Source organism: Hyperolius riggenbachi, chromosome 12 (assembly GCF_040937935.1).
Source record: "Hyperolius riggenbachi isolate aHypRig1 chromosome 12, aHypRig1.pri, whole genome shotgun sequence".
In the NCBI taxonomy this organism is placed as follows: Eukaryota; Metazoa; Chordata; class Amphibia; order Anura; family Hyperoliidae; genus Hyperolius; species Hyperolius riggenbachi.
In genome coordinates, this window is record NC_090657.1 from 48583679 (window position 1) to 48655767 (window position 72089).

At 45.6% G+C, this 72089-nt stretch overlaps 1 protein-coding gene across 1 annotated transcript; it reads right to left on the bottom strand.

The window, feature by feature from the left end:
- Positions 1-322: 322 nt before the first annotated feature.
- On the bottom strand, positions 323-43084 carry LOC137540934 (NXPE family member 4-like). The gene is made up of 4 exons (XM_068262111.1): positions 42448-43084; positions 32663-32724; positions 15650-15868; positions 323-864 (listed from the first exon to the last, which is right to left on the bottom strand). Exons 1-4 carry the CDS (start codon positions 43029-43031, stop codon positions 323-325), a joined length of 1407 nt encoding a protein of 468 aa, XP_068118212.1. The 5' UTR covers positions 43032-43084.
- Positions 43085-72089: the final 29005 nt, after the last annotated feature.

Sequence of the window (72089 nt, forward strand, 5' to 3'; positions counted from 1 at the left end):
GCAAAAAAATACTCAACATTTTCATAGTGCTTTTTCAACAACTTTTGGGTGTTATTTTAATTGTAAAATCCTATTTTAAAGAGAATATGAAAATTGCCTCCTAAGAGATGATGCAGGAGAAAAAGTTAATTGCGAATGGGCCCCAGAGAATTCCCTCCACTTAGGTGAGTATTGTGTTGTAATTTCAGCTTCAATAATTTCCTTCAAACAGATTTCTTTCTCTTTTATATAATATCGCTATCCAGATACATTTCATGTAATGATGGAATATTGTCCAGGGCACGTTCCTTTTGGTACTTTTTTACACTCTAGTAAAAGGTTATTATGAACTACAAATATATGTTAAAAACATATATATTTGGTCCTGCACAACATTTTCAGGTGGGTGGACATTGTCTGTATTGTAAGCAATGGTCATGTCCCAAGCATCAACCACACCTACAGGAAGATCTCTGAAGACGTCTTTCACAATCAGATACTGAATGTAACCATGGAAGTCACCGAACCTCTCAGCATCTATATTAATCTCTCTGGTGTTTTCTGCTTTGATAATAACCTTTGTATCCGGGCTCCGTAAGAAGAGACGTTGCAAAGCTTTGTGCACATTAATAACTCTTTTGATGAAGAGATGGATGGGGAAAGGTCGGAAGTGTTGGCCCAGACAGATGACAATGACGTAGTTTGCGCCTCCAGACAGATGGTCTATCTGCTCACTTACATAGTGATCATCTTTAACTGAGTAAAATTTGCTTGCGACAATTGGATGGCTGTGCTTTTTCCACTGCAGCTGGATGTTCCTCTTTAAATCCACTGATAGAAGCATAGACTCCAGTCCTGGTCGATGTAGGTCAAACTGTTTAAGATCTGGTTGGAAAAGTAAAAAAATTGCATCACTTAAAATTATTTTGAATGTGGATGATGCCATCCTGGTTTTGTCTGGGTACCTAAGGCCAGATACATATTTCCATCGCTATATTTACCTTTTCCCGGATGCCCAACATTTTTCTCAGGAATTATCACTTGTTAGAGTTGATTCAACAGATACCTTTGGCACCAGTAAAAATCTATTAACCCTACGCACTCTCGCATGCAAATGTTCAAATAAATGCATTCACAGATTCACTCATCCAGGCACCAGTTATCCCTACAGCTGAGCTAAGTTAAAAGCCGGGGTCTTAGTTCACAGAAGAATGCATTCTTATGCTTAGTCACCTACACTGCGTAGAAGTACCCAGGTAAACATAGGTGTCCTAACTGGCCCTGTAACATGCATAGTGCAGACATGCAAACATTCATTGCATCAAACCTATCTAAGGATTAGGAGCACACATCCTGACATCCTCTCCTGGGACAGATAGTGCATCTTACCAATCGCACAAGGGAGCTAACGTAATGTATCCATGCGCACCATACACATACACCAGCATAAGCTGTGTGCATGCTGACAAACACATACAGGGGAAGGAGGGAGTGCACTGAATTAAAACCCTAGCCACAATGGTCAGTAACAAGAAAAAAATACATATATCCAAGCACATCGCCTCTAGTTAGAACATTAAATAAGTTATTAAGGAAAGGGAGGTGCTGAAGGGGGTGTGGCCAGAAAACAGCAAAAATCTATTAACCCTTCGCACTCTCGCAGGGTTACCAAGGTAAACATAGGTGTCCTAACTCTGGCCCTGTAACATGCATAGTGCAGTCATGTTACAGGGCCAGAGTTAGGACACCTATGTTTACCTGGATACTTCTGCGCAGTATAGGTGACTAAGCATAAGAATGCATTCTTCTGTGAACTGGCGGCTGGCAGATCGTTCAAGTCCAGTCTTATCAGCTGAACGACCGACTGTACACACGCCCGATTTGACGTCCGGACGACTGAACGACCGGACGTCCAAACGACGGGTCGTTTAAAAAAACCGCCGTGTGTACAAGCCTTAACAAATACTAACTTGTCAGAAATGTTGCATTCTTCTTCCTTTTTTTCATGATATCACAGTAACTTCATTGAAATACTGTTTAATAGTTTTATGTAATGGTGTGAGAATAGCCAGCCTGTGAAAAAATGTTCTGCATTTCCCAGACAGTGTGGGAATCGTGGCTTTCTGACAGTGTGTGTGAATTCCTTTATGGCTCATATTTAAGATAAAAGTCTTGGAAAATAGTAAAATGAAAGTAGCCAATTTGTTACTAGAAACAGAAAGTATTCTGGTGATTTATTAAATGCATACGTATGTATAAAGATAGAGGCTTAGATTCAGTGGGGGCTGCTGAATTCAGAAAATGAGAGGAAGGAACAGAGGTGTAATTTTGACAACCAATACCTTTTTTGTGTTTCCAGATTTACATTTTTTTTGAATGCTGATTATAACCCTGTTCTATGTAATTCTTGTAAAAAAAAATTATATATTACTACAGGAATGTATTTTTACATAAGAAGATTCTGGTCTATGCGATCTAATTATTTCTATGAGGGGCAACTGTTAAACATCTCTGTTGTGGCAAATAGTAGTCTAGAAACCCATATAACCGACTCTGGAAGAAGTAACACTTTTGAGTTAAGCTCCCTAAAAAAGTTGGTTTTCATATATTATATAGGAGCTATCAAACTTTATTATTACCCTTAAAGAGGAGCTGTCAGCCATACTATCTCAGAAAAAAAACACATATTTAAGTAGATAAATACTTGCGCTACTTACATAACGTATATATTGCATTGTCCCTGTTTTGATTTTAGTGATTTTTCTACAGTAAAAAAAGAGAAAATCCTCCTTGGCATTTCACGTTTTAACTGTGGCTATTTTAAAGCCAATCCTGATGTAATTTCCTCCCTTACTCTCCTCTGACTGATTGTGTATGCATTGCCCGCCCTCCACTATAGAAAGTGCATTGTCTCAGCATGATAAATATTGGCCAATCAGAGAGGTACAGAGGTGTGGGAGGGCAAAACGGGAGGGAAAGAGACTTCAGCCAATTAGGCTGCATTAGTAAAATCTGAGGGGAAAGTAGAGAAGCAAAAAAGGACAAACCAGCATGCCCTGCAACTTCCTTTGTGCATACCAAATTTTGTGTGTACTAAAAAAAGAGTCAGGTAAACTGGGGAGTGGGGAATGATAATTTATCAACAAGAAAAATAATAGTGATTTTAACTATTGGATTCCCTGCTTAGCTTATTACTTGTTTCCTAGATAAAAATAAAGAATACATTTTTGATTTTATGCCCGACAGTTACACTTTAAAGCAAACCTGAGTGAAGAAATGATGCTCCAGATTGGAATCTTTTTATTGAGCAATATCATGGATAAATGTCTGTTGATGAAGCCAAAAAGATGTGCGAGACCGCACACAAGCGATGTCGGGGATAAGCGTGCAGCGGATCCCCCCCCTGTACCCACAGGGTATAGCGTATAGTCTCTCCAAGGTGATTCAGCACAGCTCTTTTTATCAGAAAATTACTTTCTTGGATCATAACAAGTACATACATATAGCTGCATAGTGGCTACGGTCCACCGTTTCGGACCATCACAGTCCTTGTTCATGCCACACAGCCGAATGAACAACTGCAAGCATGCTCCTCCTTATATAGTCAAAGCTATGACATGGCAACCAATCAGAGGAACCTATGCAAATGACTGGACCTGATGGGGAACTACAGGGCTTGTCCACAAAGGGTACCGCCCTCCCACCCCATTGGTCAAACATTTTGAAATGCATGATGTCATTGCAACAACATAAACATGTGAATGAAAAATATTTCTAACTCTGATCTATTGCACCTATTAGAAATCTAAAAAGATCCAGGGTGAAATCCAGGGCATCATGATGCAGAGGGCGTGGGCACAGACATATCATCAACAATATAAAAGTGCAAATAAGAGTACACCGAGCACTGCCCGCCGTCGCCGCGGCAACCGACGTCACATGACCGCCAATGCGGAAAGACGTACACAATGACGCCTATACAGGCGTCCAATTACCGTCGTGATGCGGAAAAACAGATGCGTTGTACACGTATAAAAATACGGAACTAACACAAAAGTACGCATGCCCAATGCTATCAATAGATGACCTGGTTTCAACCCATAAAGTAACACCCCTAGTTCTATAATGCATTACCAAAGTGCAAAAGAACATAAGATACAACAGGAAAAAAAGAACAGAAAAGAACCCTGAAAGGCACCCCCCCCAAAACAACAGGCACAGAACTATAGGACATCTACCATACAAAATGTAAATCATATTCCCTATTTAATCCCCCATGACCAATGGTCCCCAATTCCCTTATCCAACGTGCCTCTCTTTTTAACAGTTCTATACCCCTATCACCCCTAAACCCACGGGGCACCCCATCAATTACTTGAACTCTAAGCTGGCTGACATCATGTCTAAATTGGACAAAATGTTCTGAAACTGCATGGTCCAAGCTTTTACCCCTTATATTGGATTTGTATTTAGACAAGTCCCTTAAGTTTCTGTTGTACTCGATATGTAGGATCACAGGGCAGTTCTTCATACACATCACTATTGGCCAACTGCGCATAGTCATAGCATTATTAGAGGTGATGTTTTTCCTCACCCTTCTTCTGGGAAATGATATGCGATTAGAGGTTATTTTTCTTGTTGTTCACGCTTTGTTGTATATATGCTTAAATGTCCATGAGGCAGCTGTTACGTGGGAAAAACCACACAGGAGCTTAAAGATCGAGTTTCTAAACACAAATCCAATATAAGGGGTAAAAGCTTGGACCATGCAGTTTCAGAACATTTTGTCCAATTTAGACATGATGTCAGTCAGCTTAGAGTTCAAGTAATTGATGGGGTGCCCCATGGGTTTAGGGGTGATAGGGGTATAGAACTGTTAAAAAGAGAGGCGCATTGGATAAGGGAATTGGGGACCATTGGTCGTGGGGGATTAAATAGGGAATATGATTTAAATTTTGTATGGTAGATGTCCTATGGTTCTGTGCCTGTTGTTTTGGGGTGGGGGGTGCCTTTCAGGGTTCTTTTCTTTTCTTTTTGTCCTGTTGTATCTTATGTTCTTTTGCATTTTTGTAATGCATTATAGAACTAGGGGTGTTACTTTGTGGGTTGAAACCAGGTCATCTATTGATAGCATTGGGCATGCGTACTTTTGTTTGTGTTAGTTCCGTATTTTTTACGTGTACAACGCGTCTGTTTTTCCGCATCGCGACGGTAATTGGACGCCTGTATAGGCGTCATTGTGTACGCCTTTCCGCATTGGCGGTCATGTGACGTCGGTTGCCGCGGCGACGGCGGGCAGTGCTCGGTGTACTCTTATTTGCACTTTTATATTGTTGATGACATGTCTGTGCCCACGCCCTCTGCATCATGATGCCCTGGATTTCACCCTGGATCTTTTTAGATTTCTAATAGGTGCAATAGATCAGAGTTAGAAATGTTTTTCATTCACATGTTTATGTTGTTGCAATGACATCATGCATTTCAAAATGTTTGACCAATGGAGTGGGAGGGCGGTACCCTTTGTGGACAAGCCCTGTAGTTCCCCATCAGGTCCAGTCATTTGCATAGGTTCCTCTGATTGGGTGCCATGTCATAGCTTTGACTATATAAGGAGCATGCTTGCAGTTGTTCATTCGGCTGTGTGGCGTGAACAAGGACTGTGATGGTCTGAATCGGTGGACCGTAGCCACTATGCAGCTATATGTATGTACTTGTTATGATCCAATAAAGTAATTTTCTGATAAAAAGAGCTGTGCTGGATCACCTTGGAGAGACTATACGCTATACCCTGTTGATGAAGCCGACCTCACAGTACCCACAAAAGGTCTAGACACCCCTTGGGGAGTTAAGAGTTTCAGCAACAGGTAGTCCCATTAACCTCCTTAGTGGTATGCCAGACACTGTGTCAGGCATACTGCTTCCTGGCCCCAGGTGTCTCCCATGCATAATAAATGAGATCCCATGCCTGAAAAACCTTTAGCTTGCCCTAGGCTAGCTAGTACAAGTTCCCGGCACCCCCCAATCCCACGCCGATCCCCCCGTTAATACATTACCCAGCCTGGATCCAGCAAACGCGGAGCCTCCCTGCACAGCTTCAGTTTCTCTTTGGGGAGGATCGGATTTGCGCATGACGTCATGACGTCATCGACGTTGTGTGACCCTCTCAATAGTGAAGACTGGAGCTGTGCAGGGAGGCTGCGCCGATCACTGGATCCAGGCTGGGTAGTGTATAAACGGGGGAGCGGCGGGGAGCAGGTGGTGCCGGGCACTTGTACAAGCTAGCCTAGTTTTAGCTAAAGGTTTTTCAGTCATGCGATCTCATTTATTATACTGGGGGGCACAAACTGGCAAAACCTCCTGAGCGGCAGAACGCTCAGAAGGTTAACATAGTAACTAACAGCAGAAATGCCTGTTTTAGCTCCTATTTTAAAGTAAAGCGAAAGTTGGCAAATATAGGACATTAGTAACCTAATAGGTTTCTACAGTACTGTAGACTAATAAGGGATACCAGCTAAATTATCTAATTAGAATATGGGTGCGTGTGTATGCAATGGATATTCTAATATTGTTTTATGGTTGATTTTTATTGTTGAATATTACTGTACAGTACTTGTTTTTGATACCAATTAAAGTGTCATTTTTTTAAATCAATACTCTGCGCTGCCTAAACTTTGTATACAAATATAGAACATTATAATACCATGAACTGCCACCAATTCTTTCATTGTATAATGTATATTATTCCTGGACTATTTTACTTTATTTTCTAGAATAATTAGATAATTATGTAATTTATTATGAAGTAATTTAGAATGATGTTTTATCATATTAGGATTGGAATGCGATAGCATTAATAGCATGGTCTCTGAGCATATGGAGCACACATGTATCTTTTTTTATTATAGGCACTTTTGTATTGACCTGAGGATGCGGGCCAGCACCCGTGAAACGTGTTGTCTTATGTGCAGAAATAAAACTTATACATACTTTTGTGGTCTGTCGTTTAAGAAGGTAAGATCCATTTGCTCCTAACATATATTCATTGGTATTAAATATAATATAGGGGGCCTCCAACAGTTTTTTTTAAAGTGGCCATAACCCAAGGCATCCCATATAGCAAACCCTAGTGTTTCCAGTATATCCAAGGAGTTCAACCAGCCAGAACCTGCTTCAAGTGAACCAGAGATGAAGCATCCTCATATATTTTACCATATATGTCAGTGGGAAAATTAGAGAAAACACCTGCCCTGCTCTCTGTTTCATTCTTCACTGCTCAGCCTGCTTCTAATCAGCCCTGATAAAATTGCAGACTGAGCATTCAGTCTGGCTTTGTTCATGAATCATTATAGCGGAGTCATTATAGCAGAGCCAGAAGGGGACAGGCTTGAGCTTGAAAAGACATCAGAGAAGACAGAATCAGCTGATCAATTTGCTGCAGTAGTATCTGGATCTCACACCTGAAACAAGCATGCAGCTAATCCAGTCTGACTTCAGTCAGAGCACCTGATCTGCATGCATGTTCAGGGGCTGTGGCTGAAAGTATTAGCGACACAGGATCAGCAGGAGAGTCAGGCAACTGGTATTATTTTAAAAGGAAAAATACATGTCCTTCTCAGGTTAGGTTCCCTTTAACACTTTCAGTCACAGCCTTCGCATGAGCATGAACATCAGGTGCTGTGATTGAAGTCTGTCCATATTAGCAGCCACATGCTTGTTTCAGGTGTGTGATTCAGACACTACTGCAGCCAAAGAGATCAGCAGGATTGAAAGGCAATTTTCATTTTTTAAAGTGAAAAATACGGCAGCCTCCATATTCTCCACACGTTGGTGCTAAGGCATGTGTTGTCTTCATCTTGTATTCAAATTCAAAAGGATTTAACTGACATGAGTAGTGTTGGTGTTCAATGTTCCGAATTTACCCGAATACCATACTTCCGCAGCAGCACTGAACCAGCGGACAGGGTCAGGGGAGTTCCCTCACTTGCGCTTCATGGCGCATTTAGGTGACTCCGATACTTCCTTCTTTTGACTTTGTCTTTGAAAGCTATCCTCCTTTCAAAGGATTTATGTTAAAGGCGTTGTGAAGCGCAAGTAAGTGAACTGTCTGCAGGCTCAGTACTGAATGGTGCTGAAGTGTGTTCCTTTAGGTGAATTCAAAATGATAATTTGAACACCAAATTCCAATTGGAGGTACTTTGTCATTTCCATTTGCCATTCTCATACAGTCGGTATAGAGTGTTTCCCCCACATCCTAGCTAATGATTGCCTTGCTATAATTGTGCCCAAATCAATCAGAGTATGTGTTGGGCAGTGGTGCTCAGCAGAGCTCGAATATTCGAGTAGCTCGAATATTCGAGCTCTTTTTCAGCTATTCGAGCTCCGAATAGCTGCAGCTATTCGAATGGGCTATTCGAGTAAACGCGAATAGCCCATTCACTATTCGAGCTATTCGAGCAAACGGCGCTATTCGAGCTCGAATACCGAGCTCGAATAGCGTCATAGCCCAGATTGATGTCCTTAGAGCCAATCAGAGGGCTCCCAGGCCCTCTGACGGCAGCCAATCACAGAGGGGGACCCTGGCCAGCCCCTACCCTATAAATAGCGGCCGCCATGTTCCGTTTCTCCGTCCTTGCCTGAGACTTGCATAGAGAGAGAGTTGCTCCTTTGTGCTTTGGCTTAGCAAGAGCTCTATTGTGGTCATTTACCTAGCGTTTTTGCTCACATACACCTCCTATACACACCTATATTGTTGTTAGTTAGATAGACATTGTATTTTAGTTAGTAGCTTTTGTGTTACATAGAGAGAGACTCAGACAGCTGCTGCAGGCTTACAGCTTTAGGCCTCAGGGCCTTGCCTGTGTGGGCAGCTGTCCTCCTGTCCTCTGTTAGTTTATTTCTCATTAGTATTTAGACAGTATTAGATAGTATTAGACAGTATTTCTGCTGTCCTCTACTACTTAGTGATTGTATTTTGTATTGTAGTTATATACTGTAACTGTACTAGGACACTCACTGACTGTCACTGTTCATAGGCTAGCTCCTGCGTGTGCTTGCACTTACTGTCTGCCTGCGTGTGCTTGCACTCACTGTCTGTGTAGTACACACACTCTATTTCCTTCTGAATAGTTATATACTGTAACTGTACTAGGACACTCACTGACTGTCACTGTTCATAGGCTAGCTCCTGCGTGTGCTTGCACTCACTGTCTGTGTACACACACTCTATTTCCTTCTGAATAGTTATATACTGTAACTGTACTAGGACACTCACTGACTGTCACTGTTCATAGGCTAGCTCCTGCGTGTGCTTGCACTCACTGTCTGTGTAGTACACACACTCTATTTCCTTCTGAATAGTTATATACTGTAACTGTACTAGGACACTCACTGACTGTCACTGTTCATAGGCTAGCTCCTGCGTGTGCTTGCACTCACTGTCTGTGTACACACACTCTATTTCCTTCTGAATAGTTATATACTGTAACTGTACTAGGACACTCACTGACTGTCACTGTTCATAGGCTAGCTCCTGCGTGTGCTTGCACTCACTGTCTGTGTACACACACTCTATTTCCTTCTGAATAGTTATATACTGTAACTGTACTAGGACACTCACTGACTGTCACTGTTCATAGGCTAGCTCCTGCGTGTGCTTGCACTCACTGTCTGTGTACACACACTTTATTTCCTTCTGAATAGTTATATACTGTAACTGTACTAGGACACTCACTGACTGTCACTGTTCATAGGCTAGCTCCTGCGTGTGCTTGCACTCACTGTCTGTGTACACACACTCTATTTCCTTCTGAATAGTTATATACTGTAACTGTACTAGGACACTCACTGACTGTCACTGTTCATAGGCTAGCTCCTGCGTGTGCTTGCACTCACTGTCTGTGTACACACTCTCTATTTCCTTCTGAATAGTTATATACTGTAACTGTACTAGGACACTCACTGACTGTCACTGTTCATAGGCTAGCTCCTGCGTGTGCTTGCACTCACTGTCTGTGTACACACACTCTATTTCCTTCTGAATAGTTATATACTGTAACTGTACTAGGACACTCACTGACTGTCACTGTTCATAGGCTAGCTCCTGCGTGTGCTTGCACTCACTGTCTGTGTAGTACACACACTCTATTTCCTTCTGAATAGTTATATACTGTAACTGTACTAGGACACTCACTGACCGTCACTGTTCATAGGCTAGCTCCTGCGTGTGCTTGCATTCACTGTCTGTGTAGTATACACTCTATTTCCTTCTGAATAGTTATATACTGTAACTGTACTAGGACACTCACTGTCACTGTTCATAGGCTACTAGCTCCTGCGTGTGTGTGTGCACTCACTGTCTGTGTACTGTACACACACTCTATTTCCTTCTGATTACTGATTGATTATTGTAAATTCTACTTCCTGACAGTTACTACTTACTTACTGTAGTAGGGACACTCACTCAGTCACTGTTCATAGGCTAGCTCCTGCACGTGTGTGCGCGTGCGTGCACTCACTGTCTGTAGTGTACACACACTCTATTTCCTTGTGATTACTACTGATTATTGTAACTTCTAGTTGTACTTCCTGACTGTTACTACTTACTTACTGTACTAGGGACACTCACTCACTCTCTGTTCATAGGCCAGCTCCTGCGCGTGTTTGCGCGTGCGTGCACTCACTGTCTGTAGTGTACACACACTCTATTTCCTTGTGATTACTACTGATTATTGTAACTGCTAGTTGTACTTCCTGACTGTTACTACTTACTTACTGTACTAGGGAGTCGGGACACTCACTCAGTCACCTCACCCACCAACCCACTCCATTAAAGTACCCCACTTTTCACCCGCCCTTTTAAAAAACTTTTGTGTTTACGCCCAAAACATCGAAGATGTCTGGAAGTGGCAGCCAGCGCGGTTTGGGCAAGGGGAAGGGCAGCAAGGGAATCAGGAGGAGAGGGAGCAGCATTGTGGCAAGCCGCGGGCGCGGGCGCGCCACCATGCACAGTTCCGCAGCAGCAGCGTCAGTGGCTAACATTCCTCCCATAGCCACTGGCCATGGACGCCTTGGGCGCCGCCCAGCAGGAGCATCTGCAACTCACGCTGCAGAGACACAGCAGCAGCAGCAGCGTGTAGCACCTGCTCCGATTTTCCTCCAGCCGGGTCGGAAACGTCCCATTGAGGAAAAGGATGCAGACACTGTGGTGCAACTGATGACGGAGGATGAGCAGCCCGCCATCAGCTCTGCATCCGAGGCCTCCACCCTCACCACCACCACCACCCCTGTTCGCAGCAGCCGCCCAGCAGGGCCTGGGGAGGAGGCCAGTTCACCGTCACTCGCCGACCTGTCATTCAGCAGTCTTTTGACCCCAGGTATCATGAGTAAATTGTCTGCTGTTGTTGGCGATCTTGAGGAGGAGATGCTGATGGGCACTTTGGGGGATGAGGGATTGGACAGCAAGACTGTGGCGACAGTCAAGCAGCCCATCCATGCATCAGGAGAGGAGTTTGGGGGGTCATCATCCCAGCAGGACATGTTTCAGGAGGGGGAGGATGATGATGACACGGTGACAGACAGAGACTGGGTGCCACCACCTCCAGGGGATGTCGTCCTCAGCAGCTCTGAGGAGGAGGAGGAGGATGCGCTTGTGGGCCTTGCAAGGAGGCGCATCATTGCAAGCATTGGCAGCAGTAGGCAGGTCCCACAGCCTGCTGGTGTCTCAGGCTCAGCAGCAGCAGCAGCAGCATCTGCCAGTACCACCACCAGCCGCACCCAAGCCCCCCCCCCCCAACCACCACAGGGAGACAGGCAGCAGCGGTTCCATGCCGTAGGGGGTCGTTTTTGTCACCAATCTGGCGTTTTTTCACCATGCCCACAGTGTACAGCAAGTACGCCACTTGCAACCACTGTCAGCGGAAGTTGAGCAGAGGTGCAGACCCCTTAAAGTTCAGCACCAGCTCGCTCATCAACCACCTTGCTGCGAAACATTTCCACCAGCATGAGGAGTTCCAGAGGCTGAAGGCATCTGGTGCTGGCAGTGGCACCACACCCATCACTGCACAGCCTTCAGCAGCAGCAGCAGCAGCAACAGCAGCCACCCGCCCTCCTGCTCCTCCAGCAGTACCAGCAGGAGTGCAGAAACGCACTGCTCCTCCCCCCTCTGCAACTCCTGCCGCCGACACTGAGGCCTGTTCTGGCAGCCAGTCCTCAGTGGCCTCCTCTGCTGTGTCTGCTGATTCCCGTGCCAGCAAAAGGCCACGCCAGAGCCTTTTGAGCGAGTCCTTCCAGGGGGTGGTTAGGGCTCTGCCTCCCAGCAGCCGTCGCGTGCGGCAGCTGAACGGCTTGCTGGCACGGGCCATGTGCTCCCAACTCCTGCCGTACACGCTTGTGCAGGAGGGGAGCGACATGCGTGCGCTGCTTGCTTGCGCAGCCCCAGACTGGCAGCTCCCCAGCAGACACTTCTTCGCCCGCAAGGCCATTCCTGCACTGCACCGCTTTGTGATGGCCAATGTGGAGCGAGGGCTGGAGCACGCGGTTGGTGAAAGGGTCCACGTCACCATGGACTCCTGGAGCAGCCACTTCGGGACAGGCCGCTACCTGTCCTTCACTGTCCACTGCGTCAGCTTGGTGGAAGGGGGTGAGGATGGGAGAGCAGCAGCGGGCACAGCAGCAGCAACACAGTGGGTGGTGCCCCCCCGCAGGGTCAGGGGAACTGCAGCAGGTTCCTCCGATCCTCTGCCATCCTCCGGCACACCTGGCCAAACCCCCCGCCTCAGCAGCAGCGTGAAGGCCCGCCACTGCCAAGCGCTGCTGCACTTGGTCAGCCTTGGGAAGACCAAGCTGACGGCAACCCATGTGTTGGCCAAACTCCAGGAGCAGGAGAGGATTTGGCTGACCCCCAGAGGCCTCAGAGTCGGAGAGGTGGTGGCCGACAATGGGGCCAATCTGGTTGCCGCAATAGACAGGGGAAACCTGACCCACATCCCCTGTCTTGCCCACGTGCTGAACCTGGTGGTGCAAAAGTTCTTGCGCACCTACCAGGGGATGGGCGAACTGCTGGAAACGGCAAGGAACGTTGTGCGTCACTTCCGGCGCTCGGCTGCAGCCTGTGCGAGCCTGGAAGACGTGCAAAAGGAGCTGGAGCTGCCACGCCATCGGCTGATCCTTGACGTTCCGACTCGCTGGAACTCCACCCTGGCGATGTTGGAGCGTCTGGTTGAACAGAAGCACGCTGTCAACCAGTACCTTGCCCTGGCCACTGTTTCCGCCGCTCGGAGAAGGGACAAGACCAGCAACATCCCGTCCATCGTCCCCGATGATGACTGGAGGCACATGCAGCAGGTGTGCTTAGTGCTGGCTCCCTTTCTGCAGGCCACTAACATGGTGAGCAGGGACCATGCTATGGTCTGCGAGTGGGTGCCCCTGGTTTGTCTGCTGAACAGGGCCCTCGATGCTTTGCTGGAACAGGGAGCGGCAGCCTTGGACCAGCAGGAGCGGCAAGCAGCTGCACAGTCCACCTCTGAGGGGGAGGAGGAGGAGGACTTGGTGGAGGTCCCTGACCTTGCTGCTGATGAGGGGGATCAGCACAGCGCAGCTGAGTTGGTGCGGGGGTGGAGAGAGGATGAGGCGGCAGAGGAGGAGGATGAGGAGGACAGCACTGCCGTCGATGTGCCAGCACATGTGGCCCGCCTCTTCCCAATGGCAGCGCACATGCTGGCGTGCCTGCGCAAGGACCCCAGGGTGATCCAGATGAAGCAGAGGAGGACATCTGGATCAGCATGATGTTGGACCCATGCCTCAAGGGGAAGTTGAGCCAGTTCCTGCCGCCTGCAGGAGGAGACCCAGCGCAACAAATAAGGAGCTTGCAGCAGGCCCTTGTTGAGCGCTTGGAGGAAGCCTTCCCCCAGCCTTCCACCCCCACTGTCCAGCAGCCAGCACAGAGGCAGCAGCAGGTGCCTGCATCCAGCAGCAAGCGCCCCACAGACCTGCTGTCTCTCAGCCACGAGCTCTACAGGACTGTAGAGGCTCCGGCAGCAGTGACTAGAGAGGAGGTGCATGATGCAGCAGCATCCTCCTCCGGTCACAGCCAGCGCATGCATGGTGGCTGACTACATGGGGTCCTACAGCGGGCTCGACAGCGATGCCCCTGTTGATCCCATGGAGTATTGGGTCAAGCGCCTGGAGATCTGGAGCGAGCTGGCGCAGTACGCCCTGGAAGTGCTGTCCTGCCCCCCTTCCAGCGTGCTGTCCGAGCGCTGCTTCAGTGCAGCTGGTGGCGTGGTCACCGAGAAACGCTCACGTCTGTCTCACAAGTCTGTAGACAGACTGACGTTTCTCAAGATGAACCAGGCGTGGGTGGAAGGCGAGTTCCTGGCCCCTGTTGTCGGTGAGAGGGGGATATGAACTGGCTAAGAACCATCGTTAATGTGCCTTACCACCCTTTACCACCTCCTGGCTCCTGCTCACTAAGCCAGCCTGGTTCAGTTTGACTATTACGTCGCCTGCAGCCACACATTTTACACCTACAGTGGGCTGCTGTGTACTGCCCTTCTGCTGTCTGTCTGTGTTTCCCACTGCCAGGGTACACAGAATTACATTCTGCTGCCACTCTGCCACCAGCTATTACGTCAAACAATAGCTATATATCTGTGTAATTGGTTGTACAAACAAAACCAAAAAACCATAAAAAAAAAAAAAAAAAAGGTTTAATTTTTCTGAGGTGCCCGGGTTGAAAACTGTGTTGTCCCAGTTGTGTATTGGACACGATGTGGGCTGCACGACCGCTGTCTGGGACCTCCTGTTGTGTTTATTTACAGCCCTGGTATCACCGCTAGGTACCAGGGCTATTATGTCACGCTGCCTGCCTCATTGACTGCCTGCTGCCACACACTCATCCTCCTCCTCCTGCTGCTGAATTTACCTCCTGCTGTCTGTGTGTTTCCACTGCCAGGGAGCACATACAATGCCGCTTCCAACATGCGTGCGCCACCAGCTATTTGTTACGCTCAAAAATAGCTGCATTTCTGTAAAAAAAAAAATTGAAAAGAGAAGAAGAAGAAGAAGAAGAAGAAGAAGGAGGAGGAGGAGGAGGAGGAGGAGGAGGAGGAGGAGGAGGAGGAGGAGGAGATTCTGGACACAACTTCTCTTTCCACCTTTTTTTTTTTTAAAGGAACATCCCCACATAATCACTTGCTGTTGTTACTTGGAAAAAAAGATGTTTCTTGCATCATTCACCCTCAAAACAAGTGTTGGAAGCTATTTAAGGCCAATTCGAATAGTCAGCTCGAATAATGAGCTCAAATACCGACTCGAATAGTGAGCTCGAAGTCCGAGGTCGAATCGAATAGTAAAAATTATTCAACTCGAATATTCGACTGACCTCGAATAATTTACTATTCGAATTCGACCAAACTCGAATTTTAAAAAGGGGTATTTGAGCACCACTAGTGTTGGGTACCCTTTATCCAAAAAGAGCCAAATTCTTATCTATAAGGTACTGAGTATCTGGATTCCTATTAAGATAGTTTCCAATATCCTGCTAAAATTTACTGATTACTGGGCAGCTCCACCACATGTGCATATATGGTGCGTTCTTGGTATGAAATTTCCAACATTGTTTTGATTTATTCTGTAACCTTTGTCTTTAAGTGCCTGTAATTAATGCTATTACCTTGAAAGGTTTTCATTAGATACAGATACCACTGTCTTAAGGTTGAGTCTCCCATAAGATAGATCATTTTGTCATTGAAACATTTGTACATTTGTTCTTTGAGTGTGAAGTTGGCCACGTTACAGAAGATGGGTCTCCACTTGTCCTGGAAAACAAAGCCGCTGGGAAATGGAGATTCCATTCCAATTTTGCATTGTTGTAGAGATGGTGGAGATGGCACTGAAAAAATAGGACAAAAATGAGATCAGAATAAAATAGAACATAGTTACATAGTTATTTTGGTTGAAAAAAGACATACGTCCATTGAGTTCAACCAGTAAATGGGATCAGAATAAAATATTGTCTCAAACAAACACAAACAGATAGGGAGCTACATCTGATCTCAAGAAGTTTTGATTCCTCTAGAATAGGGCAAAACTACAAACCTTTTCAAACAAGATCTATCTTTTTTAAGATGTATGTGTAATAATAATCACAAATGTCATAATATGTAATAAAGTCAATACTGGATACCATATCCCATCAGAAAAAAAATACTAAAACAAAAAACATACAGCCTGGGGGTAATCTGAACTGAACTTAAAGAGGAACTGTAACGACAAAACGGCCCCTGGGGGGTACTCACCTCGGGTGGGGGAAGCCTCCGGATCCTAATGAGGCTTCCCACGCCGTCCTCCATCCGTCGGGGGTCTCGCTGCAGCCCTCCGTGCAGCGGTGACGTAATATTTACCTTCCTGGCTCCCGCGCAGGCGCTCTGATGGCTGTCGGCGCCGAAGTAGGCGGAAATACCCGATCGCCGTCGGGTCTGCTCTACTGCGCAGGCGCAAGTTTCCGGCGCCTGCGCAGTAGAGCGGACCCGACGGAGATCGGGTATTTCCGTCTATTTCCGTGCCGAAAGTCGCCACAGCGCCCCCGCTGGAGCCAGCAAAGGTAAATATTGAACTGACAGTCGGCACAGTCGCCGGCTGTTCGGAGGGCTGCAGCGAGACCCCCGTGGGACAGAGGACGGCGTGGGAAGCCTCATTAGGATCCGGAGGCTTCCCCCACCCGAGGTGAGTACCCCCCAGGGGATCTTTTTAATGTTACAGAGTCTCTTTAAAGGGATCCTTAAGCCTGAAAAAAAAAATCCTGTCCCACGAAGCCAGCTAGTTTTGCTTTCGTCCAACAGGCTCACTGTGCCTGCGCAGGCCTGGCCACGTGTCATCTTCTTCGCATTCCCGTCTATTGTGGACGGGAACACAAAGAAGACTATGCTTTGCCAGACCTGTTGGGCCTGTTGGTGAACCAAAACTAGCTGGCGGCGGGGGATCCGTGAGTGACTGCGAGGGCGCGGGACTGCTGCAGGGGGCTGGTAGAAGCCCCAGGTGAGTAAAGCAAATTTTTTTATTAGGCTTAACCACTTGAGGACTAGAGATGTCTCGAACCTCTGATTTGATTAGATTGCATGCTAAATTGGAGGCCTAAAGTGCTTTAAAACATCTTGCATGTGTATACATCAATCAGGGAGTGTAATTAGAGTACTGCTTCACACTGACACACCAAACTCACTGTGTGTAACGCACAGCAAACAGCTGTTTGTGTAGTGACGGCCGTGCTGGACTGGTGCACACCATGGCGAGAGTGCAGGCCGTGGCGGTTTTCAAGCCCATATGGTCGCCGGGCTGTGGTAGCTCAATGATACAACAACAGTGACTGTCCAGCTGATCGAATTTAATCTGTCCACAATGAAGCAATGACCTTATTATCTTGGGTGTGCCCCTCCCCCCTGAGACATTCATATAGCCATTGGTCTTTGCTTTATTGTGATACGCAAGCCCCTTCACCGCGGCAAGGTAACGATCACGAACAGGGCCGGTTCTAGTAACAATGGGGCCCCTGGGCAAAATTAGCCCTGGGGCCCCCCAATAGACACCCCCCAATCAAAAATTGGCAGTAGGGACCCTTTGTTGCAGCCAAATTTCCACCCAAGGCCCCTAAGGCAGGGACTGACACCAACTGATCACCTGAAGACTCTGCAGGGACACCGTAAAACAACAGTTAAGTTGGAGGGGAGACACCCTGGGGGCGCCTACAGGCTCTGGGACCCTAGGGCAATTGCCCTTTTTGCCTCTATGCTAGCTCCGGTCCTGATCACGAAGGGGAATTGGCACATGTACATGCCTTTTGTTTTGTTGTTGTAGCTGCAGTGCAGCCAGAAAAATTAGGCAGGCATGTACACGCACCAGAAAAACTATTATAGTGGCCACTGCTAGCAGCGGCCTTAAAAATTCAGGAATCCACCTGGAGTCCTGGACCATGTTGGTGGTGGCGGAGAAGGCAGTCAAGTGGCCTGCAGGCAGAGATGATGTGTGACTTAGTCTTCGTCGGGCAGTAGCCCTCTTGGATCCATGCCTCATTCATTTTGATAAAGGTGAGGTACTGAACTCTTTTGTGACTTAGACTTCTCTTCTCAGTGACAATGCCTCCAGCTGCACTGAAAGTTCTTTCTGACAGGACGCTTGAGGCAGGGCAAGACAGAAGTTGGATGGCAAATTGGGACAGCTCTGGCCACAGGTCAAGCCTGTGCACCCAGTAGTCCAAGGGTTCATCGCTGTTCAGTGTCTACATCCACACTTAAGGCCAGGTAGTCGGCTACCTGCTAGTCCAGGCATTGGTGGAAGGTGGATCCAGAAGGGCTAAGGCGAGGCGTTGGACTAAAGAATGTCTGCATGTCCAACATCACCATGAGATTGCTGGAGCATCCTGTCCTTGCCTGTGTGGACTTGGGAGAAGGATTACTGGCAGTGGTACCTTTATTCCGTTGTGCTGTGACATCACCCTTAAACGCATTGTGATGCATAGTAGCCAGCTTGTTCTGCATGCAAGTGCTGCATCCTTTCTGCCTTCATGTGATTTGGAAACATCTCCGCCACTTTGTGCCTATACCAAGGGTCTAGTAGCATGGCCACCCAGTACAGCTCATTCCCCTTGAGTTTTTTTATACAGTTATCCCTCAATAGGCTGGACAGCATGAAAGATGCCATCTGCACAAATTTGGATCCAGACGTACTATCCATCTCCTCTTGCTCTTCCTCAGTGACGTCAGGTAAGTTCTCCTTCTCCCCACAGCCACAAACAATACCACGGGAACATTGAGCAGCACAAGCCCCCTGCGACGCCTGCTGCGGTTGTTTTTCTGCCGCTGCCTCCTCCTCCAAAAAAACACCTTCCTCCTCTTCCCCACACGACTCTTCCTCCTCCTCCTCCTCCTCCTCCCCTCTGTGCTGCCGCAGGTGTTGAGGAACCATCTTGTTCTGATGAGAATTTATCCCACAACTCTTCCTCCTGTTCCTGTTCATGCTCCTCCACAGCTTGATCCACCACTCTACGCACGACACGCTCCAGGAAGAAAGCGTACGGGATCAAGTCACTGATGGCGCCTTCACTGCGACTCACCAGGTTGGTTACCTCTTCAAACGCCCGCACAAGCCTGCAGGCATTTTGCATGAGTGTCCAGTTCTTGGGCCAGAACTTCCCCCATCTCCCCAGAGTGTGTCCTTCTACTGTAGTTGTAAAGATACTGGGTGACGGCTTTCTCCTGTTGTAGCAGGCGAGAGAACGTAAGGCAGGTCGAATTCCAGCGAGTCGGGTTATCACAAATCAAGCATCTCACCAGCAAGTTGTTTCTCAGTTGAATATCGGCAAAGCGTGCCATGGCCGTGTAAGACCGCCTGAAATGCCCACACTACTTTCTGGCCTGCTTCAGGATGTCCTTTAACCCTGGGTACTTTGACACAAATCACTAAATTATGAGATTCAGCATATGTGCCATGCAGGGTACATGTGTCAGCTTTCCCAAATTAAAAGCGTAAATGAGATTGCTGCCGTTGTCACACACCACGTTATCGGTCTCCAGTTGGTGCGGGGTCAGCCACTAATCCACCTGTTTGTTAAGAGCAGCCAGGAGAGCTGCTCCAGTGTGACTCTCCGCTTTGAGGCAAGGCATGTCTAAGATGGCATGACACCGTCATATCTGGCATCGAAGAGGATGTAGCAGAAGGAGAGGAGATGGCAGGAGGCCTGCCTGCAAGCTGCAGAGGTGTCACAAGTTGGTCCGCTGCACAGCCACGTACTCCCTGCTTGTCAGCGGTCACCAGGTTGACCCAATGGGCTGTGTAAGTAATGTACCTGCCCTGACCGTGCTTGGCAGACCAGGTATCCATGGTCAGATGGACCCTTGACCCAACGCTGTGTGCCAGAGATGACACCACTTACCTTTCAACTTCACAGTACAGTTTGGGTATCACCTTTTTTGAGAAATAATTGCGGCCTGGCATCTTCCACTGCGGTGTCCCAAAAGCCACAAATTTACGGAAGGCCTCAGAGTCCACCAGCTGGTATGGTAACCGAGCGAGCTAACAGTTCCGCCAAGCCAGCTGTCAGATGCTGGGCAAGGGGGTGACTGGCAGAAATTAACTTCTTCCGCTCAAAGATTTCCCTCACGGATACCTGACTGCTGCTGTGGGCAGAGGAGCAGGAAACGCTCAAGGTGAGAGGTGGAGTGGAGGGTGGCTGTGATTGTGAAGGTGCAACGGAGAAAGAGGCTGAAGATGATGCAACTGAAGGAGGAAGAGGAGAAGGAGGGTGGCTTTTCTTTTGTGTGCTGCTTTTGCTCAGGTGCTCTTCCCATTGCAGTTTGTGCCTTTTCTCCATGTGCCTTCATCAGGCAGTTGTCCCTACACGGCTGTTGGCCTTTCCACGGCTCAATTTTTGGAGGCAGAGAGAACAGATGGCATTGCTCTGATCTAAGGCAGACACACTAAAAAATTTCCAAACCGCTGAGCCCCCTGGGGTGATGGCACTATGGTGGCATCAGCAGCTGACTGTGATGATTTTCTCAGCTGCCTGTGCAGGCAGGCAGCCCTTTGACCATTGTGTAGGTTTGCATGCTGCAGGACTCTGGAAAGAACAGCTTCTGTCAGTTTTGCAGCTTGTGCTTGCAGAGGAATTTGCATACGTTGCCATGCAAATTGCCTGGCCACATTCATTGGAGTCGTGTACTATAAGTACTATGTCTTTCCCACAATGCTTGGCTGGTCATTTCCTTTCCATGGTCTGTTCCTGATGGACACTGCTGGAGTGTCAGCCATTGCTATCTAGTATAGTTAATTCCTGGGGGTTGCTTTAGGCTCCCCTTCTAGCCCAGTCAGGTTGTATTATCTGTATTGCCTGTTCTGTCTTGTCTTGCCTGTTGCCATTGTCCTGCCCCTATGGTGGTCGACAGGAAATGGTTCTGATCTCTGTTCTTGGAGTATAGCTGGTGCAGCGGTTGCTACCAACTATCTCTTCTGTTCTGTTTCCTGGGATCGCGCTAGCTACTTTTCGCTAGCGCTGGGGATCCTTCTGTTCTGCTACTCTGTACCTGGATCACGCTAGCCACTTTTCGCTAGTGCTGTGGATCCTATCTCTCGTTTGTCCCTGTTTTCGTGTGTCTGTCTTGTCCGCTACGCTTGCTGCAGGCTCGGTGAGGTAACCGTTAAGCAAGCGCTCGCGTCCTCTGTTTCATGTTTGTCTGTTAATGGTTAGTTAGGCGTGCTTGTCTCTATTGTGCTTATCACGTGGAGATCGCGCATAACCGCGTGCACTGTTGCGAATGAGTGCGGTGTTCGCGGTTAGCTAGCATTTGTTATTTTCCGTGTCTCCTTATTGTATTTGCTGTGCCTTTGCTACCCTCGTATTCTATTCTGATCTGCCTTGTGTCACGTCTGGCGATCGCACCTCTCGCGATCGCGTTCCTATTTCGTATCTGCTGTTGTGTGTGCGCGGTCGCGGGGTGGCGACTGGATTGGCGCACACACATACAACCTATCCCTTTGCTCAATCTCATTCGCAATCGCCTCTCTTGCGATTGCGTTCTGCGCTTCGTACAATTCCTGTCTGGCACTTGTGGAGGTACAGAGGATTGGTTCCTCTGCACTCCCCAGCGCCATCTGCCGACAGGAATTTCCCTCTACAGGTGCGTAGCACCTTTTGCTGGGTGCCTGCAAATATACGCTTGTGGAGGATTTCCGCCGTGTCAGCGCACGCGTTGTGCGCTGATCACGGAGAAAGTTCCACAATCGTTACACTGACGTTGAAGGGCATGTTGGCTGGCTGTATATAGGTGGCAATACATGGCACCGGACACTGCTACCAGCTGTTTCTGATGACGAGCTCCCCCTGCTTCTTTCAGGAACTCGTCTTCTCCTACTCCTCTCTGACTCCCCCTCTGAACTGTCCCCTTAGTCATCTTGTCTCTTAGGATCCCACGTGACATCCGTATCATCGTCATCATAATCATCCTGCCCAGCTTTGCTTGCCTCACACACCTCATAAACTGAACCAACAGCAGGTACTTCTTCATCATCCTCCTCCTCACACGTTATGTCCATAGTGTCGCCTAACTGAGACATATGAGGTGGTGTAACTTGCTTAGCGCCTTCATCTTGTAACAGTAGTGGCTGTGAAGCTGTGATTTCCCCACCAAATAACTCCTGCGAAGTGTCAAATAGAATGGATGTGGTGCTAGTAGTAGCGCTGGTGGCTGCGGAAGAGGAGGTGTTCTGTGTTAAATTGCCAACCACGTCTTGACAATCTTGGGAGTTGATGGGACGTGCCTTCTTCTGAGTACTGTACTTTGTTCCAGGGCCGAACAAAATCACATCAGAACGACCTCGCACAGACCTGCCGGGTGGCCTTCCTCTGGGTCTGTCTCTACCTCTGCCTCTAACTTTTTTGTCCATATCGGGGGGGATTAAGTGAAAGGTATGCACTGACTTGACTAATACAATGTGCAGTCACACAGGTGCAGTTAACAGGTATGCACGGAGCGGTATATCACACTGCGTGCGCTCAAAAAGTTAGGTGGGTGCACTGAACAACAGGTAGGTATATGCAGTGATGGGTATTACAAGTGTGCATCTGTCACACACACACTCAAGTACCGTGAACAAGTGAAATGACTGGTGGTTTTAACAATACGTGCGCTCACGTAGATAGGTAGGTAGGTGCAATGAACAATGAACAGGTGCAGTGATTGGGATGGGATTACAAATGTGCAGCTGCCTGTCGCACAAACATGTAGTCACTGAATTTGCTGGGCCTGGCAGTGGCACAGTAGGGATTAAGTGGCCAAAGGCCAGCTGCGACTGATTGACAGGAATGTATATAATGCAAGTGGGCCACACAAAAAAAAATAGATCACAAGAACAAGATTAGCTCTCAAAAGAGCCGTTGAGGGGTGTTTTTGTTAGAAATAAGAATCAGCAAGGAGCAAGCTAACAAGCCTACAAGAGCCTAACTAAGCTTTCCTTATAGCTCTCTCTGCAGCAGCTCTCCCTTCTCTAATTACTGCAGCCACACGAGTGAGTGAAAAGGCTGACTCTGCCTGCCTTTTATAAGGGGGGGGGGGCTCCAGGAGGGAGTAGCATAATTGGCTACAATGTGCCTGCTGACTGTGATGTACAGGGTCAAATTTGACCCTAATGATGTAGTGTAGGAGGCGAGTCGAACCGCCATAAAGTTCGCGTTCATTTGTGAACTTGAACCACCGAAGTTCGTGTGAATAATTTTGCGGTCGAACCATTCGGGCCATCTCTATTGAGGACCGCAGTGTTAGCCCCCCTAAAGACCAGGCCATTTTTAGTTAAATAGGCCACTGCAGCTTTAAGGCCAAGCTGCAGGTCTGTAAAACTCAGCACACAGGTGATTCCCCCCCCCCCTTTTCTCCCCACCAACAGAGCGCTCTGTTGGTGGGGTCTGATCGCTCCCCCAATGTTTTTTATAACTATTTATTTGTATTATTTTTACATAAAATGTTGCTTTTTTCATTCTTTCTTTTTTACTACAAACGCTCCCTCCCCTGGCCTGCCTATCGGGACGATCGGCTGTGAAAGGCTTCAGCCTATCACAGCGGATCGTTTCCCTGTGTCTCAGGGGGACAGCCGTGTCACACAGCTGTCCCCAGTACAGCGCTGCTGCAGATCGCAGTGCTGTACAAAGTAGTTTTGCCATCTAACAGTCTCCCAAGCGTCGGTCCAAGCAGCCTGCGCCTAATCTCCTGCTAGCCCTATAAATGGCCGTTCACGCCAATTGGCATGGAGCAGTCGGCAAGTAGTTAAGTGCCTCCTTTAAACACTCTGATTAGACCCATGTGGGCAAGCAGAATATCAATTATGGTGGTAGACACCTTATGCAAAGTGCGTTACACACAAATGTGTGTTGTTGTGAGGCTTCCTGTTGATATTTTCTATAAAAGGTGTTTTTGTCAACTGATAAATAAATGTCACAAGAGGAAGACTGATAATATATTTCCAGTGGTGCAGCTGTTTCTTTTTCCAAGTTTGCTGTAAGATCTAACTCTAGCTTTGACAACCTGCAACCTGGGGGTCTATCTCATGAAAGGTAATGAGCGCAGTATTCCATTAAATTGAATGTTACACAGTGACATTTACAGCATTATCCCTTTAACTGCCAAGCACGTACTAGGTATGTTTTTGCAGGCAAGGGCTTTAACTTCCAACAATGTACCTAGTACGTTATTAGGCAGTTTGTCCTCTAGGAAGTAAGTGGGAGGGGGGGGGGGAGATATAATTCCTCCCTCCACATGGGCCTCCTTTGCCTCCTTTAAGAGCTAGTGCAGCAGTTGGTGTGTAATTATTCACCCGATCGCTTGCTCCATGCAGTGTCCCCACCGGCAGCCGTCTCCTCTTTACTTCCTGTATGATGCGTGATTACTACGCGTCATACAGAGATCGGGAGAGCAGAGAGGAGAGAGGAGCCTGCTGCCAAAGAGATACTGCATGGAGCCTGTGATCGAATGAGTAATTACACACTGCACCACTGCGCTCCAGCTCTGCAGGGGGCCACAGGAGATGGCTCATGTGGAAGGAGGGAGATGATGTCAGCCCGCCTCCCTGCAGTGGCATCTATACTTACTACCTATACTGGGGCAACTATACCTGCTACCTATACTGTGGACACCTATACCTACTTCCTATATATGAGCACTAATACCTGCTCCCTATTTTGGGGGCACCGATTCCTGGCTACCTATACTGAGGGCACCTTTATCTGGCTACCAGTACTTTTGGCACCTAATCCAGGCTTCCTATACAGGCTGCACCTATATCTGGCTACCTATACTGGCGAACCTATTCCATGACAGGAAAAGTGGGATACCAATACATATATGGTATCATCGGATTCAGCAGAATCAGGGCTTTAACAAACAGTAATATTTTTGTCAGTAAATGTAATTTTTCTTTGCAAAAATACAACTGAGAAATGTTTTATTTTTCACTATGTTTTAACATATTTCACTCAAAAATGTTGTTAATTATCTCCAAGAAAAGTACAACATTTTGTTTCAGTGCACAAGCCCAATTCAAACAATATATAATCTTTCCTATTTCATGTAGGTTTTCTTGTCAAAATGTAAACCTAATAGGTGTAAAATGTCTAAAAACTGCTTGGCAGTAGATGTTCGCGGTCAGGACAAATCAGCTGGCAGGAAAGGGGTTAAGCAACATGTCCATAAAATAGTGATTGAAAAATAAATGAGGTGACTATTTTGTTTTTCCTCTAACTTTCTTTATTTCCCCAGGAGTTTCTCTGCCAAACCTCTGTCCCCTGTTACCCGGACTCTGGCCCTTGGCACCCTAAAATCTATTGCTCAATGTTATATGCCCGTGTGCTGGATCTTGCTTTTGAGCTATCTTGGCTTAGTTCCCAGTGGACATTATATTACTGCACTAGCTCTGATGGAGCTCTTTGGAACACACGGCCCCTGGCTGTAGGACATGCTTAGAGAATAACCAGAAGCTATTACTTCCAGTTAAAGGTTTCTCTTCAGAGGTTCGAGTAGTTGAAATACATGCCCGTGTCAGTTATGTGCGGGCTTTAATAAGTAGACTGTTCTTGATTGTTTGCTTAGTTTTTTATGAGGGTTTGATTAGCTGTATTATGGGGGTGGGTACAAGTGTTTTTGGGGTGATTTTCTGTTATGCATTTTTTCTTAGTAGATAGTTCTGGTAATCTGAAATTGCCCTTTAGTTATTGTAATCATTGTGCAGTAGGAGGTGGCCGCCTCCCCCTTGAAATCCGTACTGGTGGTTCAGATTCTGTCCCACGCAGACGTGAGTCTTGCCCCTTCTGTGCTCTCCGAGCACAGAACAGGCATGAAGTGTGTTTTACACGGCATCCCTCTGTTTGGCCTCCTTCTGGAGGGATGTGCCTTAGTTCTTCTTCTTTATCTCATTTCTTTTTCCTATTTTCCTTTTCCTGCCCTCCTTGTTCTTTCCCTTTGGTGTTGGGGCCATCAGTCTCCCCGTAACTCGGGAAAATCCCTTGTAACTAGGCTCGGTAAGTTCAGCCTTTTTGACTTCTCAAGATGGCTGAAAATATAGAAGCTGGCTCTCTTACAATTATTTCACATAATGTTCAGGGTTTTAATTCTCCCCAGAAGCGCTCGAAAGCATTTAAATATTATAAATCATGTAAAGCGGACATAATTTGTTTGCAGGAAACCAGGTTTTCGGGCTCCTCCTGCCCATGCTATTTAAGTTATTACTACCCTATGGTCTTCCATTCAAAAGCACGCGAGAAAGTGAGGGGGGTTACCATAGCCTTCAGGCGTGGCCTTCCCTTTAAATGCACTAAGCAGTTGGCGGATCCCACAGGGAGATATCTTTTGCTAACCGGGACGTTGTATGACACCGCCCTTACTGTGGTGTCCTACTACGCCTATGATAGATTTCAGGATAGGTTCTTATCACACTTGATCCAGGTTGTTAATGATCACAGTGCGGGCGTCCTGATTCTGTGTGGGGACACTAACGCGGTCTTGAGTGACACCCTAGACAGATCCCGTCCCACGAGCACTCCTTCCCCTTCTCAAAGCCCTGGATCCCCCCGCCCCACAGTAATAGCCACTTTGTTTAAATCCCAGGGTCTAATCGACACATGGAGAGAATTACACCCAACCACAAATGACTTTACGTTTTATTCACACCCGCATGATAGTTTTTGCAGAATTGATCATTTCTTCTTGAAGCAACATTTCCTTCCAAATGTCTGCTCTGCGGAGATTCTTACTGTAACTTGGTCCGATCACAGCCCTTTAAAAGTCAGTCTTTCTTCATTAAATCCTAAAAAGACATCCTTCAACTGGAGAATAAATGATTCCCTTCTGTCTGATCCTGAGACTCTGGGAAAACTTCGTTCCTACCTTGAAGAATATGTTGATGAAAATGCTGGCTCGGTCCAATCCTCTATAACCTTTTGGGAAGCTCTTAAAGTATCACTGTGTGGTCACATTATAAGTTTAGCATCGTTCAAGAAGAATCAATGTGCTAGCCTAATTACTGATCTCACCAATGATCTAGAGCAAGCTGAAATGAACTGGAAAAACACACCTTGTGTTGCGTCCAAAAAAGCCTGTGATACTCTCCGTGTCAAATTAGACTCTCTCCTGACAGAGGTGGCTGAAAAGTCCCTAACCTGGCAAAAGAATAAATACTACAGGTGGGCAAATAAGTCGCATACTCTTCTAGCAAACAGTCTTAAGAATAGATCTTACAAACCACCCACATTGTCTGTTCGTTTGTCTAATGGGCAAGTATCCTGTAATCGCCATAAAGTGGTAAATACCTTCAAGGAATTTTTAAGCACTCTTTATAGTCGTCCTGAATCCCAAACAAGTCAATCTATAGAGTCCTTTTTGGAGGCAATTAACTTACCTCCTATTTCAGCAGAACTAGTAGAACATCTTAATAAGGATATTTCAGGGGAAGAGGTCCTATTGGCAATTAAGTTTCTAAAAAGTTCCAAAACCCCCGGTCCAGATGGGTACTCAAACCTTTTCTACAAAAAGTTCCAAACAGAGCTGTCCCCCTTTCTGGCGTCTGCGTTTAACGAGATGAGAAGGGGGGTTTATCCTCATGTAGACTCCTTACATGCAAGTATTGCCATGATTCCTAAAATAGAGAAAGAGCCCCTAGATTCTCATCAATTTAGGCCTATTTCTTTAACCCTCTGGGGGATAATCCCGAGCTGAGCTCGGGGTAAGCCGCCACAGAGGTTTTCTCAGGCCCTGGTGGGCCGATTTGCATATTTTTTTTTTGTTGCACGCAGCTAGCACTTTGCTAGCTGCGTGTATATACCGATCGCCGCCGCTCCGCGCTGATTCGCCGCTACTCGCCGTGCCATGCCGCTCCCCCCCACCAAGACCCCCTGCGCAGCCTGGCCAATCAGTGCCAGGCAGCGCTGAGGGGTGGATCGAGACTCCCTCTGACGTCACGACGTCGTTGACGTCGATGACGTCATCCCGATCGTCGCCATGGCGACGGGGGAAGCCAAACAGGAAATCCCGTTCTGAACGGGATTTCCTGTTTGCTTTGTATGCCGGAGGCGATCGGAGGGGGTGGGGGGATGCCGCTGCACAGCGGCTATCATGTAGCGAGCCCTGGGCTCGCTACATGATTTAAAAAATAAAATTTTTTTAAAAATAGTGCTGCGCCACCTCCTGGGCGATATAATTGTATCCCCCAGGAGGTTAATAAATGTAAACTTTAAACTGTTAGGAAAGATCCTGGCCGCCCGGATCAACCTATTCCTGGCCTCAATAATACACAAGGACCAGGTTGGTTTTGTTCCGGGCCGCCAGGCTTCACATGCCACGCTGCGGGCAATGCAAGTCATCGAATTGATGCGCTCCAGAAGGATTCCTGGGTTGTGTCTGGCCCTGGATATCTACAAGGCCTTTGATACAGTCTCTTGGGCCTACCTGTTTAAGGTTTTGGAAAGGTGGGGATTTGGAGAATCTTTTTCAACCTGGATCAGAGTGTTATACTCTAGGCTTTCAGCAAAAGTACAATACGCAGGATATACTTCTGACTTACTTTATATTAACAGAGGGACGCGGCAAGGGTGTCCTCTTTCACCACTTCTTTTCATTATAGCTATGGGACCTTTAGTGATCGCGATCAGGCAAAATGAAGCAATTTCTGGAGTGGAACTAGCAGGAGTACAACATAAGACGGATATATTTGCTGATGATTTACTTCTATTCATCTCAGAGCCTGCTTCCTCCATCCCTGATCTGCTGTCACTGCTTTCTAGATTTTCCCAGGCCTCTGGTTTAACAATTAACCCTGCCAAGTCTAAAGCCCTAAGTATAACTTTGCCGACAGACACCCTAGCCTTCTTGAAGTCGCAGTACTCCTTTCAGTGGTGCTCACACTACATAGATTACCTAGGAATCAATTTAACCAACTCTTATGAGTCCTTATTTGCTCAAAATTACTATCCGCTAGCAAAAATGGTCTCTCAACAATTGACACAATGGTCTGCTTATAATCTCTCCTGGCTAGGGAGGATTAACGCTATAAAAATGACCCTGCTGCCAAAGATTTTATACTATTTTAGACTACTCCCAATCAAGGTCGTCCCTCACTTTCTCAGAATGCTGCAGAACAAATTGCTCAAATTCATATGGGGTAACACACGATCTAGAGTTCCCAAGTCCACCCTTTGCACTAGTAAAGATAAAGGTGGCCTGAGCGTTCCCAATCTATCACGATATTACCAAGCTGCACAATTAGTACACCTGGTGGACCTCTACAAGGGTGACAGGATGCCCCTTTGGACCTATTTTGACATTTCATACTCTGCACCTTAGTCGGTTCAGACTCCCATCTGGACCTCAAGGCCTTACCGTCCTCAGTACATGAGTAAGGTCCTCAATCATTGCTTAAGGACATGGGACGACATCAGGTACTCTAAAGGCCTGATGTCTCCCACACTACCCCTGATGTCCTTTATTAATAACCCTATGTTTGTTCCTGGAAGGGACAATCCTTTAAGTTTCAAGTGGTGGAGAGACTATGGCCTGGAATGCATATACAACCTAATTGATGTTTCCGGTATCCTTACCTGGGAAAAATTGCTTGATAAATATCAAATCCCTCCTTCTGAGCGTTTGCGTTATATGCAAATAAGACATTGGCTCCAGAGTCTCATTCCACCACAAACAAACTTTCCAATTGTCCTCTCTGGCTTCGAACATCTTTGTATAAAAGACCCTTTCGGGAAAGGGGCCATCTCCACTCTCTATAATATCCTCAACGAACCTCATGCATCTTTTTCACATCCGTTTGTGTCCAGATGGGAATCTGACCTGGGGAAAACTAAAACTATAGACGATTGGAAGGAGGCCTGGAAGACCTACTCGAGACTGTCTATAAATCTGGCAATAGTAGAGTCTGGATACAAGGTAGCCCTCAGATGGTACTGGGTTCCCGCCAGGTTGAGGCACGTGGCGGGTAACGCTTCCGGTCTCTGCTTCCGTGGCTGTGGCGCTTCTGGGGACATGCTACATACCTTCTGGTCCTGTCCTATGTTAGGGAGATTCTGGACCAAAGTTTTTAGGTTGCTGAGCCAGCTTTTCAAGGTCTCAATTTTTAGGGACCCCTGGATAGCCCTGTTACATTTTGAGATTGCCTCCCTGAATAGATCCCAGCAAGTGCTGGCCCACTTTGTTATAGTCGCAGCTAAACAAAGTATAGCCAGGGCCTGGAGAACTCAATTCGCCTCATTTGAGGAAGTCAAGAGCAGGGTGACGTCTTTTATGACTCAGGAAAGGATGGCTGCGATCCTTGAGGACAAGGTAGATAAATTCAACAAAATCTGGGAACCATGGCATGCGCTCTTTCTCACCTCCTGAGCTATAAGCTAATGTTAGTCTCCAGGATGGAGTCTGTAGGCCCCCAACATCATTCCCCTTTCCCCCCCTTCCCCTCTCCCCCAGCTTTTCTACCTCCATTTCTTCTTTCCTCACTTCTATTTTCACTCTTTTCTTCTATTTTCTACCTCTATCTTAATTTTTAGGGCATCTGCCCTCCAAACAGTGTAAGAAGACAGAACAAGTTGGTTAAGCTGTGCCTTGCTGTAACATATTACGTTATTGTTGGATGAGTTGCCTAGGGCTAACCTAACGAGGCTTTTATTTTTAATTGAAAGACTACTATACTTGAGCAATGTCTTCTTACTATATTGGTCCATGACCATTGTTGTATATATCTATTTTTGAAAACTCAATAAAAATATTGAAACAGAAAAATAAATGAGGGTGCACAGATAGCAGACGAGTCACTGAATTCATATGGTGGCAGAGAAGAGTGTACAAGGAGGAGGGCCCTGCCAATTACACTTACAATCTGAGGGGTGCAGGAGTGGAACACATACATTGGTGGGGTGGATGTCCAAGGGTTGGTGTTGGAGGTATGAAGATGTCGGGTAAGAATAGTGAACAGATAGGTCTTCAAGACCTTTAAGATATATATTTAAATAGGACATTATTTAATAGCAGGAACTCTATTATGTTGAAGTGGATGAGACCTAAGACCCCCACTTTATTTCTATATAAGCAACTAGCTGATCAGGTTGTCTCCTATGAACACTTACATTTTGAGAATTGAAAGGTTCCTTTAAAGCGGAACTGTAAATAGTTTTTAAACACATTGTTCCACTTACCTGGGGCTTCTGCAAGCCCCCAGCAGCCGTCCTGTCCTGCGCCGGTCCAGCCTGAGCCTCAGTTCTCCTGCCGCTAGCTGCTTTTGGTTTCGCCGCCGGGCCACTGCGCCTGCGCGGCTCTGTCCACGCGTATCCTTTCTTCATGTCTCCTGGTATTGCAGAGGGGAACGCAATAAAAAGATACACTTGGCCAGAGCCGCGCTGGCATCGACTTAGAAGTCTAGGAACAGAATGGAACGGCGGCAGGAGAACAGAGGCTCGGGCAGGACTGGCGCGGGACAGGGCAGCTGCTGGGGGCTTGCAGAAGCCCCAGGTAAGTGAACACTGTGTTTAAAAACTATTAACAGTTCCACTTTAAATTTAAAAAAAATCTGGGATATATGGATATTAGCCATGCAAACTCCATCATTTTGCCTAGGCCTTATTACACTTGCTGAGGATGTCAGTATACATATTTTGATTATTGCATCGGTTATCACAGCTGTAAATATGTATACCAATTATCACACTTGTATGATACTGCAGAAGCAAGTGTTATGCTTCATTATGTGCTACAGGTGTGTAAAAATTTTTTAGTTTACATATTGGTGTATTGAGTTATAAATTGAGTTACAAATATATAAAATAGATTTCTATTCTATTCTACTTTTCAGAAAACTTGTTGGAAACCATAGAACAGTATACACCACAAGTAGGAAGACAAAAACGTTATTGCAGTCCTTTACAACCCAACAGTTTTCATGGCTATACTGCAATAACACTTCCATTCTATGGGCAGAAGAGATCCTACATCTCCATAAGCATGCTGACTCTATGCATTCAGTACATGGGCTGAAGTATTCACTCCCGTCTCACTAACAGCTGAGAGCAAAGTAAAGACACTTTCACAACACAAGCATAGTTACTAAGCCTGACTTCTTTTTTTTTATAAATATAGCAGATGTATTTCTTCTTTTTTCTTTGGAAAAGTGGAGATACACTTTAATTACCAGGTAATCCATTACTATTGTAACTGATTAACTGGGAAAATATAATCTATAACTATCAGTAAGTCCAGTTGCTTAAAGCTATTACCATGGCCGGATTTGTACTCTTTACTGCCCAAGGCCACTATCACCAGCTCCCCCCCCCCCCCCCTTCAGTATAGGTAGCGAGAGAACCCCTCCATTCCTCCCTCCAGTATAGATTGCCAGATGAACCCTCCCCCCCCCCCTCTAGTATAGGTAGCCTGATTGCGGCTAGCAGCAGTGTGCCGCAGTCAGGCGCTCGCCTGATCTTCCTGCATTGCAGCATTTTCAAGCTTGCAAATGCTGCACCAGTTTAGCCTGCTGCTTTGGTGCCCTTCCCCCTGTGGTGCCCTAGGCCATGGCCTAGGTGGCCTTGGCCTAAATCCGGCCCTGGCTATTACTTAAGTATACACTCTGGTGGAAAATCTCCATAAGTGGTACGGTAATTACTTACCACCAGCACAGGTGCTCACATCAATAGGCTCAAAGTTTTTTGAAATTTCAACAGCAATATTTTCTCTAAGAAAAATATGAACAATAAAGCTTATTAGAAATGGATCACAAATATTTCTCTGTTTTGTAATATACTCTGTAATTTGCACCCACATGCCAAAACATACGGTGCCATATGCAATTAACCTTTTCTCCTGAGTTTTCTCCTAGGAGATAATGTTTCATCTTTGATTTAGAATAAGTTTCAGCACTTTGCAATGGAAAAAGTAACAAAAAGTAGGAGAAAAAGTACTATCAAATTTATTTTGAGTATTTTTTTTTGCTTGCAGGTGGTTTTAAACAAGTTTGAAAACATCACCTGGGAGAAATCTCAGGAGGAAAAGGGAATTGTGGCTGGATGATGTAATGGTTAAGGGCTCTGACACAGGAGAACAGGGTTTGAATCTCGGCTCTGCCTGTTCAGTAAGCTGCACCTATTTAGTAGGAGACCTTAGGCAAGTCTCCCTAACACTACTACTGCCTATAGAGCCCGCCCCAGTGGCTGCAGCTCTGGCGCTTTGAGTCCGCCAGGAGAAAAGATATAAATGTTGTTTGTCTTGTCTAATTGCATATGGGCCACAGTATGTTAATGACCTTATCCCAATAATTATCCTAAAACTCTGATAGGGACATTAAATTGTGAGCACGTCTGAGAGATAAATACAGACAGGAATGTACACTGTAAAGCACATCACAAAATCCATCATGAGTAAATAATAATAATGTCATTTTGCCTTCTATCAATCAAGAGCCCTTTGCAACCAACATATATTTTTGAACCTAAGCTATAATTAACCCGCTTGGCGGTATGATTCTTTCAGGATTTTAGGGTCTAAAAGCGGTACAATTTTTTTGCACCATTTCAGACCCTAAAACCTAGAAAAAATCATGCTGCCCCAGCAATCACTCACCTCCATGGGCTCTAGCACTGCAGTTATGCCCCCATCCTCTGGGTGGCGCTGCAACTCTAAAGTGACGACAGCCGGTGATCTCACCAGGAGGAAGCAGTGCCCCGGAAGAGAGGAAGAAGAGTGGCGGCCGACGTCGGGATCCCCCGGGAGGTATGTAGGAACGCTCCCGCTGCGCGCATTGCTCTGCATACAGCCTCCGGCAGGTACCCCGAGCAAAGGTCGGGATTACTGCTCTGAACTGCGGTTTTCCGCCTCGACCCTAGCTCGGGGTTACCACCAAGGAGGTTAAAAGATTGAGGTGATCACTGCTACAAACTGAAGGTCTCCAAAAGTCTCACCATCCAGCTTTTTTATTAGCTGTGACCAAAATGTCAGTCTCCAAGATAACATCAGGGCCCATATGTAGTTCACTTTTTCTCTTGTGCTTTCTCCTAGCTGATATTTTTACGCCTTTGTCATAAAATGCCTTTTTTTCATTGTTTATGCTGACTTTTTCTCAATGAAAAAAGCTTTAACAGGACATCATACATTGAGATGCGTAACATAGTACAAAGAATAGCTGTAGTCAAATGCGTCATAAGTAGTGTTGGGCGAACAGTGTTCGCCACTGTTCGGGTTCTGCAGAACATCACCCTGTTCGGGTGATGTTCGAGTTCGGCCGAACACCTGACGGTGCTCGGCCAAACCGTTCGGCCATATGGCCGAACTAAGAGCGCATGGCCGAACGTTCCCCGAACGTTCGGCTAGCGCTGTGATTGGCCGAACGGGTCACGTGGTTCGGACCCGAACGCGCTCTGATTGGCCGAACTGTCACGTGGTTCGGGTAAATAAATACCCGAACCACGTCATATCTCCGCCATTTGTCTGTGGGTTTAGCTTTGGGTAGGCAGGCAGGGTAGTTCGCGCTCCAGCCACGCTAGCCAGGGTCCCCCCCAGTCATTGTGTGTCGCTGCTGGGAATAGTAGTACACCGCTCGCTCAGCATTCTGTTTACTGCCACTCTGTGTACCTCGCTCAGCCACACTATATAGCATTCTGTTTACTGCCACTCTGTGTCTGCTGGGAATAGTAGTACACCGCTTGCACAGCCACACTATATAGCATTCTGTTTACTGCCACTCTGTGTACCTCGCTCAGCCACACTATATAGCATTCTGTTTACTGCCACTCTGTGTCTGCTGGGAATAGTGGTACACCGCTCGCTCAGCCACACTATATAGCATTCTGTTCACTGTTCTGTGTCTGCTTGGAATAGTGGTACACCGCTCGTTCAGCCACACTATATAGCATTCTGTGTACTGTTCTGTGTCTGCTGGGAACAGTAGTACACCGCTCGTTCAGCCACACTATATAGCATTCTGTGTACTGTTCTGTGTCTGCTGGGAACAGTAGTACACCGCTCGCTCAGCCACACTATATAGCATTCTGTTCACTGTTCTGTGTCTGCTGGGAATAGTGGTACACCGCTCGCTCAGCCACACTATATAGCATTCTGTTCACTGTTCTGTGTCTGCTGGGAATAGTGGTACACCGCTCGCTCAGCCACACTATATAGCATTCTGTTTACTGTTCTGTGTCTGCTGGGAATAGTGGTACACCGCTCGCTCATCCACACTATATAGCATTCTGTTCACTGTTCTGTGTCTGCTGGGAATAGTGGTACACCGCTCGCTCAGCCACACTATATAGCATTCTGTTCACTGTTCTGTGTCTGCTGGGAATAGTGGTACACCGCTCGCTCAGCCACACTATATAGCATTCTGTTTACTGCCACTCTGTGTACCTCGCTCAGCCACACTATATAGCATTGCGTACTCTGCCAGTCAGTGTGTATATTGCTGGGATCAGTAATACTCCACTCACCGTCAACCACTATATGAGCTCAACATGAGTTCCCCAGAGACCTCCGCTGTGAGCAGCACTCCCAACAACAGCAACAGCCAACGCCCCACGCAAGCTATAACATCCACCCCAGCAGCCAGTGGTCAGCAGCAGCCCTCCCCGGAGGAGAACGTTGTGTCCATCAGTCCGTCGCCAGAGCGATTAATGAGGGCTGCCATTGAGGAGATGATGGGGCCTGATGTGGAGGAGGAGGTCTGGCTCAGGCCAGCATCCCAAGTTAATGTTGAGGACGATGAGGGGTCTGTGTCTGGGGATGTTGGGGTGGCAGAGGTGGTGGGTGGGTCAGACTCAGGAGAAGAGTTGTATGATGAGGATGATGATCGGGACCATCTGTATGTGCCTCAGAGTCCGACCCCGGAAAACATGTTGTATCGTGTGTTTAGGTACTAAAATCTGCGTTCCCTCCCAGTAGTGTTGGGCGAACAGTGTTTGCCACTGTTCGGGTTCTGCAGAACATCACCCTGTTCGGGGTGACTATATAGCAGACTATATAGCATTGTGTTTAATGCCACTCTGTGTACACGGCTCAGCCACACTATATAGCATTGTGTTTACTTCCACTCTGTGTCTGCTGGGAACAGTAGTACACCGCTCACCCGCCACTGTATAGCATTGTGCTCTGTGTCACTGCTGACAATAGTGGTACACCGCTCACCCACCACTGTATAGCATTTCTGTACTGCCACTGTACTGCTGCCAGTCAGCGTGTACTTTAAGGATAAGTGAAATGAGGAAGAAATCCGGTGAAAGAGGGAGGGGCAAGGGAAGAGGTGTTTCCCCTGACGGTTCACGTACAGGCCACAGGGGAGCACCCAAGAAAACCCACTCAATACTGCCCATGTTGTCCAGGACAACAACCCTCACAGATCCAAAAGAACAGGACCAGATAATTACTTGGATGACCTCTCAAGCGTCCAGCAGTGGGTTAAGCAGCACCAGCACATCACGCACGAGGTCCGAGTCCTCAGCCAGTTAAAGTCTGGGCTTTCTTTGAAGACTGCACTGAGGATGTTACCATGGCGATTTGCAAGGTGTGCAAGACCCGCCTGAGCAGGGGGAAAAGTATTAACAACCTCTCCACCACCAGCATGAGCCGCCACATTCTATCCAAACATCCCACTCTGTGGGCAAACGCGGCAGGACAGGGTACCACCAGCAACACTGCCTCCCTTGGGTTCACCAGACTCACCACCAGACCCGCCTCAGCAGCAGCAGTAGCCCAGCCATTGCGTGGTTCACAACATTCACAAACATCAGACGATGCTGACACTGTCACTTTCCGGACTAGTGCTCTTGAGGTCTCCCAGTGTTCATCAAACACAACAACCAACAGCCCTTCGGTGTGCAGCGCTACGGTTGAGTTGTCTGTTTCTGAGATGTTTGAGCACAAGAGGAAATTGCCAGCAAATGACCCCCGGGCCGTGGCAGTAACAGCCAGCCAGCATAGCCAAGCTTCTGGCCTGCGAAATGCTGCCATATCGAGTGGTGGAGACAAACAGCTTCAAGGGCATGATGTCAGTGGCCATCCCACGTTACGTGGTTCCCAGCCGCTACCACTTTGCGCGCTCTGCAGTGCCTGAGTTGCATGAGCACGTGGTCAGCTAAATAACCCGAAGCTTGAAGAATGCCGTTGCCTGCAAGGTTCACCTCACCACTGACACCTGGACGAGTGCGTTCGGCCAGGGTCGATACATCTCCCTTACCGCGCACTGGGTGAACCTTGTGGAGCCTGGCAGCGATTCCTCACCTGCTACGGCGCGGGTGTTGCCCACGCCGCAAACAGCTGGATAACAACAGCAGCACCTACCTCTCTGACTCCTTCTCCTCCAACGCATCTCAAAGCTGTACCTCATCCGGAAATGCTAACCCAGCACCAGCAGCAGTAGGATCGTGGAAGCAGTGCAGCACAGCTGTTGGCATGCGTCAGCAAGCGTTGCTGAAGCTGATCTGCCTTGGGGATAAGCAGCACACAGGGGAGGAAATTTGGAGGGGAATAAAGGAACAGACGGATTTGTGGCTGGCACCGCTGGACCTGAAACCGGGCATGAAGCTAGACACCTGGCACGAACTGGCAATGTACGCAATAGAGGTGCTGGCTTGCCCGGCAGCCAGCGTTATGTCGGAACGCTGTTTCAGTGCTGCCGGAGGCATCATCACAGATCGGCGTATCCGCCTCTCCACAGAAAATGCAGACCGTCTGACTCAAATTAAAATGAATCAATCCTGGATTGGAAACGACTACGCAACACTCCTGGACCCCAACCAAGTAACATGACCGATGAACATCTGGGATGGTTTAGCGTTTCCGGTCCCTGTTTATTGAACCTCTCATCTGTATTACATTTATGACTGCATGGCGGCAAAAAGCATTGCTGCTATATCCGCACGCTTTTTGTCCTCATGCAAGGCCTGGGTTGTTGTGTCTCACAAAGCGTGGCCTTCTCCTCCTGCGCCTCCTCCTGTTCCATCACGTGTGCTGCTGCTGCTGCTGCTGCTGGGTTAGCGTTGCCGCGTGGTCCCTGTTTATTGAACCTCTTATCTTTATTACATTTATGACTACATGGCGGTACAAAGCATGCTATCCGCACGCTTTTTGTCCTCATGCAAGGCCTGGGTTGTTGTGTCTCACAAAGCGTGGCCTTCTCCTCCTGCGCCTCCTCCTGTTCCATCACGTGTGCTGCTGCTGGGTTAGCGTTGCCGCGTGGTCCCTGTTTATTGAACCACTTATCTTTATTACATTTATGACTGCATGGTGGTACAAAGCATGCTATCCGCACGCTTCTTGTCCTCATGCAAGGCCTGGGTTGTTGTGTCTCAAAGCGTGGCCTTCTCCTCCTGCGCCACCCTCCTCCTGTTCCATCACGTGTGCTGCTGCTGGGTTAGCATTACCGGTCCCTTTTCCTGGAACCTCTTATATGTATTACATTTATGACTGCATGCCGACAAAAAGCATGTTACCTGTGCAAAGAAAACAGACATTTCCCGCATTTAAAAGACAGTTTTCCCTTTGAAACTTTAAAATCGATTTTCTCAAAAACTATAAGCTCTTTTTGCTAAATTTTTTTTTCCTCTTGTACCCACTCCCAAGGTGCACATACCCTGTAAATTTGGGGTATGTAGCATATAAGGAGGCTTTACAAAGCACAAAAGTTCGGGTCCCCATTGACTTCCATTATGTTCGGAGTTCGGGTCGAACACCCGAACATCGCGGCCATGTTCGGCCTGTTCGGCCCGAACCCGAACATCTAGATGTTCGCCCAACACTAGTCATAAGTACAAAAAAAATTAGCAAACTATAGGAATATAGCTTAGCTCTCTAACATTTACATGACCCCTAGGGTAGTCAGAGAGTGCTATTGATAATACACTGATCTGACGGCTGCAGCCGGCTAGAACGAACCCCCGTCAGTCATGGAGATAAATATACAACATAGGTAGGATGATAATTTAACCGTTGTATATGACATGACTAAGCAGACACTTAGCTATATGGTGTACTATAAAAGTAACAACACACAATGAGAATTAACTACATATGGAGGTGTATACAGGATTACTCCTAAAAAGAAAAACTAAAAGTAACAACAAAATAAAATGATAAAGCAACATAACAAAATATTCTCATGATAAGCATCATATTTCAAGGATCCTGTACCTTATAGTGAGAGAGAAATAATTAGACATGCAACCATGATTCTGGAAAGAAAAAGTCACACTGTGTTAGACCCATCCTAGCTCTAATTTTGTTTTCCATAAGGATGTTGTTGTGGGTGATCGAAATAGCTTGAGATATTGGAAAATTGTCCTGAGATTTCCAGTTGCAGAAAATTAGGTGATGAGCAGCGAAAATGATGTGACAGATATCGAGTTTGTATTTGGGGGGGGGGGGGGGTGAGAGTCTCGACACCAATAAGGAGTAGAGCGAGTTGAGGTGATAATTTACAATACAGTACAATAACATTTGTAAAGCGCTTTTCTCCCATAGGACTCAAAGCGCATCCATAGGACTCAAAGCGCATTTAAAGTTTAAAGTTGTTAATCATGGTCCTCCGTATTAAAGACTCAATGTTTGACCGAAGACATGAAATAATAGGACAACTCCATATCATATGTACATAAGTAGCAATTTCCTTTTGACACTTCCAACATAAAGGAGACGTCTCTAGAGAGAGGCAATGCGTCTAGGGGTTATATACCATCTATATAAGATTTTACGAGATGTTTCCCAGTGGGTATTACACTTTGAGGTTTTAGATAGTGTTTTATTTGCTAAGACAAGTTGTTTAGTATTGTTATCACAATGTAAGTCTTTAGCTCATATATTCGCGAAGGAGAGGAGAGCTAGTATGAGATTGGAGAGCCCTAAAATAACCCTTAAAGTTTATAAAATGCCTTTTAAAGCACCAGCAAAAAAGATAATACACAAAATAATTTCGGTAGTACCTTTTTCGTCAAGTTTGGGATAATTTTTCAATTGTAAAAGGTTTAAAAATAATTTTAAAAAGAATATGAAAATTATCACCTAGGAGATAACGCAGGATAAAAAATAACTGCCTATGGGCCTAGGAGTGGAAGACTGCTGCGTGACCAAACACGAATGGTCAATTTAAAAGGAACCTAAACTGAGAAGGAAATGGATTTTTCCTTTTAAAATAATACCAGTTGCCTGGCAGTCTTGCTGATCCTCTGCCTCTAATACTTTAGCCACAGCCCCTCAACAAGCATGCATAGCAGATGCTCTGACTGAAGTCAGACTGGATTAGCTCCATGCTGGTTTCAGGTGTGTGATTCAGCCACTACTGCAGCTAAAGCCATCAGCAGGACTGCCAGGCAACTGGTATTGTTCAAAAGAAAAAATCTATATTCCTCTCAGTTTAGGTTCTCTTTAATGCAAATAACTCTCAGCTGATGCAGAACTATGTAATTCGTTTTCTGCAAATTTCTGCAGCTTAAAAATGGTTCAGTCGAATCCTATCTCAACTGCATTCGGTTGGTCAAGCTGAATACATTTTCATTAACAAGTGTATATCTCTGAATCATCTTGGAATTATTTGCATCTCTTCCCCAACACTCTAACTTCTACTGCTTCTCCATGAATAACACCCCCACCCCTCAATCTCCCTCCTATCCCACCCCCTTGAAATCTGGCAAACCAGAGCTTGCTCTACGTCATTTTTTTCAGAACTTTTCTTTATTCCTACATTGGAAAATTAATTTTGTACCGATTGTTATAATACTTAATTTTGATTGTCCTCTTTTGTAGTATGCCAGTTGACAGCAGCATTTTGATTAGCCCAAATCCAACAGATCGGGACATCACTCCTTCATGTTCGTTTCAGGGACTGATAACCACTCTTCGAAATGATTGTGTAACGATCGGTGTAGCACAGAGAGGATCTGATTATCGGTGATCTGCAGTATCACTGAAAATACAGATATATACCAGATTATAGATGATCTGCAGTATCACCGATAATCCGATATACAAGCTAACCTCTGGACACCTAAGCAGAGTGTTTGGTGCAAACAGTAGTAATGAGAGGACTGTGCCTCAGAGCAGTAAGGAGTACTGCCCAATTCCTTCTGGACTCTCCCGGAAGGAGGAGTCAGGCTGAGAGAAGGAACGACGGAATGAGAGTGACACTCAAGAGGGAGTGTCACTATCAGGACTGGGAACCGCCTCTAACAGTAAGGTCGGTTCTCGAGGTCGGACAAGCCAGGTCGTAAACACACGGACAGATAAAGTACAGTTTCAGGAGGCAGAGGCGAAAGTCTGAAGTACAAGCAGGGTTCGGCAACAGGGTATCAGAAATATCGAGGTACAAAATCAGAAGGCAGAAGCAGAGTCTAAGGACGAGCCGGGGTTCGGCAACAGAGTATCAGAAAGACAAAGTACAGGATCAGAATTCAGGAGAATGGTCAGGCAGGCAGAAGGTCATAACAGATAATCACAATCAAACTAGTACTTTAAACTATCAACAAATCTAGCTAAGTGTAGGATTACAGCTCCAGCTGGTCCCGGCACACTTTCGGATCTGACTCAGGTCTGCGTGCTACCACGTAATGATCGCAACGCCAGACAACCAGCAACTGAACAGCCAGCAGTATATAAACACAGCCACTCTCCAGCCCCTCCCTAAGTGCTGGACCAATGAGAGGGCTCAGAATTGTCAGCTGACCAGCTTGGTCAGCTGACCTACTTCTGGCTGCTATATAAGCTTTGCCTCAGTGCGCGCGCGCGTATCAGTCTGAATCTTGGAGGACTATCAGTCCCAGCCACACCAGTACTGCCTTGCAATGTATGCAGTGAACCGAGCGTGGGAGCCGCCTCTAATGCGGATTCCGCCGCTTCCAATGCGGATTCCGCCGTTCCCAATGCGGATTCCCCCGCTCTGCCTATGCGGCATGCAGCGGTTTTTCCGCGTTGTGACGTCATGCTGGACGCGGAAACAGCCGCCTCACCCTGAGAGACGGCGGCTTTTCCGCGTTTCCTCACAGATTGCCACTAATTTTGCAATTTGGAAACCAGTAAATTAAGCAACATTTTTGTTCTTTTTATGGGATTTTTTATGACCCTAGGCTTTTTTTATTGACCATGTTCTGTAAAACGCTCCACTTGAGAGACCAGATGTGGATCATCATGGGAAAATACACAGAGACAACGGGAGCCCAGATGGTGTAGTACCGTTATTAGATAGTGGAGTGGATATATGAATGTAAATGAATAATAAAGCAAAGGAGGCTAATGCACATGGAAAGAGAGCCACTACAAAGTAGGCCTAGTAGTGGGAAAAGTACAAATCCAGCCTTGTATATGCAGAATCATTTTGTAACAAAAGTGGAATAACACTTTACAAAATAATTAAATATATTTTATTGACTTTGGGTATATTTTTGATTACAGAAATCAAATTTGTTTCTATTATATGTGTACTTACCTTCTAAAAAGGTTTTTCTCTTGTGTGCTGAGGAAGGAGAGTTGTTTATTAAAAGATTGGAGGTATATTAATGATTTACAATGGAAAGCTTCTGGTTTATAGCAGTAAAATGATTCATTATCACCATTTGTGTAATCGCATATCTCCTTGTGAGTATTCAGATGGAATCCACATTCAGACTTGACTTGATGGCTTCCATTGCCAAAGATTCCCATGAAGTAGATGAGTCCATAATCCTGGTTCCTCGCTCTCCACAGTGCTGATACAGCCTCACTTGGATGATGGAGCACCAAGGAAACATAGACCTTTCCTTCCCAAAATAAGGGGAAATAAACATGATAGGTTCCATTGTGCAGATCTTCAATCCTCCCAGAGGCCGCAGCTTTATGGTCTAAAGAGAATATTCTAGCCTTCATGAAGTCTCCTCCATAGGTTTTTCGATTGCCTACATAATCAAACATCTCCACTTGGACAGTTAATGTCTCTCCAACACAGTACTTTAGTCTTGGGTTTAAAATGGTGGCTCTGCTCCTCTTGGCACTGGTTGTGTTTTCCATGTCAGAGAATGGGATTAAAGGATACATAGAAGAATATTTTTGAAAAATTAAATCAGCTTGACTTTCATTCTGTGATAGATTCCTGGCAAATGCTGTCAACATTTCCTCACTGCTTAAAGTGGGTTTGCTGTAATGAATTGTAACCCTTGAAAACTGAAATGGATACAATTATAAATTTAAAAAAGTCATGCTTTTTCTTTCATTTTACTTAAAAAAAAATCTAAAACAGGTAGTCTGTAATTATATACACGTCTAAAGGCAATACATCTACCAATTTTGCGGCCTGAATGACTATCCGATTCAATAATTTAAATGAATCACATAAAAATTGGTGCCACATGTCCACCTGATCAATTATTTGATTAATTCTGTGCTCACATTGGTTAAAAGCATCAATCGGACAGTAAAATCTTAGTCGCATATGGTTAATTCGAGGCACGCTGGTAATGGCTTGTGATGCAATGACCGGCAATGGACCCCCAGCTGCTTTCTGCCTAAGTGTTAAATGTCCCATCTGATGCCACATACATGCGCCACTCATAGTAACCGTGGACATGGGGGTGATAGCGGAGGGGTGGCCAGGAGTTGCGCTGACTGACAGGTGAGAATTTTCAGAGCACGGGCACTGGGGGACAGGGGGAGGGGACATTTTACACTTAGTGGGCCGCCAGGTAGGTGGAGGAGGCGGTTTTGCTAGACTTGACAGATTCCATGCTGAAATCTATTGGGAATCGGTCTGTGGTCAATGGGCAGGAAATCAGAGAGAGATCTGTCTCATAGTCGATGTGCCCATGCATCGCTAGATGTATGGCCACTTTAAATGAATCACTATGTGCCAATACTATTATACATATTATGTCATAGTGTGCTTAATATGTAACTTATATTTAACTCAAAAAGTAAGATAAAAGCATAATTTATTACTAAGGTTGCTAGCCTGAAGGCTATTGGAGAAAATAAGTTACCCTGCAAACTTTTCTGCATTTATTTTAACATATGTTCCTAGCCTGGGTCATGTGGTCAATTATGGAGGAAGATGAACATTTAGTGAATTAAGCACTTAAGGGCCATGGGCTTAAACCCCCCTAAAGACCAGGCCATTTTTTGCTACTTAGGGCACTGCAGCTTTAAGGCCTTGCTGCAGGGCCGTACAACTCAGCACACAATTGATTCCCTCTCCCTTTTCTGCCCACCAACAAAGCTCTCTGTTGGTGGGCTCTCATCCAGGGGTCGAGTGGGGCGTGGACGGCGTCCACTTACTATTTCCCTAGGGTGGACGCCGTCCACGCTGGCTTGTGTGGAGGGAGCAGCGCAGTGGAAGGAGAGCTGTGAGCAGCGGTGGAGAAGGGGGCCATTTCCCCCCCTTCTCTCACCTCGGGGCTCTCCTTCCCTCGCTCTCCCCTCCACAAGTAATGTGCGCGGGCAGCCGGAGGGACTTACCTCTCCTTGTTCCGGCGCCGGATCTGCATGCCGCTGCTCTGGTCTGAACAAGACCAGACTTGCGGCATGCAGATCCGGTGTTCCGACGATGAGGAGAGGTAAGTCCCGCCCACTGCCGGCTGCCCGCGCACATTACTTGTGGAGGGGAGAGCGAGGGAAGGAGAGCCCCGAGTTGAGAGAAGGGGGGGAGATGGCCCCCTTCTCCACCGCTGCTCACAGCTCTCCGTCTTCTCTGCACTGCTCACCTCCTGCTGGGGAGACACCTGGCTACCTATTCTGGCACATATACCCCCTGACTACATTTACTGGGGACATATACCCCCTGACTACATATACTGGGCACATATACCCCATGGCTACATATACTGGGGACATATACCCCATGGCTACATATACTGGGGACATATACCCCCTGGCTACATATACTGGGGACATATACTCCCTGTCTACATATACTGGACACATATACCCCCTGACTACATATACTGGGGACATATACCCCCTGACTGCATATACTGGGCACATATACCCCCTGGCTACATATACTGGAGACATATACCCCACTGGCTACATATACTGGACACATATACCCCCTGACTACATATACTGGGGACACATACCCCCTGACTACATATACTGGGCACATATACCACCTGGCTACATATACTGGGGACATATACCCCCTGGCTACATATACTGGGGACATATACCCCCTGGCTACATATACTGGGCACATATACCCCCTGGCTACATATACTGGGGACATATACCCCCTGACTACATATACTGGGCACATATACCCCCTGGCTACATATACTGGGCACATATACCCCCTGACTACATATACTGGGCGCATATACCACCTGGCTACATATACTGGACACATATACCCCTGACTATATATACTGGGCACATATACCCCCTGGCTACATATACTGGGGACATATACCCCCTGACTACATATACTGGGGACATATACCCCCTGACTACATATACTGGGCACATATACCCCCTGGCTACATATACTGGGGACATATACCCCCTGGCTACATATACTGGGCACATATACCCCCTGGCTACATATACTGGGCACGTATACACCTGGCTACATATACTGGGCACGTATACCCCTGGCTACATATACTGGGGGCATATACCCCTGGCTACATATACTAGGCACATATACCTCTGGCTACATATACTGGGGACTACTATACTCATGGCTACTTATACTGGGGACACCTATAGACCTGGCTACCTATGCTGGGGGTACCTATTTTGGGGGAACTGCTGTCAGATTATCTGCATTTTTGTGGAACCGCTGTTATGTATTTTGGGGAACTGGCTGCCAGATTATGTGTATGTTAGGGGAACAGCTGCCAGATTATGTGTATGTTACGGGAACGGCTGCTGCCAGATTATGCGTATTTTGGGGAAATGCTGCCAGATTTTGTATGTTTGGGGGACCACTGCTGCCAGATTTTATGTATTTTGGGTGTTCCGCTGCCAGGTTTCGCATATTTTGCGGAACTGCTTCCAAATTGTGTATGTTGGGGGAACTGCTGCTGTCACATTATCTATTTTGGGGGAACCACTGCCATATTATCTGTATTTTGGAGGAACTTCTACCAGATTATGTGTCTTTTTGGTGAAATGCTGTCAGATTACATCTATTTTGGGGGGATACACTACGGCAGAGCTCAAACTTCCCCGGCAGACCTTTTCCTTTTACATCACTGCTAAGGTCATGTATATTTGGTCCCACCCATGACCACGCCCACAGTATGCTTGACCACGCCCATTTTTTGGCACGCCGCGGTTTTCTAGGTGAGTCCACTCACTTCTTTTCCCAGGACTAGACCCCTGCTCTCATCCCTGCTGGGATGTTTGTGTATTTATATATATATATATATATACAGGATCTTCTCAAAAAATTAGCATATTATGATAAAGTTCATTATTTTCTGTAGTGTACTGATAAACATTAGACTTTTATATATCTTAGATTCAAATACACACAACTGAAGTAGTTCAAGCCTTTTATTGTTTTAATATTGATGATTTTGGCATACAGCTCATGAAAACCCAAATTTTCTATCTCAAAAAATTAGCATATTTCATCCGACCAATAAAAGAAAAGTGTTTTTAAAACAAAAAAAGTCAACCTTCAAATAATTATGTTCAGTTATGCACTCAATACTTGGTCGGGAATCCTTTTGCAGAAATTACTGCTTCAATTCGGCGTGGCATGGAGGCAATCAGCCTGTGGCACTGCTCAGGTGTTATGGAGGCCCAGGATGCTTCGATAGCGGCCTTAAGTTCATCCAGAGTGTTGGGTCTTGCGTCTCTCAACTTTCTCTTCACAATATCCCACAGATTCTCTATGGGGTTCAGGTCAGGAGAGTTGGCAGGCCAATTGAGCACAGTAATACCATGGTCAGTAAACCATTTACCAGTGGTTTTGGCACTGTGAGCAGGTGCCAGGTCGGGCTGAACAATGAAATCTTCATCTCCATAAAGCTTTTCAGCAGATAGAAGCATGAAGTGCTCCAAAATCTCCTGATAGCTAGCTGCATTGACCCTGCCCTTGATAAAACACAGTGGACCAACACCAGCAGCTGACATGGCACCCCAGACCATCACTGACTGTGGGTACTTGACACTGGACTTCAGGCATTTTGGCATTTCCCTCTCCCCAGTCTTCCTCCAGACTCTGGCGCCTTGATTTCCGAATGACATGTAAAAGTTGCTTTCATCTGAAAAAAGTGCTTTGGACCACTGATCAACAGTCCAGTGCTGCTTCTCTGTAGCCCAGGTCAGGCGCTTCTGCCGCTGTTTCTGGTTCAAAAGTGGGTTCATGCTTCCATCTGCTGAAAAGCTTTATGGAGATGAAGATTTCATTTTTCAGCACAACCTGGCACCTGCTCACAGTGCCAAAACCACTGGTAAATGGTTTACTGACCATGGTATTACTGTGCTCAATTGGCCTGCCAACTCTCCTGACCTGAACCCCATAGAGAATCTGTGGGATATTGTGAAGAGAAAGTTGAGAGACGCAAGACCCAACACTCTGGATGAACTTAAGGCCGCTATCGAAGCATCCTGGGCCTCCATAACACCTGAGCAGTGCCAGAGGCTGATTGCCTGCATGCCATGCCGCATTGAAGCAGTCATTTTTGCAAAAGGATTCCCGACCAAGTATTGAGTGCATAACTGAACATATTTATTTGAAGGTTGACTTTTTTTGTTTTAAAAACACTTTTCTTTTATTGGTCGGATGAAATATGCTAATTTTTTGAGATAGGAAATTTGGGTTTTCATGAGCTGTATGCCAAAATCATCAATATTAAAACAATAAAAGGCTTGAACTACTTCAGTTGTGTGTATTTGAATCTAAAATATACGAAAGTCTAATGTTTATCAGTACATTACAGAAAATAATGAACTTTATCACAATATGCTAATTTTCTGAGAAGATCCTGTATATATATATATATATATATATATATATATATATATATATATATATATACTATCCCCACCCTCCCTCCTCCCACCAGCCAATCACTGTGATCAGCTGTCATAGGCATCAGCCTATGACAGCGGATTACCCCTGGGCCTCCCAGGGAACAGCCGTGTCACACGGCTGTCCCCAGTACAATGCTCCCTTAGATAGTACCGCTGTTCGCAGCTCTGTCATCCAAGCGTAGATGCGCGTATTGTCACGTGCGATCTCCTGCTAAAAATGCCCCCAGGACTGCACACCAATCTGCATGAAGCGGTCCTGGGGCTGCCGCCACGTCATTATGACCTTTGGCAGTTGGGTCCTAACAAAATATGGGGCACCACAACAAATAGCATAAAGGGTATGAACATTGGCGGCCACCATCAAAGTTTTGTGGGGGGGGGGGTCATGATTTACAGTTACACTCCTCACTCTCACTATGGTTTATGTGCTTCATGTGGGGTTATAAACTTGAGAGCTACAGTGGGATGCGAAAGTTTGGGCAACCTTTTTAATCATCATGATTTTCCTGTATAAATCTTTGGTTATTAAGATAAAGAAATGTCAGTTAAATATATCATATAGAAGACACACACAGTGATATTTCAGAAGGGAAATGAAGTTTTTTGGATTTACAGAAAGTGCTCAATAATTGTTTAAACAAAATTAGGCAGGTGCATAAATTTGAGCACCACAAAAAAAAAAAATCCATATTTAGTAGATCCTCCTTTTGCAGAAATTACAGCCTCTAAATGCTTCCTGTAGGTTCAAATGAGAGTCTGGATTCTGGTTGAAGGTATTTTGGACCAATCCTCTTTCCAAAACATCTCTTGTTCATTCAGGTTTGATGGCTTCTGAGCATGGACAGATGTCTTTAATGCACACCGCAGATTTTCAATTATATTCAGGTCTGAGGACTAAGATGGCCATTCCAGAATGTTGTACTTGTTCCTCTGCATGAATGCCTTAGTGGATTTTGAGCAGTGTTTAGAGTCGTTGTCTTGTTGAAAGATCCAGCCCCGGTGCTACTTCAGCTTTGTCACTGATGCCTGGACATTGGTCTCCAGAATCTGCTGATACCAAGTGGGATCCATGCGTCCCTTAACTTTGACAAGATTCCCAGTACCTGCACTGGCCACCCAGCCCCACAGCATGCTTGAACCACAACCATATTTTACTGTAGGTAGCAGGTGTTTTTCTGGGAATGCTGTGTTGTTTTTCCTCCATGCATAACACCCGTTGTTATGGCTAAATAACTCAATTTTAGTTTCATCAGTCCACAGCAACTTACTCCAAAATGAAGCTGGCTTTTCCAAGTGCGCTTTAGCATACCTCAAGCAGCTTTGTTTGTGCTGTGGGTGGAGAAAAGGCTTCCTCTGCATCACTCTTGCATACAACATCTCCTTGTGTAGAGTATGTCGCATGGTTGAACAATGCACAGTGACTCCATCTGCAGCAAGATGATGTTGTAGGCCTTTGGTGCTGGTCTGTGGGTTGACTCTGACTGTTTTCACGATACATCGCTTCAGTCTATCCGAAATTTTTCTTGGTCTGCCACTTCGAGCCTTAACTTGAACTGAGCTTGTGGTCTTCCATTTCCTCAATATGTTCCTAACTGTGGAAACAGACAGCTGAAATCTCTGAGACAGCTTTCTGTAGCCTTCCCCTAAACCATGATGGTAAACAATCTTTGTCTTCAGGTCATTTGAGAGTTGTTTTAAAACCCCCATGTTGCTACTCTTCAGAGAAAATTAAAAGAAGAGGTAAACTTACAATTGACACCCTTAAATACTCATTCTCATAATTGGATTCACCTATGTATGTAAGTCAGGGATCACTAAGCTTACCAAGCCAATTTGAGTTCCAATAATTAGTTCTAATGGTTTTGGAATCAATAAAATGACGAATGTATGCACCTGCCTAATTTTATTTAAACAATTATTGCACACTTTCTGTGAATCCAATAAACTTCTTTTCACTTGTCAAATATCACTCTGTGTGTCTCCTATATGATATATTTAACTGACATTTTTTTATCATAAAAACCAACAATTTATACAGAAAATCACACTTTCATATCCCACTGTATATATAAGAAATTCAAGACACTGTACAGTCATGACATTCAATAGTAGAAATACAAATGCATACATAGTTAATGTGTAGTTTAGGATATCTCTAAAGTTGGCACATATTCATGTTAAATTACAGAAGTATGAGAAACACTAGGAGGAGGTCCCTTTGAGCTTCCAATTTAGAGGGTAGTGGAGAGGAAACAATAGGGAAGGAAAAATGGGGGTTAATGGGTGAGGGGACAATGGGCTAAAGGAAAGTAGAAGATAGGTAATAGGAAAAAGATGAATTACAGAAACTGATATAACAAGCAGGGTATTTTATTGACCACATCCTGATTCCTGACCCCTCTTCAAAGTTCAATTTGAATAATTTTAAACATCTGTACATACCTTTACTGAGAGATGGCCCAAAAGACTTACAAGGAAGATGATCAGGACTGCACTAGTCAGAAGACATATCTGGTACACTTTTGTGGATGTCATAGTCTGAAAAGAATAATTACTTTTATTACAATGGTATGATAATAATAATAATACAAATAAAAAAACAACATTCTATGGACCAGTTTCCCTGTGGCCACTGCAGCGCTATTCTACTTTCACCCTATGTACTCTAATTTGCCTACTAACCCTCCCCTATCTATAACTATTACTAACCTCCCACCACCTACTCCTAACCCTAACTCACCACTATTTACTCCAAACACGAATCATCCTCCACCTACTGCTAACCCTAAACCTGGTAATTAACCGCCTAAGCCAGCCAATAATTAAAAAGCCTGGAGTTTGGTTACAATATTGCCAAACTCTGGTGTGCTACTGCACCCAGTTCTGTGGCTGTACAGCCACTCAAAAACAACTGCTTGCCTCCGTTCTGTAGTGTTCTACTACATAGTAGTATACCTTCACTACTGCTCTTTTGATTGGGTGCCTTAGGCACCCATAAATCACCTGCTTTAGCTTGTAATGGAACAAGTTAACATGAGCGCCAATGCACCCAAAATTCCTGGGCCGCGATCATGCCCAAATTTACCACTTCAGTTGTTTTCTGCCAAACTTAGAAACAGCTCTAATTGCCCATAAGTCTTTAGGTATCAGGACCTTCTTTTTTTTTTTACAATTCATGGATATTACTTTGCCTGTGGAAACTGTTGCTTAATGTCGAACAGTGAGTAAACCTGTTTCATCATATATGTTCTTAGTCAGGACTGTCTCACCCACTGGGGTCTAGTGACAATTTGTAAACATAACTCTTAGTTGAAAGATCTAGGTTTTTAATGTTTTTGAGATGCACAATCTTGCAGTGATCCGAGGCAGCCCTAAATATTTTGCACACACTTTTAGGATGTAAGGAGTTTGTATACCATCCTTCAGTTCCTAACGGGGGAATAATGTTGGTGAGTATTACTCTACTGTTTCTCCATTTGAAATGTAAAGCTGGCCATACACTGGCCCGATTTGCCGCCGTTCGACAGCAGATTCGATCACTGGGATCGAATCTGCTGCCAATCGTTCGCACTAAACGCACCCGCCGATCCGATTTCCTCAAAAAATCGGATCGGTCCGTCGATCGCGCCGTGTGGGAAATTACCGTCGATCGCCCGCGGGTAGGGAGCGCGTCGCTAGCGGCGGCCAATCCGATACAGGTATACATTACCTGACACCGGCTCCCGGGCATCTTCTCCGCGCTGCATCGATCTGTTCCTGCTCCATCCCAGCGTACATTAACTATTAACTTCCTGTGTCACTCCAGTGACCAGGAAGTTCAAATAGAGGGCGCTCTATTTGAACTTCCTGGTCACGGAGTGACACAGTGTACGCTGGGATGCGGTGCGGGATGCTGGGATGCGGTGCAGCACAGAGAAGAGGACCCGGAGCCAGCTTCGGGTAATGTATACTGGGGGGGGGGGGGGGGGCGACAGGCGGCAGGAGCAGCTCAACAGATTGTGAACGGTTTCAGGCTGAAATCGATTCACAATCTGGTTGCAGTAAAGGCAGCCATATGATCCCTCTCTAATCAGATTCGATCAGATAGGGATCTGTCAGTTGGTCGATCTAATGGCAAATCGACCAGTGTATGGCTACCTTAAGGCCATAAGGGATTATTGATGCATATTTGCATAGAGGAATTTTGTGGGGTGTTTACAGTAAAAATGTTGGCGTACAAAGTAGTAGTACTTATTATGGGTGCTGGGGCGTTACTATAGGGGAAGCAGCTCTGCAACCCCCAAGGCTGCACAGAGTTGCGGGAGGGGGGCTCCAGATACTTACTCTTCCTCCCTTTGATACCATAGTCCATCCTGCAGATTTGGTGCTGTAATAGCCACTAGTGGTGCTGATTTCCGATTCTGCAGAAATTCCGATTTTCAAAAATGCCAATTACCGATACCTCGGAGTACCAACGGTAATCCGATTTCCGATTCCAATTTCCGACACTTGTGAATAGTTACTTTAATCAGCCAAATACTTCTGACTTGGAAGCATTGGACCAATCTGCGAAAGCAGAATCTTCCTGCAAAAATTGCATTGGTGCAGTAATTATAGACCAATCACAAGACTCAAATACTACCGAGTATTTTTCACACCTTCTGATTGGTCTAAAATGTTTCTTGTTTTCTGATTTTCGTGGTAAATTTACTGCAGCAATGCGATTTCAACAGAAAAATTGTGCATTCTCTGATTGGTCCAATGCTTCCACATTCTGTGACTGGGCTAAAATTACCAAGTTAAGGTAAATCAGATTTCCACGGAAAAACGATTACCAAATGGTGATTACCAAGTTCAGATTTTCCGAGACATTACCTGGGCACGAGGTGTCCACGCTCGGTTGTGTTGTATTGCGCAGAAGCAAATATCATAGATTTGTACTGTGATCACGCGCCTACAACAGCGACTGTATATGCGCTTGTGTGTGTTATGGTTTAGGGAGTATAATTGGGTTGGGGAACACGCCTGGACTCCGGGACTTTGCTGAGACCAACAGACATGATGGATTGTGTAGCCAGGTGTTTTCCCCTACGGAGGATTGACGGAGTCCCCTCTTCCTTGGGTGATATGGACATATATTACAATGGGCAAACACCAACTAAATAACAACTAAATGAAAACTGTAAAACATAAGTAATTTTATTAATTACGTTATTTTCACTACAGTTCCTCTTTAAGGGCTAAAATCGATTAAAAGATCATACTAACATTTTTACTTCTACTTATGCTCGTTTAGCTTTTAATTACCAAAACTGTTATATGAAAAATCTTTGTTCTGAGATTACACTGGGTCCAGCCCCATTTCTAGGGGCAGGCAAGGGGGGGTGATGGAGGGGGGAGCAGTGAGCAAACTGGGTCTCAGTCATAGGGAGAGGGGCCTCGACTCCTCCCTTGCTCTCCTTGGGTCCCTCCTCCATGCCCCCCCCCCCTCCATTGCAGAAATGTATGGCAGCGGCAAGTGGTCTTAGTAAAAACTCACCTCCTTCTGTCCTCAATGCGAGATTCACATACTGTTGGGCTAATCTACACTGGGGCACCTATAGCTAGATAACCTACACTGGGGCACCTATAACTAGATAACCTACACTGGGGCACCTATAGCTGGCTAACCTATACTGGGGCACCTGTATCTGGCTAACCTATACTGGGGCACCTATACCTGGCTAACCTATCCTGGGGCACCTGTACCTGGCTAACTTATAGTGAGGAGAGAGAGGGAAGAGTTGGGTCTCCCTCCCCGCGGTTGAGTCCCATTGTGCCTGCTGCTCCCCCTGACTTCACTGTAATGCCCCAGCCTCACAAAGCACTGTGAGGATGGAGGCACCTATACCTGGCTAACCTATACTGGCACCTATACCTGTCTAACCTATACTGGGGCGCCTATACTTTGCTAACCTATATTGGGGGCACCTATATCTGCCTAACCTATACTGGGGCACCTATACCTGGCTACCTATTTTAGGTGCACCTATTGCTTTTATTACAGCCTCAGGCAGATCTGTCATTTACATATTTATTAATTGTCCGGACATGATAATTTTTGGGAATACCTTCTTGTTCATATGAAGCTGAATACTTAGATCTCTATGACTTTGAAGGATGACATGTCTTAGAATCCTGTGTCTTTGAATGTATGCTGAATTTTTAGGAACATAAAGGATTGATCTGCATGATTCACTGGCTGACCCAATCAGGGCAGTTTCTAGGCTAAATTGCTCCTAGGGTGAGGGTGTAAAATTCGAGTTCAGAGCACACATGCAGTGTTTGTTGCAGGAATGATAACTGGCTTCTCCTTGAAGCCATGATCCTTCCCTTACGACACCCTGATTGGCTCAGGGAACACATGTTCCAACCCTTTTCACCGATCACAGATGTGTCAGTCACAGTGGATGCAAGCAGCAGGATCGCACACGCAGGTGCACAGCAGCAGCTGCAGCAAGTGACGCATTAAAACATCTTGCCTCCATTAAGAGGGGCCTACAGGACGTTGTAATGCATCCGCATAACTTTACGTGGTTAACATACGTATTTGCATATACTTTTCAGTTGTATTTTTTGTCCACAGTAGACTGCACTGTGAATAATGTTTCTCTTATGTAGCTGTCACTTAAAAAGTACCTGAGAAGAGTACCCTAAAAGATTGTATACTTACCCCGGGCTACCTCCAGCCCCATGTGCACCGTTGCATCCCTTGCCGTCCTCCCAAGTACCTCTGTTTGCCTTGTATCGGTCCTGGTTATCTGGCTCAGTCGTGCCAGTAGGCTCTTCTGCAAATTCATGTGCAGAAGAGCCTGACTGGCCTGCCTGAGCCAGATCGGGCCCTTGTCAATAAAATTCCTTTTAACCAGTTCAGGACCGTAGGCTTACACCCCCCTAGTGGCTAGGCTATTTTTTGTAATTTAGGCCACTGCAGCTTTAAGGCCTCACTGCAGGGCCGTACAACTCAGCACACAAGTGACCCCCCTCCCCCCCCTGTTCTGCCCACTAACACTTTCTGTTGGTGGGGTCTGATCCCTGCAGGGATATTTATTTATTTTTTTATTTAGCTTTATTTTTTATATACATTTTACAATTTTTTTTTTATAAAAAGCCTGCCCTCCCCCCATCAGCCAATCACCGTGATCAGCTGTTATAGAAATCGGCCTATGACAGCAGATCACTCCTGTGGGTCCAGAGGGGACAGCCGTGTCACAAGACTGTCCCCAGTACAGCGCTGCCGTAGATTGCAGCTCTGTACACTGTAAATAGACGGCGGTTTTGCTGTCTAACAGTCTCCTAGTGCCGATCGCCGCTGGGAGACTGATGATGAAGCGGAGCTACGCATGCATCGGCTCGCGTGATCTCCTGCAAAACACGCCCCCAGGACTGCACGCCAATTGGTGTTAGGCAGTTCTGGGGCTGCCGCTGCATTCACGCCAATTGGTTTGAGGAGGTCGTTAAAAAGTTAAACCACCAGCAACCAAGAAAATACTCAAAATAATTTTGACAGTACTATTTCACCTATGTTTTTAGTTTCAAAGAGTTAAAAAGGTATTTTAAGATAAGATGAAAAATTAAAAAACACATTCAGCAAAATGCTGACAATGTTCATTTTACATTATATACTGTATTTAAAGCTACATTGCTACTTGCTACTTCAATAATTTAGCATAAAAGAAGAACGAATATGTTGTGTAAATATGTATGTTTTGAAAAAAATGTATCACAGTTCTGAGATTGGTTTAATATATAAACATAAAAAAGTAAAAATAATATAGAAGGATCATTTAACATATATATGATAAAAACAAGTTGATTTGATTCCTAACAACCTCCACTGGGGGATGAACATTGTAAGAACCGAATGCTGTGGTCATGTCCCAGGCATCTATTACCCCAACATTGAGACCACTGAAGATGTTTTGAACTATTAGATACTGGATGTACCCATGAAAGTCACTGAATCGTTCAACATCAGTATTGATTTCCCTGGTGTTCTCAGATTTTATAATAACTTTAGTATCCGGGCTTCGTAAAAAGAGACTTTCTATGGCCCTTCGAACATTGAGGAGTCTCTTGATGAACAGGGGAAGAGGAAAGCATCGGAAATGTTGTCCTAGGGAATTTACAATAATAGTGTTGGAACCACCAGCAAGTCGGTCAATTTCACTGGTGGTGTAGGTGTGATCTTTCACGGTGAAGAAGCTCTGAGTTACAAATGGGTGTCCATGTTTCTTCCACTGAATGTAAATATTGTTTTTAAAGTCATATGCCATATAGGTCTTGTGCCAACCAATTCCATGAACGTTATAAAACTTCAGATCTGTTAGATAAAAAAAGAAAAAAATCTTTGCATGACAGGTGTAGTTGTTTTTTAATAATCTTGCTAGATATCCATTTATTCATATTCTTTGCGAGATAAAATTCATACAAAATTCCAATTTTGGGAATATCTCATGAAAAATGTCTTTCTCTCCAGGGGCACCACAATAGCCCCCACTAACCCAACCGTTGGGGATGGGGAGTTTAAGGGGGCCAAATTGTGTGGCAATTAGATCAGAGCAGCAACATACGTGCAATGGCCAATGGAGCAACTCATCCTCACTCCTCTCTTCACTGTAGCCACTATACTCTATCTCACTATCTCACTGCTCTGCATGTCATGTGAAGTGCAGGGATGGAAGCTGCAGGGAGATAGTGTACAGTGGCTACAGCAAAGAGAGAAATGAGTTGTTTTCCATTTAATTGTCAGAGCCATTGATGGATGTATCACTCAGTGCCATTTACTTCCCCTTTTAGAATCTTGCATTAAAGAACAACTGTAACTTTTAAAAGCGTTAGACATTCACCTAAGAGTGGGGAAGGCTCTGGATCCCTTAGAGCCTTCCCGTTCTTCTCTGTGTCCCCTCGTTCCACCACCATGCCTACCATTCTAGTCTTTGACTTTAAAGTGAACCTCCAGACTAAAAATCGACTCAGCAGCACTGGAAAGGCTTGGTGTTTCTTTAACAGTTTCACAGCATCAGAACTTTGTTTCTCTTATACAAGCCTCATTTTTAGCTGCACAGAAGAAAACTGCCCGGGCATTTTTCCCCTGATGCTGTGCAAAGCATGATGGGATTTCTGATGTCGTTGCTCTCGTTCTGCTGTTTTGGTGCAAATATTTTTTTCTTACATTTTGAATTTGACATTTGAAGCCTAGCGTGTGCAGCTGGGAGGGGTAATCAGGACACAGGACAGTTGGAACTGTGTCTCATGCTCCCTGTCACCTCCTTTCAACCAAAAAGATGGCTGCCCCCATGAAAAAGATGGCAGCCCCCAAGAATCACAAACATTTGCCTTTTCTTTTAAAACAGGGTGGGTAAGAGATTATATTACCTATCTATTCTAATTAACATAACTAATGTAATTTAATCAGAGTATGTTTGTTTAGGCTGAAGTTCCCCTTTAATGTTGAGGGATTCGGGTCTCCTTGGAAAGCCATTGAGAGAGTACTCTAAAGATGAGCAGCTCCATATTGTGGATGTGCAAGGGTGGACTCGCGTATACACAGAACAGAATCACCCGTATTTGCAAGTACTTAGAAGACACAAGTACTTCCGAGGAGACCCAATAATGTAGCAGACCGCGGGAGACTTGAGAGGGGGGCCTGGCAGTGGAATGAGGAGACAATGAGAGAAACAGGAGAGGGATTCAAAGCCTTCCCTCCTCTTAGGTGAGTATGTAACTTTTTTTTTTTTGTAGGTTACAGCTGTTCTTTAAAAATATGCAGAAATGAATGGTGCATGTGAATCTTACAATTGCATAGTTACATAGTTTAGTTGGAAAAAAAAAATCAATTCAGCATGCATGCGCAGTACTTTCACGCCGGCCGCCGTGATGACGCGAGGCGGCCGGCGTGGTGACATCAGCCGCGTCATACCAGGAAGAAGGAGCCCGACACTCGGCCGAGTGTCGCCGGGCTACCGCTGTCCAGCCATTCCGGAGCGGGGCCTAGGAGAGGAGCCAGGACACCATCATGGGACCTCCCGACCAGCGCTGGACTAAAGAAAGCCCCGGGTGAGTACTATTTTACTTTTTAAGTAGAGCTCGGAGTCCCTTTAATGTTACTAATACCTATTTAACTAAAAAATAAAGATTTTAATGTAAAAAAAAAATGGGTGTTATTCGTGGTAAGGCTGTGGTAAGTGGGGATTCCCTTAAATGGAACTTGAAGTGAGAAGAATATGGAAACTACCAACTTGTGAACATTGCTAGTGGCTGCATAGTGTATAGGTTAAGGGTTTTGCCTCTGACACAGGAGACCAGGGTTCGAATCTCGGCTCTTCCTGTTCAGTAAACCAGCACCTATTCAGTAAGGAGAGACTAGACGTGGGCTAGACTTCCTAACACTACTACTGCCTAGTGCCTACTAAGCTCACCCTAGTGGCTGCAGCTCTGGTGCTTTAGAAAAGTAGAAAAGTGCGATATACATATTCTGTGTCTTGTCTATTAGTAAATAGTAACCTGCTACTAGGGTTATCCCAGTAGCCTAAATTTCCATCTAGTCCCCCTTTAAAACATACCCGAAGTGACATGTGACATGATGAGATAGACATGGGTATGTACAGTGCCTAGCACACAAATAACTATGCTGTGGTCCTATTTTTTTCTTTCTCTGCCTCAGCTACTTACATATCAGGTATGTAAGTGGCTGACTTAGTCCTGACTACAATGTGACCCTCACTGATAAGGAATTCTCATTTTTATATCTTTCCTGCTCTCAGAAGCCATTTTCTGCTAGGAAAGTGTTTTATAGTTGGACTTTCTTATCAGTGAGGGTCACACTGTAGTCAACTCCTGTCTCAGTCAGGACTGAGTCAGCCACTTACATACCTGATATTTAACTCTTCGAGGCAGAGAAATAAAAAAAAAGGAACACCGCATAGTTATTTGTGTGCTAGGAACTGTACATACACATGTCTATCTCATCATGTCACATGTCACTTCGGGTATCCTTTAAGGGGAAAGTATGCCTTCCCAATTCCAGGTGGCAGTGAGATAAAAGCTTTGGATTAACTCCGCTGGGAATTACCTAGTAATTATAGCTGTGGATGTCCTTCAATGCAAGGAAAGTATCCAAGCCTCCTTTAAATGCAGATAAAGAATTTGTTGTAACTACTTCCTGTGGTAGAATATTCTGCATTTTAACCACTCTCACTGTACAGTAACCACTGGCGCACGGAGGGGGGTATTCCGGGTGTCTGGACCCCCCCCCCGCACCGAAAGAATATGTGTGCAGCGCTGCGGTGGCCTCGCTTGCTGCTGGCGGCGGGCATACAGGCACCAGGCAGAGCTGCGGGGAGAGAAGACTTTCCACTTACGGTGCCTGGATCCTGCGCGGCTTCTATGTACTTCCTGTCCCGGCGTCTGTCGCTATGGTAACAGCGCCCCCTGTGATGACGTAACCGCATGTCATCACAAGGGGAGCTCTTACCGATGCGATGCGCGCTGGGAGAGGCTGAAGATAGAAGCTGCGTGCAGGATGAAGGCAGGTAAGTGGAAACTCCTCTCTCCCCGCTCCCCCGCCTACCTATCTAATCTATACTGGGGCATATACCTATCTAACCTATACTGGGGCACATACCTATCTAACCTATACTGTGGACATATACCTATCTAACCTATACTGGAGGCATATACCTATCTAATCTATACTGGAGGTATATACCTATCTAACCTATACTGGGGAACATACCTATCTATCCTATACTGGGGGACATATACCTATCTAACTTATACTGGGGGCATATATGTAACGATTGGTGTCAACAAGAACAGATTTTCTGATTATTGGTGATCTGCAGTATCACCAATAATACAGATGTTATACCTGATTATGTGGTGATCTGCAGAATCACCAATAATACAAGTATAGCAAGGCACAGGACACACAGGTGTAAGATAGTGTTTGGTGCAACAGTGAATATTGATAGAGATACCCACTATCACAGAGGGGCTGGTAGAAGGGGGTATCTCTAAAGAACACAGTAATCAGTACTCCGGCAGGCTGGAGACACAGAGGAGTAGTGATAGTTTCACCCGAGGAGCGGGTGATGCACAGTGAGACAATGTTGAGTGATCACTCGAGGAGCGAGTGATTCAGACTGTACTGCAGCAGGTGATCCCCTGAGGGGCAGGAGATCCAGACAGTCCTGTAATAGCTAGTCACCTGAGGAGCAGGTGATTAAGACTGTACTGCAGCTATCAACCTGAGGAGCAGGTGATTAAGACTGTACTGCAGCTATCAATCTGAGGAGCAGGTGATTCAGACTATACTGCAGCTATCTACCTGAGGAGCAGGTGGTAACTAAACTGAGAGTCCCTCACCAGGACTAAGCTCCCTGGTGAGGGCAGAAGAGTCAGACAAGCAGGTTCGGCAACACACGGACAGATACGGTACTGAGGCAGGAAGCAAAATCAGAGTAGTAGTTCAGGCAGAGTCCAACTATATCAGATAGGCAAGGTACTGAATCAGAGAGCAGAAGAATAGTCAAACTAGCAGAAGGTCATAACAAATAATACAATTAAATTAGTACTTTAAGCTATCAACAGAATCTGGCTAAGTGTGGATCCCCAGCTCCAGCTGGTTCTAGCACACTTTAGGATCTGACTAGTTGAGAGTGCTAACACGTAGCATATGCAACAGCAGACATGGAACAACTGACAGGCAGGTCCTATATATACTAAATGTGCTCCATAGCACCGCCCCAGTCACTCAGCCAATCCAGAGCATAGCTGGAGTCAGCTGACCGAGTGATCAGCTGACTCCCCTTCTAGATGCATAAAGGTCCTTTCGCTCGGCGCGCGCACACGTATAGCCCTTAGTCTATGAGCGATAGAAGGACCAGGCAAAGCACCAGCATGTAACTGTGCGGCAGAAACCGCCGGCTGCGACGTGGAGATAGCCGCCATGCCGCTTGCTGTTGCGGCAGTATCTCCGCTATCCATTACAGTACCCCCCGTGGAGTGGACCCCGGACACTTTCTACCCGGTTTCCCAGGGTGTAACTCATGAAACTCTTTCTTCAACTCCTCTGCATGTATGCGACAATCTGGCACCCAAGTTCTCTCCTCTAGGCCATAGCGCTTTGAATGAACCAGGTACTGCACAGAATTCTGCACTAATCGAGAATCCAGAATCTTCTAGATCTTATACTCCGGTTGATCGTCAATCATCACAGGGGGGGGGGGGGGGGGGAATCCACATGCACAGCAGGTTTAAATAAAGAAACATGGAATGATCTCACACCTCTCATGCTGGCTGGGAGATCAATCACACAGTCACCAGGGATGCTCGGAAAATTCCGCGGAATTATGAATTCCGTGATTCCGGACGGAATTAGCTTAATTCCGATTCCGGTAGTGCAACCGGAATTCCTATACCTCTCAAACGGAATTCCGCAGAAATTTTATAATTCCGACGGAATTTTCCGGAATAACACAAAAACTCACTCTCTCTCTCCCACCATCCATCCATCCATCCATCCATCCTCTTATATCATCCAGTAGGGAATTGCAGATTTTCAAAACAGCTTATATACCATAGCTGGGATTTGAACCCAGGATGCAGTGTGTAGTAGGTACTAGGTATCTGTCTTACCCTCTAGACCATGAATCACACTACATGGTAAGGCTTGCCTAGCATAAACCATACTACCATTATGATCAATTCAATAGACAAAGTAGCATGATTAAGGATTGGTACTTTTTGAAAAGCATGCTTATATACCATAGCATATCTATTGAATTGATCATACTGGTAGTATGGTACATGCTAGGCCAGCTTTAGCATGTAGAGGTGGGACAAGGTCCTTCAGCACCCAAGGCTGAGACAGCAAAGTGCGCCCCCCCATCCCTCCCACCCCAGCCGTCACCCACTGATTGCTATTACACTAAGAGGTGCCCCAGGACCCCAGCACCTTAATCGCTACTTATCTGGCTTGCTGCCATGTATCACATTTTCTTATTTCTTTCTGCTTCAAACACAATTGGGAATGACAGCTGAATGAATTGTGCACCCCCTCCTACACTGCGCCCTGAGGCTGGAGCCTCTCCAGCCTCTGCCTCGGCCCGGCCCTGAGTGTGGTTGATGGTCTAGGGGGTAAGACAGATACCTACTACCATGTAGTGTGGTTCATGGTCTAGAGGGTAAGACAGATACCTAGTACCTACTACACACTGCATCCTGGGTTCAAATCCCAGCTATGTTATATAAGCTGTTTTGAAAATCTGCAATTCCCTACTGGATGATATAAGAGGATGGATGGATGGAGAAGGAGTTTAAAATTTTTCCGACGGAATTCCGTATAGGTCGGAATTCCGCGGATCAGCTCCGGAATACCGTCGGAATGAAACGGTAGCGGAATTTCAGTATGACGGAATGCGGAATTGTCCCGGAAATGGAAATGGGCTCTTCCGACCATGCCTGACAGTCACATCATTAATTTTCTTAGACACAGGGTATGGGCCTATGACTCTAGGTCCTAACTTGGGAGACGGTTGTTTCAAGGCTAAGTGTCGAGTAGACCCCCACACCTTATCTCCTGGGGAAAACTTCCATTCCACCGACCGCCTTAAATCTGCCTGTTTTTTCTGAACCTGGAAGGCTTTCCCCAGATTCCTCTTTACCAGGACCCAAATCTCCTTTAAAGCCCTTTGCCAATCTTCTAGAACCGGAAAGGGAGAAGATGCGACTGGCAAAGGAGAAAACTTGGGAGATCTCCCCGAGACCACCTGAAATGGAGAGAAACCTGAAGATGAGCTCTTCAGGTTATTACGCGCAAATTCTGCAAATGGCAGGAACTTCACCCAATCTGATTGCGCATCTGCCACGTAACACCTAAGAAATTGTTCTAGTGACTGGTTAACCCTTTCCATCTGACCATTGGTCTGTGGGTGGTAGCCTGATGAAAACGAAAGGTCCATATTAAGCTGACGGCAAAAGGCTCTCCAGAATTTCGACACAAACTGGACTCCCCTATCTGACACTACATTTTCCGGAATGCCATGCAGCCGGAAAATGTGCCGGGTGAAGAGATTAGCCAATTCCTGGGCCGAGGAGAGTCCTTTCAGAGGTACGAAATGAGCCATTTTACTGAACCTATCCACTACCACCCAGATGACCGTCTTGCCTTCGGAGCTAGGGAGTTCCCCTACGAAGTCCATGGACAAATGAGTCCAGGGTTCGTTTGGCACTGGCAAGGACTGAAGGGTACCCACAGGTGCCTGGTGAAATGGCTTACTTCTGGCACACACCGCACATTCTCTTACAAACTCCTTGCAATCGAGTGCCAATGATGGCCACCATACACCTCTAGCTAACAGATCCTGAGTTCGGCAGCTCCGGGATGCCCTGCATTCTTATGGGTGTGGAATAGTTGCAAGATTTTTAAGTGGAAGGGAAGTGGTACAAAAAGAACCCCTTCAGGCTTCCCCTCAGGGATGTCCTGTTGGTAAGGCCTTAACGTACTTGCCCAATCTTCCCAAGTCTCTGTGACTGCTACCACTAATCTTTGAGGTAAGATGGTTTCAGGGTCTGTAGGCTGCACTGTCTCAGGCTCAAAGCACCTAGACAGTGCATCTGCTTTGACATTCTTGCTCCCTGGAGTATACGTTATTACAAATCTGAACCTTGAAAAGAACAGGGACCAGCGGGCCTGTTGGGGACTGAGTCTTTTGGCCCCTTCAATGTACTCCAAGTTCTTATGATCAGTATAAACTGTAATAGTATGTTCTGCTCCTTCAAGCCAATGACGCCATTCTTCAAAGGCTAACTTAATGGCCAGAAGCTCCCGATTGCCAATATCGTAGTTCCTCTCAGCTGGAGAGAACCTACGAGAAAAGAAGGCACAGGGATGAAGTTTGCCATGTAAGCCAGAGCACTGAGACAGTACAGCCCCAACCCCAACCTTTGATGCATCAACCTCAACTATGAAGGGGAAGGTGACATCCACGTCTCAGAATAGGAGCAGAACAAAATAGCTTTTTAAGCGTAGCAAAGGCAGACTGTGCCTCTGCCGACCAATGGTAAGTGTCAGCCCCCTTTTTGGTAAGGCTGGTTAGGGGTGATACCACAGAAGAGAACCCCTTGATGAATTTACTGTAGTAATTGGCAAAGTCAAGAAATGTTTGGAGTGCCTTCAATCCTACAGGTTGAGGCCACTCCAATACAGCAGATACTTTTTCAGGATCCATGGAAAGGCCTGAAGTGGAAATGATATATCCCAAAAAAGGGACTTGTGTGACCTCAAAGAGACACTTCTCTAACTTTGATTACAGCAAGTTCTGCCTTAGTTTTCTTAACACATACTTCACATGTTTACGATGTTCTGTCAGGTTGGGAGAGAAAATCAGTATATCATCCAAATATACGAAGACGAATTTTCCCTGAACCTACCTACAAACTTCATTAATCAATTCTTGGAAAACGGCGGGCGCATTACACAACGCAAAGGGCATAACCAGATACTCGTAGTGCCCATCGGGTGTGTTGAATGGCGTCTTCCATTCATCACCGTCCCTAATGCGTACCAGCTTGTATGCCCCTCGAAGATCCAATTTAGAGAAAATACTGGCATTGGTCACCTGAGCAAACAAATCGTCTATCAAAGGCAGCGGATAACGATTCTTTACTGTGATTTTATTCAAACCCCGATAGTCAATGCAAGGTCTGAGCCCACCGTCCTTCTTTTGCACAAAGAAGAACCCAGCTCCTGCTGGAGATCTAGAAGGGCGGATAAAGCCCTTAGCCAGATTTTCTTTAATATACTCCTGCATAGCCAACTTCTCTGGTCCAGACAAATTGTAGAGATGGCCTCTAGGAGGCATACAACCTGATCTTAACTCAATGGGACAATCGAAACTCCAGTGAGGTGGGAGTTTGTCTGCTGATTTGGGACAAAATACATCCGCAAATTCTGCGTACTGCACTGGCACCCCTTTGACTTGAACCTTGGTGGCACAAACAGCAATTCTCCCCAGACAATGATGATGACAATGGGTGGACCAGCTCAGTAGCTGACCGGACGCCCAGTCAATCTGAGGGGAGTGTAGTTGCAACCAGGGCATACCGAGGATAATGGTAGAGGTTGCCATCTGCAGGACAAAGAACTGTAATTTCTCCTTATGTAGCACCCCTATAGTACACAGCAATGAGGGAGTCTGAGAAAGAGGCTGTCCACACTGTAACGGAGAATCATCTACTGCTGTAACCAAAATCTGACGGTCCAGCGGGAGCAAAGGAATGCCCAATTTATTCACAAAGTCATAGTCTATAAAATTGGCTGCAGAGACTGAGTCCACGAATGCCTCTGTGGCCGTAGCCCGACCCTCCCAAGTGATGGAACAGGGGAGGAGCAAAAGGTTATTATTTAGAGGTAGAATCAGCTCGCCTAGGGTATTACCTTCTCACTACACCTTCGGCGGCAGTGTTTCCCGACTTTTTAGGGCAATTCTGGACAATGTGACCCTCCTCAGCACAGTATAGACAGAGTCTTTCTGACCTTCTGCGATTCCTTTCCACTTGCGTCAGCCTCGAGTGACCGATCTGCATCGGTTCGTCTGGAGGTGACGAGGGTGGAGACGAGGCGTAGGAAACAGATCTTATAGCGTTCTACCCACGCGTTTGTCTCTGATAGCGAAGGCGGCGATCAACCCGTACTGCCAACACAATTGCTTCGTCTAGAGATTTAGGCTCAGGATGCCCTAACATTAAATCAGAAACTGCATCCGATAATCCTGACAGGAAACAGTCTAACAATGCATACGTTCCCCATCTAGCCGACACAGCCCACTTCCTAAACTCGACGGCGTAAACCTGCACCGGATTACAACCCTTCCTGAGCATTTTCATTTTCCTCTCTGCTTGAAAGGTTATACAGAGCACATGAAGGGATCCTGCCCGTCACTTCTTCAAGCTATGCAACATTTCATCTTCCTCTGCTGACTCAGGCTGTGCTTTAACAGCTGATTTCCCCTCTCCTCTCTCTCTCTCTGCTAAAGCTGTACGGGGCATGCAGGCTGCGTGCTGGGGAAGATCATAGCACTGGGAGCAGAAGGGGCCGAGCGAATGTAAAACAGGAATCATTGTAAATTCATTTATCTTGCTTATTTGTTTATCTAAGACCTTTCACACTCTAATGTCAGCTTCAGCAGGGAGAGAGCTGTTACAGGGCAGCCCGAGTCAGCAGAGGAGGAAGGGCAGGATCTCTGCTTATGCCCCGTATAACCTTTCAAGCATTTTAAAAAATAAATAAATAAATAAATAAATAAATAAATAAAACTGCTTAGTATCTGATGCTCCTAATGTTAGGTACATGCTTCCAGGGTTATACTAGTAGTCTAATTTTCGCCACAGTGCCCCTTTATGTAACAAAGGTTAAACAAAAATGTACAATATTAAGGGTGACACTTGTGCATTTACCTTTTAAGAGCTTTGGAAAGAATTCTATCCATTGACGCACAGTTGAATCACCCATTAAATAGATCATTTTGCCAGCCAAGCATGTCTGGATGTTGGACAAAGGCTGAAATGAAGACAGGTTGCAGTGTAGGGGGAACCACTGATTCTTCAGAAAATAGCCCCCAGGAAAAGGGGGGGACATCCCAGTTTTACACTTTGAAGTCACATTCATAAATGTTTCTGAAAAATAATTTGGTTACAAGTTTTTATTGGATGTCTTTAAAAAATTGTATGCATCTAAAAATCAACCTGTAAACCTAAACCGGTAACTTTTTCTTCTGTACTTTCTCCTAGGAGATAATTTCTCAACTTCTTTTTAAAACAACTTTCCATCTTTTTGCAATTGGTAAAGTACCAAAAAGTAAGTGAAATAATTACCATCACATTTTTCTTAGTAGTTGCTTGCTTGCTTGCTCTGCGTCATTTTCTAACTCTGAACCGTGCATGCGCAGGACTGTCACGCTAGCCGCCATGACACGTAGCGGCCGGCGTGATGACATGGAGCATCACCATTCAGGTGTTAGGCCAACACTCGGCCCGGGTGTCACCGGTAATGAAATCGACAGTGGGACTGGGAGAGGAGCCAGGAAGACTCCGGGGGACCTTGCGGCCTATGGTGGGCTGCAAGAAGCCAGAGGTAAGTACCAATTTCATTTTTATCTACCGCTCTGGGTCCTTTAACAGGCATTTTATTGAACAGGTGTGAAAATATTTAGTAACTGTAATATTGGCACCTATTAAAAAGAGCACCTCATTCGCATCAATGCACATCTTTTCTGTATTGGTGCCAGGTGTATAAAAATGGAGCCTATTTGATATAAAACAATTATATTGTTTGTAAACGGCTACCATGAAAATGTAAAAAAATACATCCCTTGCTATCTTTAACTTTCATTTCCATACCAAATTTATCGATTACAATAACCCACTATTTAATAAACAATCGTTTCTAAAACTATATAATTGTTTCTAGAACTGTTCCCTATGCTTTCTCAGAAAAAAACAGTTTAAATGTAAACTTTTTGCACCACAACTAGCAGCTTCTGCTATTTTCACTTATGTTACAAATTATTGTTTTTCAACAAACGTATTCAAAGTACGGTATATATATATATATATATATATATATTTATATATATATATATATATATATATATATATGTTTAGTTTTACATTTTGATTTGTAAACTATATTTTTTTACTCTGTTACATAAAACCATAAACAATCATATACTTATTTATGTTACACAAACCAAACAGGATTAAGGTTAGATGCCCTCCAAGGGGGGGGGGGGGGGAAATTAAGCTTAGGCACCACCAGGGGGTTAGTTGGGTTAGGCACCAGCAGCGGGGTCTTAGGGTTGGGAACCACCAGGGGAGGGTTGTGTGGAGAGGTTAGATAGGTTATAATAAAATATCGGTAACTATTAAAGATATTGTACTATATGAAAGAAGTAGTACAATATCGATAAATTAAACAATATTTTATCACTTTTACTGATCCTCATTTTAGTAAACATAAAAATAGAGGTTGCGGACGGTGTAGGCAGGCACTACTGGCACGTTAATCCTGATTACTTTGGTGCCACCTACAGGACCAGCTGTGATATATGCCACTACTCTCCTCTTCTCTGTCTTCCCTCAAGCCCTGGCAGCAGCATCTCTAGGTACACCAATTCTTATTAATCCATTGAGAATCATCCCGATTTTCATTGGTCCAGCTAGTGGACAAATGGGGACCCTCAGTGGGAGCTTCGAAGATATCTTATCAGTCACCTAGCTCTCACACAGGAGTTACTGGCAGATTAAAATCAGACAGCTCTCTGCTTCTCATGTTCCTGATTCAAATGTATGTGGTAGCATCTGAAAATTGCGAACAAATGCAGAAAATTGCATTAAGGAATAGACAATCGAGAGTGCTGCAAACCTGGTAAACACTTGTGAAATCATGCCAGGTTTTCTCCCAGTCTAAATGTGTGTAAACACAAGAAATGTACATGAGTATCAAAGACATTTACCATGAGAAATACATAGGTGATAACTGAGAATAAGTGGGTAAAAAATCGGGAGAGGCAAATGAAAATAAACATATATTTGTATATTAACACTTCTGCTTTACGTTATCCAGCAGTGGAGGATTCTTTCACATTTTCCCAAGGAATTATAAAATAAATACAAATATCGAAAACTGCAGACTTACTTGAACATTTGAAAACATCAAGTCTTCCAACTTTTTTAGAAATTTCTACTGCGATGTTAGACCTGAAACGTTGCATAATAAAAAAAGAAAAAGAAAAAATAGAAATTTACCTTTACTATTCATTAAGTTTAATATTATTGATATGCTGTTTTCACTGTGCAAACTTCCTGTTGACTACAATTTTAAACTTCCCATAATCCCTAGTGGTGATAGTGGCAAATGCCCCTGAGCAGTCCGAACTGCAAAATCTTAACTTTGTAACACTACTAAAAAGTAGGTGAAAGAGTACTGTCAAAATTATTCTAAATATTTCTTGTCCTTAAAATTTAATTTTATTTAACCTCCTTGGCGGTCTGATTCTTTCCAGATTTTAGGGTCTAAAAGCGGTGCAATTTTTTTTCACTCTTTCAGACCCTAAAACCTGAAAAAAAAACATTCTGGCAGGGAGATCTGCAGCAAAATAAAAAAAAATGTACCTTCCTGGGCTCCTGTGCTGCAGTTTTCTCTTTGCCCACAAGATGGCGCTAATATACATATAAACTAACTTCTCTATATTTCTCTAATATAGAGAAGTTCGTTTTCAATATTAGCCCCGCCCCCGATGACGTCACGCTGCCACCACTGCTCTGCTGCCACCACGGCTGCACTGCTCCAACTGGCTGCCGGGTCCCCGGAAGAATAGCGGGGACATGGGGGATCCCGGCGGCCAGGGAAAGACCCCACACTGCCGGGGAGAGAGGCTGGAGTCCCGCTGCGCAGCGAGATCGCGTGCGGGACTCCACAACTTCAGGTAAAGTGCTGCACTCCCTACCCCGACCTGAGCTCGGGATCACCGCTAATAGCTTGTTTTTTCTACCCCGAGCTCAGGTCGGGAAAACCAGCAAGGAGGTTAAAGGACCACTATTACAACATCTCTAAAAAATAAAACTAAAAAAGATTTATTCTGGAAAGAATGCTAGTAGAAGGGATAGTGATCACAGGATAAAAAATAAATCACCCTGCTGTTTACACATTCACGGCAGCGTTAATGTAAGAGCTCTTCCACCTCAACAGTGTTGAGGTGGAAATAAGTTGTGTGGTTAGAAACATGGCTGGACGGTACATCTGTTACCCCCCTCTATCCTGACTGTCCCTCAGCCTCATGGTGCTGCTGAGGGGTAGTGATGTCACTAACCTCCGTATTTTGCTTCGCAAAGCCTGTTCGCGAACCTTCACGGAAGGTTCGGTTCGCACGAACTTTCGCAAACTGCAATAGACTTCAATGGGGATGCGAACTTCAAAATTTTCAAAAATTTCTGCTGACTGCAAAAATTATAGAAAATATGTTTCATGGGGTCTAATACCTGGAGGAAGACATGGTTGAGTGAAATACACATCAAAAGTCCCAGAAAAAAAAATCTGGATTTAATACAAAGCAGTGTTTTAAGGTCAGAAATCTCATTGAATTAAATTGCAGGCCTACACTACTTTATGACATCAGGAATCTCTCTCTCTCTCCTCCAGGGAATTGTAGTATTTTAAAAGCCAGCTTCCATACCGTGGCTGGGAATTAAACCCAGGTCTCAGTGTGCAGTAGGTAACTCATTTAACCACTATACCACCAACCAAACTACATGCTGAAGCCAGCCTAGCATGTACCATTATGATCAATCCAAGAGAAAATTAGCTTGCTTAATCCACGGAATTGTACTATATAAAAAGCCAGCTTACATACCGTGGCTGGGAATTGAACCCAGGCTGGGCTGGGAATTGAACCCAGGTCTCAGTGTGCAGTAGGTAACTCATTTAACCACTATACCACCAACCACACCACATGCTGAAGCCAGCCTAGCATGTACCATTATGATCAATCCAAGAGAAAAATTAGCTTGCTTAAATCACGGAATTGTACTATATCAAAAGCCAGCTTACATACCGTGGCTGGGAATTGAACCCAGGCTGGGCTGGGAATTGAACCCAGGTCTCAGTGTGCGGTAGGTAACTCATTTAACCACTATACCACCAACAACACTACATGCTGAAGCCAGCCTAGCATGTACCATTGTGATATACCCAAGAGAAAAATTATCTCTCTCTCTCTCTAGGACTTGATGCCATTGAAGTTAATTTTCAGCTTAAAACCATCAACGGATACCGGCAGAATTTCACAGGCAATTTCGGAATTCCGCCAGATTGAAAAAGCAATTCCGTTCCGACTAAATGGAACGGAATGACCAATTTCCGCCTAAAATTGCGGAAAATACAATTCCGTGGAAAGCGGTGACCATCCCTACTAGAAAGAGAGAGAGAGAGATGAATCTATCTGGCTATCTGGGGTTCTCTTCGGACAACTGTTGAACACAAAATGCCTGGGTGGGCTTGAACCACCAACCTTGCAGTTAACAGCCAAACGCACTAACCAATTGTGCCACACAGACTGTGTACCACAAAAACTGTGCATGCAGTTGCTGTTTTATGGGGATGTATGAGTGTCTTTTGGAGGGAGGAAGTAAGTCTGCTCCAAGAAGTTTCAGCATGTAGTGTTGTTGGTGGTATAGTGGTTAAATGAGTTACCTACCGCACACTGCGACCTGGGTTCAATTCCCAGCCCAGCCTGGGTTCAATTCCCAGCCACGGTATGTAAGCTGGCTTTTGATATAGTACAATTCCGTGGATTAAGCAAGCTAATTTTTCTCTTGGATTGATCATAATTGTACATTCTAGGCTGGCTTCAGCATGTAGTGTTTGGTGGTATAGTGGTTAAATGAGTTACCTACCGCACACTAAGACCTGGGTTCAATTCCCAGCCCAGCCTGGGTTCAATTCCCAGCCACGGGATGTAAACTGGCTTTTGAAATACTACAATTCCCTGGAAGATGAGACCCTCCTCCCTCCTAGAGGAGGGAGTGAGGGAGTGAGTATAAGGAATAACAATCAGCTAGGAACAAACCTATAAGATCCTAACTAAACTCTCCCTAGCAGAGTCTTTCAGCAGCTGGCAGACGAGTGAGTAAAATGACTGCAGAACCTTGCCTTTTATAAGGGGGGTGGGGCTCCAAGAGTGAGTGCAGTCTGATTGGTGACAATGTGCCTGCTGACTGTAATGTAGAGGGTCAAAGTTCTGCTCAATAGAGCATTATGGGGCGAATCGAACTTCCGGGAAAGTTCGCCTTCGCCGGCGAAGGCGAACCACCCGAAGTTCACCTGGAACCATTCGCCAGCAAACCGCTCGGGCCATCTCTACTGAGGGGTCCCAGATCCCCCCCTCCTTCTGACCTCATACTAAATAATTATGTGAATAAAATGTAAGAGCTCTTCCGACGGACATCTCCTATCTGCCTGGCTAAGATCACACGAGGAGACAGTTTTACTACTTGAAATTCCATCAGCAGCCCGCAGTACAATAGGAGGAGCTCTCA

Excerpts from the sequence above, each read along its gene's own strand:
- LOC137540934 (XM_068262111.1), bottom strand. The coding sequence starts at position 43,031 with ATGTATCCTTTAATCCCATTCTCTGACATGGAAAACACAACCAGTGCC. Across the intron at positions 32,725-42,447 it reads GAGAAAAACCTTTTTAGAAG|AGAAAATATTGCTGTTGAAA; the intron begins GTAAGTACACAT and ends TATTTTTCTTAG. Across the intron at positions 865-15,649 it reads TCTAATGAAAACCTTTCAAG|ATCTTAAACAGTTTGACCTA; the intron begins GTAATAGCATTA and ends TTTTCCAACCAG.